Raw genomic sequence first — 70,007 nt, 5'->3', positions numbered from 1 at the left:
CCATCTCTCTGTCTTCTTTCCAGCACTCACATCCCATCCTATCGATCCCATCCCGTCCCAACCCAACCCAACCCATCTCAACCCAACCCATCTCAACCCATCCCACCCCATCCATCCCACCCCAGCCCAGCCCATCCCATCCCATCCATCTCATCCCATCCCATCCATCTCATCTCTCTGTCTTCATCCATTCTACTTTCCTGCCATCCTACACTCCCAGTCCCATTCCTATCCTACCATCCTGTCCTATTTCTACATCTTACTGAGCCACACCACCCATCCAACCCCCCATCTTCACCCTATCATTCCCACTCCACCCCATTATCCCCCATCCCTCCAGCTCCATCCCACCCTTCCACTCTCATACCATCCCACCCCATTTCCACCAATTGCACCCCTATCCCACCCCCCTCCACCCCACCCCACTCACCGCCCCCTCGTCTCCATCATCCAGAGCCTCATCGAGGATGAGCAGGGTCGGCCGCCAGAGCAGAGCCCAGGCCAGGGCCAGGCGGTGCCACTGCCCCGCTGCCAGCCGCCCCCCACACTCACCCACCTCTGGGGGAACCCATGGATCAGGGGGATCTGAGTTCAAGGACCCCCCACACTCCCCCACCTCTGGGGGCAACTCATGGATCAGTGGGATCTGAGCTCAAGGACCCCCCACCTCTGGGGGGACTCTGGGATCCCCTACCCCCAACACTTCCCCACCTCTGGGGGCAACCCATGGATCAGGGGGATCTGAGCTCAAGGACCCCCCATGCTCCCCCACCTCTGGGGGAACCCATGGATCAGGGGGATCTGACCTCAAGGATCCCCACCACACCTCCAACCTCTGGGGGCAACCCATAGCATCAGTGGGATCTGACCTCAAGGATCCCCCCAAACCCTGTGCTCCCCCACCTCTGGGGGAACAATGCATGGCATCAGGGGGATCTGACCTCAAGGATCCCCCCATACCCTGTGCTCCCCCACCTCTGGGGGAACAACCTATGGCATCAGGGGGATCTGACCTCAAGGACCCCCCCACACCCACCATGCTCCCCCATCTCTGCCAGAGGATCTTTGGGATCAGGGGCTGCCCCATCCTCCCAGCTCTCACACCCCAGGATGAAGCCCCAGGATACCCCTGGTGTTCCCCCAGCTCTCACCAGTGTCCCAGCCTTGCTCCAGCCCCTGGATGAAGTCCATGGCTCCAGCAGCAGTGGCAGCCTCCTGCAGCCCTGACTCTGTGCAGTGCTCCAGCCCCAGCACGATGTTCTCACGGATTGTTCCAGAAAACAGGATGGGATCTTGCTCCACCGGCACCACCTGCCCCAGCCCCAAAACCTGTGACGTTGTCCAGGCTCTTGGTGTCCCCATCCTTGTTCCATGATCTCATCTCTCCTTGATGTCCCCATAGTCTCCATCCCTCCTCCCAATGTCCCCATCCCTCTTCCCAGTGTCCCCATCCCTGTCATCACCATTCAATTTCCCAGTGCTCCCATCCCATTTCTGGTGTCCCCATCTGCCTTCCCAGTGTCCCCATTCCTGTCATCACCATTCCATTTCCCAGTGCTCCCATCCCATTTCCTGTTGTCCCCATCCTATTCCTGGTGTCCCCATCTGCCTTCCCAGTGTCCCCATCCCATTCCTGGTGTCCCCATCCCTGTCATCACCATTCCATTTCCCAGTGCTCCCATCCCATTTCCTGTTGTCCCCATCCCATTTCTGCTGTGCCCATTCCTTCTCCCAGTGTCCCCATCCCTGCTCCTGATGTCCCCACCCATTCCTCCCTGCTCCCAGCTCTGTTTCAGTGTCCCCACTGTCCCCACCCCATCCCCAGTGTCCCACCTTGCGGTGCAGGTACTGGTGTTCATACTCTGGCAGTGGGATCCTATCCAGCAGCACCTTCCCCCTGCCAGGATCCCTCACCCTCCCCAGCAGTGCCACAGCCGTGCTCTTCCCGCTGCCATTGGGCCCCGCCAGCGCCGTCACCTCCCTGGGACGCACCTCAAAGGTCACATCCTGTGGGATGGGGACAGGTGATGCCAGAATTCCCACCCCTGGGAAAAACCCCAGGTTCCCCCAGACCCACCTTCAGCACAGGGTGCTCTGGGTTCCCAGGATATGTGAAGGAGACTTTCTGAAAAGTGACGTGGCCCTGAAGCTCAGGGGGCTCCCGTGTCCCCCCGATGTCCCTGGTGGGTTTCTGATCCAGGTATTCCCAGATCTTCTGTCCAGCAGCTGCATTGGTCAGGAATTCATTGAAGCCGTAGAGCAGCACCTGGGGAGAAGGAAGGGGATGACATGGGGATGGGCAGGAGCATGGATGGACAGACAGACATGTGGATTCCATGGTCAGGAATTCATTGAAACCATAGAGCAGCACCTGGGGAGAAGGAAGGGGATGGCACAGGGATGGGCAGGAACATGGATGGATGGACAGACAGACATGTGGATTCCATGGGATCACCTAGACATGACGACCAACTGTGTCCTGGTACAGCAGGAAGGTAACAAGGACCCCAGGAGTGATGTGTCCATCACGGAGCTGCTGGTGGCTCCGGAACAGCACCAGGACCCGGATGGTCAGGTGGAGCATCTGTGGGTGGCAACAGGGATACTGGTGTCCCCATTCTGCTCCTGGTGTCCTCATTCCAGTCCTGGGGTCCCCATCTCACCTCTGATGTTCCCATCCTTTGTCCCAGTGTCCCCACTCTGCTTCTAATGTCACCGTTCCCATTCCTGGCACGCCCATTCCTGATCCCAATGCCCCTGTTCTGGTGTCCCCATTCCTGGTGTTCCCATTCTGCTCTCAGTGCCCTCATCTCAGCTGCTGGTTTCCCCTTCCTGATCCCAATGTCCCTGTTCTGGTGTCCCCATTCCTGGTGTTCCCATTCTGCTCTCAGTGCCCTCATCTCAGCTGCTGGTTTCCCATCCCTGATCCCAATGTCCCTGTTCTGATGTCCCCATTCCTGGTGTTCCCATTCTGCTCTCAGTGCCCTCATCTCAGCTGCTGGTTTCCCATTCCTGATCCCAGTGTCTCCATTCCCTGGCATCCCCATTCCCATTCCCAGTTCCCCCTGACCCTGTTGATGAGAGTGAAGAATGCCAGCTCCAGCTCTATCTGCTCCTTCAGCCTCAGCTCCTTGGCCAGGTTGTGGCTGTGTTGCTCCTCCTCCTCCTCCTCTGCCGAAAAGATCCGGATGGTCTCGATGGCGGCGACGGATTCCTGCACACCCGAGGCCGTCCGGGCAGATGCTTCCAGCATGGATTGCTGAAGTGCCTGTGGCAGCATTGGAGGCTCTCCAGCTGTCCCAGGTCACCTTCCTGGCCCATCATCCACGCCCTGTCCTCAGCATTCCCATCCCACCACACCCACTGCATCCCCACTTTTGCATTCCCACCGTCCCACACCCTCCTCCCACCCATTCTATCAGTCCTAATCCCACCATCCCCATCCCCACTGTCTCATCCCTGTTCCTACCATTCTCATTCCCAGCATCCCATTCCTCTGGTCTTCATCCCCACTCCTATCCCCCTGGGCCAAATCCAGTCACACCATCCCAAGCCATCTCCCTATTTTATCCCATACCATTCCATCCCATCCCACCCCACCTGTCCAACCTGTCCCTTCCCCACCATCACACTTTATCCCATCCCATCCCATCCCATCCCATCCCATCCCATCCCATCCCATCCCACTCCACCTGTCCTTTCCCCACCTTCCCACCTTATCCCATCCTTCTCTTCCATTCCATTCCATCCTCATGTCTGCATTCCCACCATCCCATTCCCTTTGTCCTCATCCCCACTCCTATGTCCCTGGGTCAAATCCAGTCACACCATCCCATCCCATCCCATCCCATCCCATCCCATCCCATCCCATCCCATCCCATCCCATCCCATCCCATCCCATCCCATCCCATCCCACTATTCTCATCTCCACCATTCTATTCCTTCCCCATGCCAGCACTCCCACCATCCCATTCCCTTGATCTCTGTCCCCTCTCATCCCACCATTCCCATCTCCATCATCTTCCTTCCCACTCTCCATCAACCCCATTCCATCCCCACCATCCATTCCCCTGGCCCCCATCCCAACTCTGTCATTCCCACCTGGGTGTCCCCCTCCCCCTCTTTCCCTCCCCTATTCCTGACCCGTTTCCAGGCGCTCTGGATACGGTGGGTGGTGATTTCAAGTGGCACCTCCAGCAGTGCCAGCAGTGCCAGGCCTGGTGCCAGCCCCACCATGAACACCCCAACCACCAGGGCCATCCCCAGGCTTCGCAGCAGATGGTTGGCTCCAGTGGGTGCTGCTGAGCACACCTGAGGCACCTCGGTGGAAAATCGAGCCAGGAGCTCAGCTGCAGGGTGGGAAAAGAGATTGGGATTGTGGTGGGTGGGGACAGGATGGGAATGATGTGATGGGGACCAGTGGGATGGTGGAATGGGATGGGACAGTGGAGATGAGATGGTGGGAATGGAGATTGTGAGATGGGGATGATGGGATGAAGCTGGGGACATGCAATGGGGTGGAGAATAATGGGGATGGGAAATAATGGATAGAATGGGGAAGTGGGATTTGGACAGGATGAAACTTTGGGGTAGAATGAAGCCAGGAAGATGGGATGGGATGGGATGGGATGGGATGGGATGGGATGGGATGGGATGGGATGGGATGGGATGGGATGGGATGGGATGGGATGGGATGGGATGGGATGGGATGGGATGGGATGCTAGGATGGGGACTCTGGTGACAGGATAGTTGGGATGGCATGGACAGGTGGAATGGGTCAGGTGGGCTGCAGCTGGACCGTGCCCTGTTACCTGCTGGCCATCCCTGGAAGAAATCCAAGTCTTGGTGCACCAGGTGGGAAAAGAGCCGGAGGCTCAGCCTCTGACGGAGACATGCTTCCAGCAGCAGGAAGAAGCACCCACGGCACCCAGAAAACAGCACACTGGGGGGACACGGGGACATGGTGACATCAGGGATGTTGGGGACATGAGGACAGGCCCAGGGAATGCTGCAACCCACCTGGTGGCTCCAGCAGCTGCCACCATGCCAGCAGCTCCGGCGGTGAGTCCGTCCCCAGTGCCGATGGCATCCAGCACCTTCCTGGTGACGTAGGGTCCCAGTGTCTCCCCTGGGGGTCACCAAGCCTGTGTCACCATGGGTGTGACCACTGACACGGGGACCCTGCCTTGTGAGGGGCAGCACCCAATCTGGGCAGTGGGGATCTAAGTTTGGGAAGGCACAACACGATTTGGGTGGGATATAAAGGGGCAGTTTAGAGGGGTCAGGAGCCAATATTGGGGGTTTAGTGCCAAATTTAGGGGGTCAGTACCAAGTTTAGGAGTCAGAAACTAAACATGGGAGATCAGGACCCAAGGCCTTGGAGGTCAACATTCATTTTTGGGCATCAGACTCTGAGTTTGAGGGTCAGCACCCAATTTTGGGGGTCAACACTTCAGTTTGCAGGGTCAGAACCCAATTTAGAGAGTCAGGACTCAATTTTGGCAGGGTCAGCACCCAGCTGAAGGTGTCAACTCCCAGTTTACGGAGGTCACCACCCAATTTTAGGCTGGTCATCACCTATTTAGGCACTCAATACTCAATTTTTAGGGGCCAGCATTCCAATTTGGGGCTGCAGAACCCAAATTTGGGTGTCACCCACCAATGGCCGCCAGCACGAGGCAGAGGACGGCAGCTCCGAGGACGTTCCGCTCCTCCCAGGTCAGTGCCAGAGCGCGCCAGACGGTGCCAGGAGCCTTGGGGACATCGCCGGGGGTCTCAGGGACACCGCCAGGGACCGGGGGAGCGGCCCAGGCCAGCTGGGCGAGTGCGGCAGCTGCGTGGGCGACCCCGAGCCAGGCGGGCGGGGCGGCCGCCAAGAGCCCCGGGCCGGCCCCGGGCGGGCCCAGGAGAGAGCGCAGGGTCCCGAAGGCTGCGGGGGTGGCGGCGACAGTCAGGGCGGCCGCGGTGGCCCCGGGGGGACGGCGAGGGGCGAGTAGCCAGGTAGCCACGACCAGGACGGGCGGGCGAAGGGCGGCTTCGAGCCATAAGCCCGCCACGCCCAGCGGAGCCAGCGGCGGTACCAGCGGCACCAGTAACACCAGTGCCAGGGCATCGGCCACCATCAGGAGGCCGGGCAGGAGAGCAGCGGGTGGCAGCGCCATGGCGGGACCAGTACAGACCAGTGCTCCCTGTGTGGAAAGGATCAACAGGCTGAGAACTTACCAGTTAAAACCAATGAGCACTGGGGTGCTCCCCTGTCCACACCAGTGCTCCCAGTCTAGACGAGGGTGCTACCAGTCTTGTGCCCTGAGCCACACCAGTGCTCGCAGTTCAGCTCGGGGCGCTCCCCAGTCCACAGAAGGCACTTCCCAGTCCAGCCCTCTCAGCTCCCCAGTCCACACGGGGCACTCACCAGTGCCCACCACTGCTCCCAGTTTAGCTCTCCGGTAGCTCCTAGAAAGATCCGTTAAGATTTCGCTTTCGAGTCCCCGCCTGTCCCGCTCTGCCCCGCCCCTCCCGCCCTCTCCACGCCCACACCACGCCCATTTCCCCGCCCAGACCCCGCCCCCCGCCTGCATCGCCCCCTCCGGCCCGCAACCCGCTCCGGCTCCGTCTACCTAGCAACCGATGACGTCACATACATAACGACCAATCAGCGGCCCTTATTCCGGGCCTGTGGGCGTGTCAGTTCCAGGGGATTCCCGCCGGCCCCGCCCCGCCCCCCGCGCGCCGTTTTCGGCTTTCCGGGAAATCGCGGCGCCTCCGGGAGCGGACCGGGCGCGATCGGAGAGGCATCAGGGCCATGAAGGGTCCGGACTAGGACACACCGGGAGCAGGAACGGGGCCCGCACGGAGCCTCCGGGACCCTCCGGAACCAACCGCCAGAAGAACCGGGAGCCAGCAGAACTCACCAGGACCCAGCAGGACTCACCAGGACCAGAGCAGGACGCACCCCCTGCCCCGCGATGTTTTCTCCCCAGATCCGACGGCTCCTGGCCCTGCTGGCCCCCGAGCGCGGGCGCTGGACGCTGGTGGGGGGGCTGATGTCGGCTTCTGCCCTCGGTACGAGGGGACCCCGACCTGGGGAGGGCAGGACCCCTTGGAGGGGCTTCGGGATCTGATTTGGAGGGTTTGGACATAACTGTGGGGGGGGTTTCAAGGCCAATTTGATGGGTCAGAACCCAATTTGGGGGGAGGCAGGATCTGATTTGAGGGAGGTCAGAAACCAATTTGTGCATCGGGACCCAATTTAGAGGCAGCGAGCGCACAATTTGGGGGATCAGGATCCAATTTTGGGACTCAACACACAGTTTTGGGAGCCAGGATCCAGTTTTCAGGCTTCAGTCCCCAATTTAGGGGGAACCCCCACTTAAACACTGTGTCCCCGCAGGTGAGGTGGCCGCCCCGTACTTCACGGGCCGCGTCACTGACCGGGTGACAAAGGAGGACGCGACAGCGGCCGTGTGGCCCCTTGTGCTGGTGGGGCTGGGCAGGTGGGTGCCCCCGGAGCCGCGGGGACACGCCGAGGTGGCGGTGAGGCGGCGGTGACCCGCGGCCTGACCCCGCTGTCCCCGCAGTGCCATCGCCGAGCTGGCCTGTGACTGCAGCGCAGCGGTGGCGCTGACGCGGGCGCGGGAGCGGCTGCAGCGACGGGCGGTGGCCGCGGTGCTGCGCGGGGACGTGCCCGGGCCCGGGGGTCTCCTGGGGGACACGCCGGGCGCGGTGGCCGAGCGGGTGACAGGGGACGCCAGGGCGGCGCACGCGGCGCTGGCCGATATGGTGGTGCCGTTGCTGTGGGGGGTGACACGGGCAGTGTCGCTGCTGGCCACGGTGGCCTGGCTGTCCCCTCTGCTCGGTCTGCTCACGCTCCTGGCACTGCCGCTCTTCCTGCTGCTGCCGCGCGCCGTCGGAGCCATCCAGCGGGTACTGAGGGGACATGGGGTGTGAGGGGCCCTTGGGGACACCTCTCTGTCCCCAGTGTCACCTCCCTGACCCCCTTGCCACCTCCCTGCACCTTGAGTTCACTCCAAACCCTTCCTGTCCCCTTCCTGTGCCTGTTGTCACTTCCCCACGCCCACTGTCACCTCCTCCTGTCCCCCCAGCCCCCATCCCCATGGTGACCCCCTGTCCCTGTGTCCCCAGGACCTGGCCCGGCAGGTGCGGGTGGCAGAGGCCAGCACCGCTGTGGTGACTCTGGAGTCCCTGGGGGCCATGGGGACCATCTGAGCCTTTAGGCACGAGGCCGGTGTCACCTCGTGGGTCCGGCAGCGCCTGGCCCAGCAGCACCAGCTGGAGAGGAGAGAGGCCCTGGCCTATGCAGCTGGGTGCTGGGCCAGTGGGGTATGGGGACACTGGGGACATGGGGGGATGAGGAACAGTGGCATGGGAATGGAACATGTGGTGGCACAGGGCTGGGGAGAAGGCACGTGGTGGCAGCTGTGATGGTGGAATAGGGGACACTGGGATGTGATGGTGTTGGAATAGGGGACAGGGATGTGATGGTGGTGGAATAGGGGACACAGGGATGTGATGGTGTTGGAATGGGGGACACAGGGATGTGGTGGTGTTGGAATAGGGGACACAGGGATGTGGTGGTGTTGGAATAGGGGACACAGGGATGTAGCAGCAGGAGTCACATTGGGTATGGTGGCAGGGGGATGAAGACATGGGGATACAGGGACAGGAGATACAGTGACGGGGGCTGGGGAACACAGGGACACAGTAGCAAAGGGCCAGGGGACACAGGACATGGTGGCAGGACATGGGGACCAGCAGTGTGGGGCCAGGGGATGTGGAAACATGGTGGCCTGGGGCAGAGGGATATGAGAATGGGTGGCCTGGGGAAGGGGACATGGTGGCCTGGGGCAGAGGGGCATGAGAATGGGTGGCCTGGCGGGGGGGGCATGGTGGCATGGGGCTGGGTGACACAGTGACATGAAGCTGGGCTGACAGCCTGTGTCTGTGTCTCCAGTTCCCTGCCCTGGCTCTGAAGCTGGCAGTGCTCATCTTGGGTGGATACTTGGTGACTGCAGGGACTGTCACCCCTGGGGAGCTGGTGGCCATCCTCATGTGCCAGCTACACTTCACCAAGACTGTGGAGGTGATGAAAGTGTCCCCTACATGTCCCCAGTGTGTTCTCTCCTGTCCTCAATCCCATTCCCTGTGTCCCATGTCCCCCCACCACGTCCCCATGTCCCCACATGCTGGCAGTGATATCCCCATACTCTCTTGGCCACGTTCCCATCCCTATCTCCTGTGTCCCCAGCCCCTCCCTGTTGTGCACCCTGCATGTCCTCAAGTTCTGTCACTTATGTCCCACTGTGCACTTGCCCTGTGTCACCTCATATCTCCCTGTGTCACCTCATGTCTCCCTGTGTCCTCCTCATGTTCCTGTGTCCCCAATGTCCCCATGTCCCCAGATGGTGCTCTTGTACCTCCCATTCCTGGCCAAGGCTGTTGGCTCCTCTGAGACACTCCTGGAGCTGCTGGAGCAGGCCAGGACGGTGGCACCAGCAGGGCTACTGTCACCTGTCACCCCCCGGGGCCAGGAGACCACATGGACTCCAGGCCTGTGCTCAAGGATGTCTGGATGTCATACCCTGGGCAGCCCGAGCCAGTCCTCAAGGTGATGGTGGCAGAGGGGCAGGGGAACACATGGGGTATGGTGAATGTGGGAGAACATGGGACACAGAGGGACAAGGGGATATTGGGGACACATGGGGAGGATGTGGGGAAACATGGGACATGGGAGGGGGGGATATAGGACAGGGGCACAAGGGGATACTGGGGATATGGGGGACAAGGGGATATTAAGGACATGGGGGGACAAGGGGATATTGGGGACATGGGGGGACAAGGGGATATTGGAGATATGGGGGACAAGGGGATGTTGGGGACATGGAGGACAAGGGGATATTGGGGCCATGGGGGACAAGGGGCTACTGCAGACATGTGGGGACAAGGGGATACTGGGGACATGAAGGGACAAGGAGATATTGGGGACACGTGGGGACAAGGGAATTTCTAATTTCACCCGTCCATTTTCAAATATAATTTTAGCATTTAGAATAGATAACAAGTTTTTTCCAAATAAAGGTTCAGGGCAATTTGGCATGTACAAAAATCTATGGTCTAATTCTTTCTTTCCGAATCTCAAACTCATAGGTTGCAAAAGGGGTCTCTCTTCTACCTGTCCCATAGCCCCTACCACTTGGACTGTTGTGTCGCTTAAAGGTCCCAATCGCTTATTTAAAACTGAATGTACTGCACCAGTGTCTACCCTAAATACCTGTTCTTCTCCCTCCACCTCGATCCTGACCTTCAAATCCTGATCTAGTCAGCTCTGATTCTGATAGCTCCCCATCATCATTATTTGGGCTTGAGCGGCATCTACTGGCGAAAGAGGGTAACTAGGAAAGTTACCATTGTTTCCGCCCCCTCCTCTCCCAAGCCCTATTCTTGCGGGGCACTCATTTTTCCAAAGTCCCAGTTGTCTACAAAAAGCACACTGATTTGGATCCAAACTTCCTTGTCCAAAATTTCCATTATTTCCCGGGTAAAAGCCTCTACCTCTGCCGCCAAATCCTCCATGACCTCTGCCCCTATTTCCTTTACCTCTACCACGTTGTCCTCCTGTTTGCTGTACCAATGCCAGAATACTAGCCTGCTGATGCTTGGCTGTTTCCTTTTCCCTATTATTGTACACTTTCCATGCAGTTTTCAATAACTTTTCTAACCTCCGGGTATCATCTCCCTCTAACTTCTGCAATTTATTTCTGATATCATCCTGAGATTGCCCAGTAAACAACAAAGCTATTTGTAATTGCCCAGCCTCCGACTCCACATCCAGACTAGTAAACCGTCTAGCTGCCTCTTTCAGCCTTTCTAGAAAAGCTGAGGGGAACTCATTTTTCTCCTGCTTGACCGTATATAATTTAGACCAGTTCAACGTCTTAGGCATTCCGCTTCTGACCCCTTCTATTACTAATTCTTGGAACTGTTTTAATCTGCGGTACCCTTCTCCAGTATTTGGATCCCATCCCGGATCATCCTGGGGAACTACTTCATTTACTGACAACCCCATTATTCTCTGGGTCCGGATATCTTCCCTAGCTTTTTCCTTAGCAGCTCTCAACACTATTTCCTTTTCATTGGAATCCATCAATGTATCTAGCAGGACCTGCAAATCATTCCAATCCGGATTCTGAGTTTTAACAACCATCTTTACCACCCGCGCAGTTCTTTCTGGATCTTTCCTATAACTTCCAGCCGACTGTTTCCATATAACCAAATCACTAGGTAAAAACGGTACCTTAACTATGACACGTTCCCCTTGGGGTCCAACCGCTTCCCTAAGAGGATTGCAGCTCCATTTGGTTCTTCCGACCCTGTCGGGTACGGGAAGCCAGCGGAGTCCTCTGAATTTCACGGGAGGCACCTGGGGAGGGGGTTTGAGGACGAAGGGCTACTGAAAGCCGAGAAACCCCCGGAGTCTGTGGAGACTCCGTAGCTTCATCTTCTTCATCCTCATCACTCCTCCCCAACTCCTCCTCGCTTGATGATGGAGCAGAGGGACCCGCACGGGACGGACCAGCAACATATAGGGACATATCCTCCTCCTTTTTATCCAACTTTACCACACAATCCACACACAATCCCTTTTTCTTACACCCCAGACATTCTTCCTTCTTATCTTGAAGCCCAATCATCAATATCTCACACTCTTTTAACCATTCCGGTTGCCTCCCCAAGTAATAAAACAAATTCAAGTATAGCATTTCATCCCATTTTTCATTATCTTTCAAATATTGCATTAGAGGAGGTATTTTTCCTTTGTCAATTGTCCCATTTAATGGCCACTCAGGCCCCCCTTCGGACCCATAAAGTGGCCACCAATGATTACAATAGTCAATCAACTTCCCTTTGATCAAACCATCTTCAGAGAAGCCCCCTTTCTTCCCTTTCTTTAACAGACACCCCAAGGGAGTATTCTCCAGAACCTTACCATTAGATTGTACCTACGCCTTGAAAGTTTTCAGCGGCATCATTCCTAAACAGAATAGACAGGAAAAGAAAGAAAATCTATGCAAATAGAAAGATAGACCAGCCAACCAACCAACTTGTCACCCTCCAACGCCGCGGGGGAACAAGTGCCGGACCAGCGAAGCTTTTGCCGTGTCTTACAGCCGGCGCCTGGGCTTTACCCAAGACGTCTTTAGCCCAACCCGGCGGAGCCGATGCTTCGTCTTAGGGGCAGGCACCCAGTACCAGAGAATAAAGCACCTTCGGGCTTACCTCCTGCAGTTGCTGACAGGCGCGGGGTCGGGCACGAACCGATGACTCCCCGAGAATCACTCGGTGCCGGCATGGAGTGGATCAGGACGCGAACCGCCCCAGCAGCCCTCGGAGTCCTGCCGCGGTCACCAGAAAACTGTTGCCCAACAGTGAAGAAGAGACACAAAACAACAGAGTTGTTTAGTGCGGTGCTTTATTGAGGGCCCTGGGGTCTGAGGACTAGCGTCCAAAGTCAGAGCCCAAATTAGTTACATTTTTTCAGGGTTTAAATACACTTCTAGAAGAATTACTTCACTCTTTGATCTTCTTGCTTCACTACTCCTACATAATTTTCTCAAGGTCTCTTCAATCCCTTTACATTCTTTCTAGTAATAAATTGTTACAGCTTCTTTAGATAAGTCTCATACATCATGTCAGCAAGTTTTACACCAGTACACACAGTCTTCCAACACAGGGCCTAGTTTATAAGACAACCCTTAGCATGACTACTGCTAATGCTAAATTAATATATATATAAAGTTTATCAACTTGCAACAGCCCCAGTGCCCCCCTGTACCCCATTTCCCGGACCTCCCCCTCTCGGGGACCCAGCCCCCCATTTTCCTTGACCTCGGGACCTCCTGAACCCCGATTACTGGGCATGGGGACTCCCCCCGCACCCCCTAATTCAGCATGGGGACCCCCTATACCCCCTTCTCGGGCATCCCGCCCTTCCCAGTCCCCAGACCCGCCCTTTTCCTTCCATTTGCACCCCCAGATCTCCCAAATTTCCGTGTACCCCCAGTTCTCCACTCCTGGCGCTTTCTTCAGGGCGGTCCCAGGGGGTCCCAGGTGTTTCTCAGAGGGCTCCAGGGGGGTCGCAGCGGAGATCCAGAGGAATTCTCTGATATTCCCCCTTTTCCCCTCCCTCCCGCGCTCCCTCCGGCGCTTTCGCTTTCGGGTCTCTCGAGCTGCGCCACAGCTGCGAGCGGGGACGGCTGCGATGGCTCCAGCGCTGGGGCTGGGGCTGCTCTTGGGGCTCCTGGGGGCCTGGGGGGCGCGACGAAAGGTGAGTGGGACCCCCCGAAACAGAGACCCCCCTGAACCGCAATTCCCGGGCACCGGGACCCCCCTGAACTTCCATTTCCGGGCACCGGGAACTCCCTACTCCTCCATTCGCGGGCACGGAAACCCCCGAAATCCCCATTTTGGGTCCTGTGACCCCCCCCTCGGTCCCCCTCCCCGGCACCAGCTCAGCTGTACCCTCTTATCTGGCACGGAGACCCTCCTGAACCCCCATTTTCTGCTCACCAGCACCCCTTGAACCCTCATTTTCAGGTAGCAGAACGCCCTTGAGCCCCGAATTCCGGGAAGGAAACTCCCCCTTAACACACATTCCCCAGCACGGGAACCCCTGAACCCCCATTTTTGGGCACAGAGACTCCCCCATATTCCCTTCCCCAGCACCGGGACCCCCCTGCACCCCCTAATCCGCGGCTGGGATCCCCCCGCACCCCCGTCAGTGCTCTGGGACCCCCCTGCACCCCCATTCCCGGCCATCCCCACACCCCAGTTCCGCCCTTTCCCTCGGCTTTTGAATCCCCAGATCTCCCAAATTTCTGCATCCCCCGAGTTCTCCATTGCCGGCGCTTCCTGGGAGGGCGTCCCAGGCTGCCTCAGCGCAGATCCAGTGGGATCCAGATGAATTCCCTGGAATTCCCCTTTACTTCCTTCTCGCTTTCGCGTCTCCCAAACCGCGTCCCCGGGATCCGCCCGCCCCTCCCAGCCCCAGCCCCCCTTTCCCGTGGCCCAGGGACCCCCTGGACCCCCGTTCCTGCCTTTCCCAGCTCCCAGCTCCCACTTTTCTCAACACTGGGGACCCCTGGAGCCCCTTTCCTGGACACAGGGACCCCCTGGATCCCCCATGCCGCCTCTCCCAGTCCCTTCCTTGAACCTTGCGCCCTTCCCGGCTCTCCCAGTTTCGCTTCCTGACCCTTGGACGCCGCCAGACCCCCCAATCTCTGAGTCCCCCCCAGTTCCCCACCCCCTGCTCGTCCTGCGGGGGGGTCCTGGGTGGTCCCCGGGGGGATTCAGGGGAATTCCCAGAATTTCCTCTGTCCCCTCCCCCTCCTCGCGCTCCCCCAGTCACTTTCGCGTCTCCCAAGCTGCGGCTTCGGGATCCGCCCCGGGACCACTGACCGGCACCGGGACCCCCTGAACACCCGTTCCTGGGCACGGGGACCCCCCTGAACTTCCATTTCCGGGCGGACCCCCATTTCTGGGCACAGAGACCCCCTTGAACGTTCATTTCGGGGCACCGAGACCCCCCTGTACCCCCTTTCCCAGTCCTCCACTGGGGAAAACTCCTGCACCCCCTTATCTGGAACCGGGAACCCCCTGAACCCCCATTCCCGAGAACGGAAACCCCCTGAATCCCCATTTCTGGGCACTGAGACCCCCCTGAACCTTCATATTCAGAGTCCAGAACACTTTGAACCGCAAAACCCGCAAGGAGAACCCCCCTGAACCCCATTTCCTGCGCACCCGGACCCCCCTTATCCAGCACCAGTGCCCCCCTGTACCCCATTTCCCGGACCTCCCCCTCTCGGGGACCCAGCCCCCCATTTTCCTTGACCTCGGGACCTCCTGAACCCCGATTACTGGGCATGGGGACTCCCCCCGCACCCCCTAATTCGGCATGGGGACCCCCTATACCCCCTTCTCGGGCATCCCGCCCTTCCCAGCCCCCAGACCCGCCCTTTTCCTTCCCTTTGCACCCCCAGATCTCCCAAATTTCCGTGTACCCCCAGTTTTCCACTCCCGGCGCTTTCTTCAGGGCGGTCCCAGGGGGTCCCAGGTGTTTCTCAGAGGGCTCCAGGGGGGTCGCAGCGGGGATCCAGAGGGATCCAGAGGAATTCTCTGATATTCCCCCTTTTCCCCTCCCTCCCGCGCTCCCTCCGGCGGTTTCACTTTCGGGTCTCTCGAGCTGCGCCACAGCTGCGAGCGGGGACGGCTGCGATGGCTCCAGCGCTGGGGCTGGGGCTGCTCTTGGGGCTCCTGGGGGACCCGGGGGGCGCGACGAAAGGTGAGTGGGACCCCCCGAAACAGAGACCCCCCTGAACCGCAATTCCTGGGCACCGGGACCCCCTTGAACTTCCAATTTCGGGCACCAGGAAGTCCCTACTCCTCTATTGGCGGTCACGGAAACCCCCGAAATCTCCATTTTGGGTCCCGTGACCCCCCCTCGATCCCCTTCCCCAGCACCGGCCCCCCTGTACCCCCTTATCTGGCAAGGAGACCCCCCCTGAAACCCCCATTTTCTGCTCACCAGCACCTCTTGAACCCCCATTTTCAGGCAGCAGAACGCCCTTGAGCCCCGAATTCCGGGAAAGAAATTCCCCCTTAACACACATTCCCCAGCACGGGAACCCCTGAACCCCCATTTTTGGGCACCGGGACCCCCCGAACTTCCATTTCTGCGCACCGGGAACCCCCTAACCCTCCATTCCCGGGCAGGTGAACCCCCGAAATCTACATTTTGCGTCGTGTGACCCCCCTCGATCCCCTTCCCCAGCACAGGCTCCCCTGTACCCCCTTATCTGGCACGGAGACCCCCCTGAACCCCCCTGTTCTTGTCACCAGCACCCCCTGAACCCCCATTTCCGGGCACTGGGAATCCTCTAAACCTTGATTCCCGGGCACGGAGAAACCACTGAATCGTCATTTTCCGTCTTGTTACCTCTCCATCGCCTTTCCCAGCAGAAAGACCCCCCTGAACCCCCATTCCTGGACACGGTGACCCCCCTGAAACGCCATTCCTGGGCACAGTGACCCCCCCTGAACCTCCATTCCTGGGCACGATGACCCCCCTGAAGCCCCTCATCTGGCACTGGGACCCCTCTGAACCCCCGTTCCAGGGCACTGGGACACCCCCGAATCTCTATTTCAGGGCTTGGGACTCCCCTGCACCCCTTTCTCGGGCATCCCGCTTTTCCCAGATCCGAGTCCCGGCCTTTTCCTTCACCTTTGGACCCCCCGAACCTCCCAACTTTCCGTTTTCCCCCCCGTTTTCCACTCCTGGCGCTTCCCGAAACGGGATCCCAGAGGGTCCCAGGGGTCTCAGGGGGTCTCAGCGGGGATCCAGTGGGATCCAGATGAACTCCCTGGAATTCCCCCTTTCCTCCCGTTCCCTCCCCCACCGCACTCCCTCGGTCTCTTTCCCGTTTCGTAGGCTGCGCCTCTGGGATCCGCTTGTCTCTCCCAGCCCCAGCCCCCCCCCTTTCCCTCAACACCAGGGACCCCTGGACCCCCTTTCCTAGGCACAGGGACCCCCTGGATCTCCCATCTCGCCTCTCCCAGTCCCTCCCTTGCACCTTGGACCCTTCCCGGCTCTCCCAGTTCTCCCCATTCTGCTTCCTGTCCCCTCAAATCTCTGTGTCCCCCAGATCTCCACCCGTTGCTCGTCCTGTGGGGGGTCCCAGGGGGTCTGGGAGGGTCCCTGGGTATTGTGGAGGGTCCCAGCGTGAATTCTTGGCTCTGGCACCCCCCTGAATTTCCAGTCCCGGGCACTGGGACCCCCCTGGACTCCCTTATCCAGTACCAATCCCTCCCCACATCCCCTTTCCCATCCATCCCGCCTTCCCCGGCCCCAGCCCCCATTTTCCTTGACCCTGAGACCCTCTGGACCTCCATTCCTGCTTTTCTCAGCCTCCATCCCCCCTTTCCCTCTGCATTAAGGACCCCCAAACGCCCCATTCCAGCCATCCCAGATCTCCCCACCTTGTGACCCTTCTTTCCTTGGCACTGGGGAACCTTGGACCCCCTTTCCTGGCCACAGGGATCCCCTGAGCCCCTATTCCTGGCCACTGGGGTCCCATGCACCACCTTTCCCGCTTTCCCATTTCCGCTTTCATTGCTCTGTGACCCCTCAACCTCCCTCAAAACTCTGTGTCCCCCCAGTTCTCCACTCCCTGCGTTACCTGCATGTGAGGGTGTCAGAGCCCAGCCCAGGGATCCCCCAGTTCGTGTCCATTGGGTACCTGGATGGGATCCCCTTCACACGCTACGACAGCGAGCGGGGCCGAGTGGAGCCGCTGACACAGTGGATAAAGGACGGAGCAGAGCCGGAATATTGGGATGAGCAGACCCAGATCAGCGTGAGGAACCAGCACATGGATGCCAGGAACCTGAATAACCTGCGGAACCGGTACAACCAGAGCAGGGGTGAGTGGGAGAATCCGTGGGGCTGGGATGGGATCTGTGGAGCTGGGACACAATTCCATGGGTCTCTGTGTGTACAATCTCCCCAGGTTTCCACACATGGTTGCTAGTTTACGGCTGTGACCTCCTGTCCAACGGGAGCATCCGTGGATCCAGCCGGTACAGCTACGACGGGCGGGATTTCCTCTCCTTTGACCTGGAATCCAGGAGATTCGTGGCGGCCACCAGCGCTGCTGAGGTCACCAGGAGGCGCTGGGAAGATGAGAATGTGGCTGAGGATTATACGAATTACCTGGAGCACATCTGCCCAGAGTGGCTCCAGAAATATGTCAGATATGGGCAGAAGGAGCTGGACCGCAAAGGTGGGAGCAAAATTCCTGTGGGAGTGTGGGGTTTGGGAACAGAGGACTTGGGAACAGGGTAATTCCTGTGGGAATTCCATGGGTAAATCTCACCCCCATCCCATTCCAGTGGAAATTCCACAGGCAGATCTCACCCCCATCCCATTCCAGTGGGAGTTCCATGGGCAGATCTCACCCCATCCATTCCAGTGAAAATTCCATGGGCAGATCTCACCCCCATCCCATTCCCATGGAATTCCATGGATGTCTCTCACTGTTATCCCATTCCAGATCCCCCTGATGTCCATGTGTCCGGAAAAGAGGAACACGGGATGCTGATCTTGTCCTGCCACGCGTACGGATTCTACCCCAAGGCCATCGAAGTCAACTGGATGAAGGGGGATAAAATCCGGGATCAGGAGACGGAGTGGGGCGGGGTCGTTCCCAACAGCGACGGCACCTTCCACACCTGGGCCAGGATCAAGGCGCGGCTGGAGGAGCGGGAGCAGTACCGGTGCCGGGTGGAGCATCCCGGAATGTCGGAGCCCGGGATCTTCGCTTGGGGTGAGGCTGGGAATGTGGAATGTGGGAATTGGGAATTTGGAATTCCCAAATGGGGATTCCCATCCTCCTCCTCACCATCCCACAATTCCCAGAGCCGACATCTGGTGGGAATCTCACCGTGGTGGTTGCTGTGTCCATTGTTGCCATCATCATCCTCATTGTCCTCGTTGGATTCATTGTCTGGAAGCGCCAATCCGGTAACACACGGGATGGGAGTCAGGAAGGGGCACAGATCCACCCAGCACCATTCTGGGAATCCTGTGCCACCAACGCTGATCCCACTGTTTTTCCACAGGGAGGGTGGACGAGAATGCTCCAGTCTGAGGTTTCTCCTTTGCCCCAAGATCACCCCAGAGGGACATGAAGGTGGTTCAAACTCTGGTTTTCTCTGAAACAGCTAAAGACAGATTGCCGGAGACGCTTTCCTCTTGTTCCAAGGATTGTTTATTGTTTCATATCTCAGGGACCTTTTGCCTGGCCAGCAGCGGTCTGCTCAGCCTGACATCCATGGTGGAATCTGCCTGGTGAAGGCAGGGCTTATCTTATATAGTTTGCACTACCTATTACATGTTTACAAAATTTTCCCAATACAATACAATTTTATTAAATGGTCCAGCCCTGACCCCATCCAATCTAAAAGTGCCAAGGTGTCACCCAATATGGATGAGAGGGGGAAGAAGGAGGAAAAGGTGTCCACCCCTCAAATTCTCCATCTTGGCCACATGTCCCTTATCATAAACATTCTAAAAAAATTATTTATGTTCTAAAGGTCTAATTTACACTTTACTAATTTTGGTGGCTTGTTTCCATTCCCTCTATGTTGGTAATTTCCCCCAAGGGTTAGAATTCAGTGCCTGAGACACCAGGGTCTAACTCAGGAGTCTTTGAGACCCTCGCCAGGAGAGTTTTGAGACCCCCAAGAAGCCCAGGGTTATGCCCTGGGCTCCCACATCTCCTCCCATTGTTTGCACCAAAAACACCTGTGGAGAGTTAGGGATATGCTAGCAGAAGAATTGGAGCTGTACAGTTTGTTAGAACCCCTTCTCCCCTTGCAGTGAGACCTTTGCTCCGTGCCTGGCCTCACCTAGCCGGACATGAGCAGAAGGAAAAGATACTAACAGCCCAAGTGATAAAAACCCCTGTGACCCCTCAATAAACGCCATTTTGCTGTCCACCAAGTTAGTGTCTCGAGCATATGGACCGAGTGGCCCTGGGGTTTGGGCCACTGTGCTGGGCTTAATCCAGAACCAGGCCACTGCAACAAGTGGTGCCGAAACCCGGGAGACCGCCCGGGCTTCGGGGATTGCCTGGATGAGAACCCGGCGGCTGCACAGCTGGTCTAGTGCAGTGTGGGGAGACGTCCCCGGATCAGCGAGGGGCATGGAAGCTGTCGCGAAGGTCATAAGTGAGATCCACACACAGTGGGGCATAGAGTGGAAACTTAAAGATTTTATTCTCTCTGTGCCGAGACTGATAAAGAGAGGGGCTATAGAAAGCCCCGTAGAAATTCTCCCTCCGGAGATACGGGATAAATGCACAAGGGCTCTGGCCGAGGAAACCATGTCCTCAGGCTCAGTGAAAACCCTCAAATCGTGGGGCAGAGTTATCCAGGCTCTGCAAAGGGCTCAACAAGAGCAGGAGACCTGGAGAGACGCTCGAACTTGTTTATTAGCCACGCTGCAGCTGGGGATCGGGGCAGCCACGCAAACTGCGGAGGAGCCCAAACTGCTCAGGAGCGCTGACGCGCGGACCCCGGAACCCCCTCCACAACCCCCGGGACAGGACTCGCCACCATCGGAGGCGGGGAAGCATGCGTGGACATTTTGGCAGGGGATAGCAGAGGAGGCGCGGAACGCAGTTATAATCTCAGAATCCGAAGCGGTTGATAAAAAGCCACCCCCACCATATGCGTTTGAAAATGGCGCCGGAGCGTGTGATGGGGGTGGACCGGTGATGCAGGGGGTGGATATGCAGAAGACTCGCAGGAAAGCGCAAGCGCGGGCGAGCAGGTAGGAAGGATGGCCCCCCAGAAGTAGCTTAAGATCAATCAAAGATCTCATTTTAAATCAGGTCCTTATAGGTAAAGACCCTCTCCCAGCAGGAGGCGGGGAGAGCACAGGGGGAGAGAAGAGCCTGACCACCAGAAAAAGGGGTAGGGGCGGAGCCTGAGAAAAAGGCTCAGCAGCCCGGAAGTGTCAAGCCAATCTATTTCCAGCTTGGACTCTGAGTCAAGCTGGGACGGGCGGTTGGGAAGGTGGTCAGAAGACGACTCTGACACCTCTGACATGATTCAGGCTGTAACAAAAAGGGAGCAGCGGCATATAAAATCACTAGCAGCAATGCTCCTGCATGGGTTAACGGGATATCAGAGAAAGATCGAATCCCGCTTACAGACTGGCGGAAAATAAAAATAGCTTGTGCTGAGTGGGTGTCACGGTCCGCTGTCCTGGTTTGAAAGGACAGGTGTTTGCCAGTAAGGGCAGAAGTTTCCCTTTGGAATAGAGACTTTGGTTCCACTCCCCCCCCCCCCCCCCAAGTATTATAATTGTTTGAATCAAGGACTCTGAGGCAGAGATAAGGGGGTGGGAATAACAGCTTTTTACTAATATATCTAACTGTACAAACAGAAAACAATTACAGTTAATATTGCTAACAGAACGAAATAGATAACTCGGTGTCAGTCCCTTTAGATGCAAGCACGCTGTTTCTGTGCTTAGTCCACAGCCCGGATCTGCTGAAGGGCAGGCGGGAACGGAGGCAGGAAGGAGGGGGGGGGAGAGGGGCAACAACGGCCACGCCGGTCCCGGGCGGGAAGGGGCTGGAGCGGCGGCTCCTCGCTCACCGTGTGTGTCCGGGTGATCAGCTGTGTCCGCAGAGGCAGGAGGCTCGAACGGGGCAGATGCAGGGCAGGTGATCGCAGAGGCTGGCTCTGCTGTGCTCCGGCCGCGTGGGCTGACGATCCCACACGTCCTCCTCCGAGCTCGCCGAAAACCCGAGTGCCCTCCCGGAAGCCTCAGAGGCCCCTCCGGGAGCCGTTCCCACCCACCCCTTTTGTCTGGTCTCATCAGATATCCTGGGTGTAGCCCGGCCAGCTCCATTGGCATGATAATGGGAAAAATTCTTTCAATTGACACAGTAACAGAAAACACTCCACCCCCAACATTATCCACCCTGAATTTTTTCCATGCCAACATGCTACATCATATTGAAAACTTTAAATTATATACATACATGTAGTTATAGGCACAGTATCATAGATAGTTCACCCTAGAACAAGGTCCCCTTGGGGTATGCATCGGGTCTCTCCATCCTTTTGCATCACCCACCAAGTGCAACCTGGTCCTTGAGCGAAAACCACCCCACGAACAGGATTGTCTTTGCTGGAAGCAGAGTTCACCCAGACAGTTTTCCCTAACATGCCTCTCAGGTGTACCACTGGAACCTTATCTCCATCTGCTGCTCCCAAGGGCTCTGACTGGGCAGGGCCTGTTCGGTTAGTGGAACCTCAGGTATTCACTAACCATGTGGCCTTTGGTAGATTGATCTCCCAGTTCTTAAAAGTCCCCCCACCAAGTGCCTTTAAGGTGGTCTTAAGCAGACCATTGCACTGTTCGACTTTCCCAGCCGCTGGTGCATGGTAGGGAATATGGTACACCCACTCGATGCCGTGTTCTTTAGCCCAAGTGTTTATAAGGCTATTTTTGAAATGAGTCCCATTGTCTGACTCAATTCTTTCAGGGGTACCATGCCTCCAGAGGACTTGTTTTTCCAGACCCAGGATGGTGTTCCGAGCAGTGGCGTGGGGCACAGCGTAGATCTCCAAGCATCCGGTGGTGGCTTCCACCATGGTCAGCATGTAGCGCTTGCCTTGGCGGGTCTGAGGCAGTGTGATATAGTCAATCTGCCAGGCCTCTCCATACTTATATTTGGACCATCGACCCCCATACCAGAGGGGCTTTACCCGCTTGGCCTGCTTGATGGCAGCGCACGTGTCACAGTCATGAATAACCTGAGAGATGCTGTCCATGGTTAGATCCACCCCTCGGTCTCGTGCCCACTTATAGGTGGCGTCTCTGCCCTGATGGCCTGAGGCATCGTGGGCCCATCAAGCCAGGAACAGTTCTCCCTTGTGTTCCCAATCTAAGTCTATCTTTGAGACCTCTATCTTAGCAGCCTGATCTACCTGCTTGTTGTGCCTATGTTTTTCATTAGCCCGACTCTTGGGAACATGGGCATCCACATGACGGACTTTCACGGGGAGCTTCTCTACCCAAGTGGCAATGTCTTTCCACTCATCAGCAGCCCAGATTGGTTTTCCTCTACGTTGCCAGTCAGCCTTTTTCCACCTTTCCAGCCAACCCCACAGAGCATTGGCTACCATCCACGAATCAGTGTAAAGGTAGAGCTTTGGCCATTTCTCTCTCTCAGCAATGTCCAAGGCCAGCTGGACAGCTTTGAGTTCAGCAAGTTGACTCGATCCACTTTCTCCTTCGGTAGCTTGTGCAACCTGTGGTGTGGGGCTCCATACGGCAGCTTTCCACTTCCGGTTCATCCCCACAATGCAGCAGGAACCGTCGGTGAAAAGGGCGTAGCGTGTTTCATCTGCTGGCAGCTGGTTGTACGGTGGAGCTTCTTCAGCCCGGGTCACTTGCTTCTGCTCCTCTTCATCAGCGAGATCAAAATCTTCACCTTCTGGCCAGTTTGTAATTATCTCCAAAATTCCAGGGCGATTTGGGTTACCAATACGGGCGCGCTGCGTGATGAGGGCAATCCACTTGCTCCATGTGGCGTCGGTGGCGTGGTGGGTAGAGGGAACCTTTCCTTTGAACATCCACCCCAGCACTGGCAGTCGGGGTGCCAGGAGAAGCTGTGCTTCTGTGCCAATTACCTCTGAGGCAGCTTGAACTCCCTCATAGGCAGCCAGGATTTCCTTCTCTGTGGGAGTGTAGTTGGCTTCAGATCCTTTGTAGCTTCTGCTCCAGAATCCCAGGGGTCGGCCTCGGGTCTCACCAGGCACCTTCTGCCAAAGGCTCCAGGACAGACCATGGTTCCCAGCTGCAGAGTAGAGCACATTTTTTACCTCTGGTCCTGTGCTGACTGGGCCAAGGGCCACTGCATGAGTGATTTCCTGTTTGATCTGGGCGAAGGCTTGCTGTTGTTCAGGGCCCCAATGGAAATCGTTCTTCTTGCGAGTGACCAGGTAGAGAGGGCTCACAATCTGGCTGTACTCAGGGACGTGCATTCTTCAAAAGCCGATAGCACCTAGAAAAGCTTGTGTCTCCTTCTTGCTTGTTGGTGGAGACATTGCAGTGATCTTATTGATGACCTCAGTGGGGATCTGGCGCCGTCCATCCTGCCACTTCACTCCCAGGAACTGGATCTCTCGGGCAGGTCCTTTGACTTTGCTCTTTTTAATGGCGAAACCGGCTCCCAGCAAAATCTGGATGATCTTCTCTCCTTTCTCAAATACCTCCATTGCTGTGTTCCCCCACACAATGATGTCATCGATGCACTGCAAATGTTCTGGAGCCTCACCCTTCTCCAATGCAGCCTGGATCAGTCCGTGGCAGATGGTGGGGCTGTGCTTCCACCCCTGGGGCAGTCGGTTCCAGGTGTACTGCACGCCCCTCCAGGTGAAAGCAAATTGAGGCCTGCACTCTGCTGCCAATGGAATGGAGAAGAATGCATTTGCAATGTCAATGGTGGCATACCACCTTGCTGCCTTGGACTCCAGCTTGTACTGGAGTTCCAGCATGTCTGGCACTGCAGCGCTCAGCGGTGGAGTCACTTCACTCAATGCCCGATAGTCCACAGTCTCCATTCTCCATCAGATTTTTGCACTGGCCAGATAGGACTGTTGAAGGGTGAGTGGCTCTTGCTGACCACCCCTTGGCTCTCTAGATCACGGATCATTTTGTGGATGGGGATCACAGCATCTCGATTTGTCCGGTACTGCCGGCGGTGCACTGTCATGGTGGCAATTGGCACCTGTTGCTCAGTCACTTTCAGGAGTCCTACTGCAGAGGGGTTTTCTGACAGTCCAGGCAAGGTGTTCAACTGCTTAATGCTCTCTGTCTCTACAGTAGCTATTCCAAAAGCCTACCTGAACCCCTTTGGGTCTTTGTAGTAGCTGTTCCTGAGGAAGTCTATGCCTTGAATGCACAGTGCCCCTGGGCCAGTTACAATTGGATGTTTCTGCCACCCCTTCCCTGTCAGGCTAATCTCACCTTCCAGCAAAGTGAATTCCTGTGATCCCCCCGTCACCCCAACAATGGAAACAGGTACCTTCCCCACATGTTCTGATGGTATCAGGGTGCATTGTGAACCAGTATCAACTAACACTTTATGTTTCTGTGGCTTTGACGTGCCAGGCCATCTCACCCACACCATGCAATAAATCCTGTCATCCCATGCCTCTCCCTGGCTAGAGGCCCCTCTAGCCCTGGTTATTATTTCTTTCCTGGGCATACATAGTGGAGGTTCCTGCCAGGGGATCTGACAGAACATCCTCCTTGCTGTAATACCCTGCACCTTGTTTGTGGGAGGTTGAGGCTACCTTCATTTTAGTGCGGCTCCCTCGGTTAGCATTTCCCTCCCTGAGCTGACGCACCCGTGCTGCCAGGACAGAAGTGGGTTTCCCATCCCATTTTCCCATGTCTTCCCCATGGTCTCACAGGAAAAACCACAGGTCAGCTCGTGAGGTGTACCCTCTCTCCTTAGCTGGGGGACGTGAAGCTCTGACTTGGGGGCCTGTGACTCGTACTGGTGCTACGCTGATCTTCCTCACCTCCTCAATTCTCTCCATCATCTCCTCCCTCATATCCCTCATCCTATCTTCGACCTGTTGGAGGTCCCTGGCTACGGCAGAGACATTAGCCTGCATTGGGCCATTCATCATGCTCTCGAAATTTCTGAGTTTGTTGGCAACAGAACACACTGTCTCTGGGTGGTTATCAGCATTAATCATTGCTATGTAGGTGGTATATTGAGATGGACCCAAGGTTGACAGATTCCATAACATCTGCCCTGTGCACTTGACCTTGTCAGGGTCATTGTCATGCTGTCCATCCCTCCCAAAGAGTACCTCTAATACTGCTGTCTCTCTCAGCTGCTGGATCCCTTCCTCAAGGGTCTTCCAGCGCATCCTACGGTGGTGCTCCTGCATTCTCTCTCTGTGTACAAACTTCTCTCTCACACTCATTAAAAGCCGGTCCCAGAGGGAAAGGAGGCCTTGCTCCCTTACGAATATCTGGTCCACATCTGAATCCTGGGCCAAGGATCCCAAATTCCTGGCCTCAGTTCCATCCAGTTGTACACCTGTTCCCGTAAGGTCCCAGACCAGAGTAACCAAGTTGTAAAAGGCTCACGGCCCCGCTGAGCAATGTCTTTACGCAGGTTACGGAGACTATCGTATGAGAGGGACTAGGTGACAATCTCAACCTCTGGCTCCCTTGCTGGTTGTGAGGACCCTCCTTGCTGATCCCCATTATCTAAGTGCCTCGTTTTAATCTTAGATTTCCTAGTTTCCACAGGAGCAACTGCTGCTGGCTGTGGCTGCTCCTGTGATCCAGCTGGAACCTGGACAGATACAACATCTACGGGTTCCACTGCAGCACCATCTGACTCTTCCTCTTTAGGGCTGGGGGAGGGTTTCTCACCAGCTGGAGAAAAATACTCCTTCATCATCTGGCTATGCTCTTTCAGCATTTGGCCTATATCCTTCACTAGAGCCCCCACCCACTCTGGGTGGCTCATTTCTGCGGTGGGCTGTGGGGCAGGGTTAGGGTCTGGGGCAGCATCCCAAGTCCCTGGGGCAGAGGCAGGTTCTGGGGCAGCATCCCTAGTCCCTGGGGCAGGTATCAGAGTTGTCGTCCAAGCCAATATTCCCTTGTTTCTGAATGCTAAGTAAAACAGGCCAATCAGCAACACCAGCCACTGTATAATAACAGTGGCAATTAAAACAGATCTGAAATCCTTGAGAACCAGTGGGGTAGCCTCAAAAAACTGGGTGATGGGTTGGGAGAAAATTTCCCTTGCACTCGTTACCTCACAGTAAGTACCATTACTGAAATAGCCCCAGAAACACGCAGTTAGAGTACGATAGCTCCGGATCCATGCAACCGCTTCCCAGAAAAAATTAAAAACCCATGAATTCCTGACATAATCAATCCACCAAACTAATCGGATAATAGCTACAGTAACTTTGGTGAGGGGGCCCAAATTCAAAAAAGGGCTTGAAAATGGGAGGGAGATGGCTGTGACCACATGGAACACAAACCAGATTAAACCAGACAACATATTGCCAGTTAAGAGAGCTGTTATTCCTGTCTTAACTCTCAACTCAGTGCCCTCTGTCCCACGTCTGGGTGCCAAAATCTGTCCTGGTTTGAAAGGACAAGTGTTTGCCAGTAAGGGCAGAAGTTTCCCTTTGGAATAGAGACTTTGGTTCCACTCCACCCCCAAGTATTATAATTGTTTGAATCAAGGACTCTGAGGCAGAGATAAGGGGGTGGGAATAACAGCTCTTTTACTAATATATCTAACTGTACAAACAGAAAACAATTACAGTTAATATTGCTAACAGAACGTAATAGATAACTCGGTGTCAGTCCCTTTAGATGCAAGCACGCTGTTTCTGTGCTTAGTCCACAGCCCGGATCTGCTGAAGGGCAGGCGGGAACGGAGGCAGGAAGGAGGGGGGGGGAGAGGGGCAACAACGGCCACGCCGGTCCCGGGCGGGAAGGCGCTGGAGCGGCGGCTCCTCGCTCACCGTGTGTGTCCGGGTGATCAGCTGTGTCCACAGAGGCAGGAGGCTGGAACGGGGCAGATGCAGGGCAGGTGATCGCAGAGGGTCTGGCTCTGCTGTGCTCCGGCCGCGTGGGCTGACGATCCCACGCGTCCTCCTCCGAGCTCGCCGAAAACCCGAGTGCCCTCCCAGAAGCCTCAGAGGCCCCTCCGGGAGCCGTTCCCACCCACCCCTTTTGTCTGGTCTCATCAGATATCCTGGGTGTAGCCTGGCCAGCTCCATTGGCATGATAATGGGAAAATTCTTTCAATTGACACAGTAACAGAAAACACTCAACCCCCAACATCCGCCCAATTCAAGAGCGAGTCGCGACTGGTTCTTTTATGGATCTCAGAGTGCAAAAGACACAGCAGGGGACAAAACCAGTTTACTTCTACAGAAATCCACTTTATTTGGTGCCAACCAAAATGCGATAGTGGGACAGAGAGAGAGAGAGAGAGAGAAAGGAGTTCGGGATTATAGCTACCAAGATGGACAGACGAATCCTCGAGGAGCCAGCCAGTAGATGTCCGTTGCCGTCTGGGGAGATCTCGGGGGTCTCCTCTGAGAAAGTCACTTTTATAGTCCTTTCCCAAAGTGAGTGGCTTCTGGCCAAAAGGTGGGAAGATTTATGGACTATTGTATGTGGAGCTCGTTACGCTGGGGAACAGGTGGAAACAGGACGCTTCAAGGCACATCCGACCATCTTTGTCGCCATGAACACACGCGGGCCTGCCCATACTGACCAGTCCATTGTTCTTCCATCTCTGGGAGCTTGTTGAGTAAATGCCCCATGATTAGTTGTCATGAGAGACCAGTCCTGGTAGGCATCACCTGTGGAACAGTCACTCGGCTTTCCTCCCATCCCTGGCCAGTGCAGGCCTCAGGCGAGGGTTGTTGGGCAGAAACAGACGAGAGGCTCAGACGGACTCTCACAGTGGGCTTCATTGGCCACTCTTGTGTTCCCAGCTTGAGTGGGGGTGGCAGGTGGAAATCAAAGAAGCTACTCGCTGGTAAACCCGAAGGATGTGCAGGCAATTGTCAAAGCGATTGCGGACAGGGGAATTAATTCTGCTATGGTTTCCACACTCATTGATAGCGTTTTTGGAGGTGATGACATGCTCCCCTTTGATATCAAACAGACTTGTAGACTAATTTTCGATGGGGCGGGGATGATCATTTTTAAACAAGAATGGGAGGACAATTGTGTAAAGCAGCTAGCCTTAGTAACAGGGGCAGACCATCCACTGCACGGCTCCAGCATACAGAGCCTAATGGGCACAGACACAGCTATGATCACCCCACAAGCACAGGCAGAAGGCCTGCGGGCCCATGAGGTCATGAAAACAACCTGTGCTGCCCGAGAAGCCATCCGTGCAGTTTCTAAAGTAATAGCCAAACCATCGCCATGGTCCATCATAAAGCAAAATGAGAGTGAGAGCTTCACTCAGTTTGTGGACCGTCTTCAGGCAGCATTAGATTCCTCTGCATTACCTTCAGAGGCGAAGGGTCCTGTGCTGACAGACTGCACAGCAATGCAAATCAGCCACCAAGGACATTTTAAGATCACTGCCACCTGGGTCCAATCTCACAACCATGATCAGACATGTTGCAGAGGAAGAACACCTAACTCCCATCCAGGCAGCAGTCTGCACTGCAATAACCAGTGTGATTGCATGCTTGAAGTGTGGCCAGGCAGGCCACGTAGCAATAAACTGCCCCCAGTCAGGACGCCCACCAGAAGCTGCTCCGCCATGCCAGGGGAAGCTCAGAGGACCGTGCTGGGCATGTGGAAAGAAGGAGCATTTAGCTAAGGAATGCAGATCCAAGACTCAGGGAAATGGGAAGGGGAGTGGGCAGCCGGGCCGTACCCAGCCCCCTCCCTCCTGGAACATGCAACTGCCCAGCTACAGCAACCCTCAATGGGGCATGGGGTTCCCACGCCCATTACTCCCGCAAGATATGACCAACTTTGTCACCCAACCAGTAGCTCAATCAAACCAATCCGCATCTCAGGACTACCCAGAACAGCTCCCTGGGGACGAGGTGTCTGGATGGCTTTGGCCACGAAAGCAAAGGAACAAGACCCATGGGTGGACTTTGCTCTGAAGGTGGGCAAGCACCCACTGATCGTGTGGGCAGAGTGTTGTCTCCACAACAGCTCCTACAACTCAGCCCTCTGCCTTCCCTTTTGGGTGGACACAGGATCAGAAGTCACCGTCATCCCAGACATACACTGGCCTGTGCCATGGAAGCTAGAAGAAACCCCCATGGTGAGCGGAGTTGGAGGGATGACCCGAGCCCGCAAAAGCACCCGACCGATAGCAATAACACTCTGCACCAAGAGAGGACTAGGAAGGACTATCACCCTTATAACATACGTTATGTCGGATTGCCCACCCTTGTTGGGAAGAGATGCCCTAGCCATGCTAGACGTTAGGGTGATAAATTTATTCTAAGGGCCACTGTCGCATACCTGCCATTGCCTATCAAACTAACTTAGAAATCAGTCGATCTGGTTTGGGTGGCACAGTGGCCCTTGTCCAAGCCTCAAATGACTGCTCTCCTTGAGCTAGTTAGCTGTGAGCTACACAAGAATCATATAGAACCCTCCACGAGCCCATGGAACACCCCAATCTTCGTAATACCTAAATGGTCTGGTGAAGGCTTTCGTCTCCTGCACGACCTGTGGGAAGTGAACAAGAGAATCCAGCCAATGGATTCGCTGCTCATGAACTCGATGATACCAAGAGGGCAACCCTGCACAGTGCTTGACATCAAAGACTGATTCTTTTCTATTCCCCTTCATGAAGATGACAAGGAGCGTTTCGCCTTTTCCATCGTCTTTCCAAACAACCAGCGGCCCAACCTACGCTTTCATTGGAAAATGTTACCCCAAGGAATGATTAACTCCCCTACCATCTGCCAGATCACAGTAGACCAAGCGCTAGCACCAGTCTGGCAGAGCAATCTGACTGCAACCATCATCCAGTACATGGACGACATCCTGGTTGCCGCACCATCAACAAGCCAAGTGGACCAGCTGGTGTCAACCATCTCAGAGACCTTAAAGACAAATGGCTTCGAAATAGCGAGCACAAAAATAAAAAAGGGACTGTGCGTGACATTCCTAGGAGTGGGAATCACAAGCTCCTACGTAACTCCTCCCCAGATAAAAATCCGCCGAGACATCAAGACGCTCCATGACGTGCAGCAGCTGGTAGGGTCCTTGCAGTGGCTCCGCAACATCGTCCTGATTCCTCCCAAGGTCATGGACCCTCTAAACGACCTCTTGAGAGGAAAGAACCCATGGGAACAGAAAACCCTGACACCAGAAGCAATAAGCTTGCTCAACTTTATCAAACACCAGATGTCAGTGAGCACGCTCACCAGATGGGATTCAAGCACACTGGTCGATCTGTATGTTCACTTTACAAAAAAGGGGGGAGTGGGAGCCTTAGCCCAAAGAATCCCCGACAAAGCCCAACCGATACAATGGGTGGTCTTGGGGAAACCGTCACGTGCTTTTTCCCTGGGAGTTGAGTGCCTCAGCAGCCTCATTATGAAAGGCAGGAAACTCGCCCTAGGACATCTGGGCATTGAACCTGCCACAATATACTTGCCCTACCGCAAACAGCTCTCCACACAGTTGACAACAGTATCCAAATACTTAGCCATGGCCCTTGCAGGCTTCAGAGGAGAGATTCACTACACGGCAAAACCCCCTTGGACTCAGCTGCTCATGGTCGTTGACATCAACCTCCCACCAAAGATAATTGACCGACCACAGGCAGGACCAACCATCTTCACAGACGCATCGTCGTTGACCTCTACCACAGTGGCAGTATGGCAGTCAGGAGAACAATGGCAGTGTGTCAAGACAAGTGACCCAACGCTTTCAGTCCAACAACTTGAAGCAGCTGCCGTAGTGCTAGCATGCGGACTGTTCCCAGAAGAACACCTTAACATTGTGACTGACTCCATATTTGTGGCCAAGCTCTGCCTAGCCATGTTCAGACCAGGTGTGTCAGTGTCCGTGGTGGCAATGATGCTAGAAGAAGCACTCCATCCTCGGAAAGGCACCATATCTGTCATCTACATCAACAGCCATAACCCAATCAAAGGATTCTACCAGACTGGCAATGACAAGGCTGATGCTGTCGTAAAAGGCGTACAGATGCTGAAAGGAGCCCATCAGTTGCATGAATCCCTTCACATTGGAGTGAAAGCACTTGCAAAGAAGTGCAGAATTTCTGCTGCGGACGCAAAGCACGTTGTCGCCACGTGCCCTCACTGTCAGAAATCACCACTGTGGTCAAGCAGCGTAAACCCCAGGGGCCTCAAAGCCTCAGAATATGTCAGACAGACTTTACACAATGCCAGCTGTTAAGACCCCGAGTATGGCTTGCAGTTACCGTGGATACATACAGCGGCATGACCGTGGCCACACAGCACCTCAAGACCGATTCCAAAGCGACCATCCAACAATGGCTGACAGCCATGGCATGGCTTGGAGTTAAAAAACAAATCCAAACAGACAACGGTGCAAACTTCATCTCAAAGGCGGTCCAAGCATTCATTTCGAAATGGAACATCACCTTGGAACATGGCATCCCATACAACAGCACCGGACAAACCATTGTTGAAAGGGCAAATCAGACTCTGAAAACCAAACTGGCAGTACTAGCAAAGACAGAAGGTTTCGCCAATGCCATTCCCCCGGGTGACCAGGTTCGCATACTAGCAACAGCATTGCTAGCGTTAAATCAATTCCCTAGGGGGGATGAAACAAACAGTTCTGCCCAGAGGCACTGGGTCACTCGAGCAGTAGAGAAAGGCCCACGGGTTGTGATCAAAAATCAACTGGGGGAGTGGGAACAAGGTTGGAGACTAGTGCTTACGGGGCGGGGGTATGCGGCCGTTGAAAGAGATGGGGACATCAAATGGTGCCCACTCAAATCGATCAAACCAGACCTTCAGAGTAGAGCTAATGAGAATTGTGAGACTTTGTTTGCAGGACTGGATCACCGGACGCCCCCGCAACCTGTACGCCCTACTACCAGGACAGAGAGAGAGACCATCGAGCAACCCAGCATCACCTGAGAAGCTTGTACCATCAAAATCAAAGCAGCAATGGTTTCTCTGTGTTATCCTGTTTCTAGGGTTAGTAGGCGGAGGACAGACAGACACAAAGTGTTATCCTCACCAGCCCTTCAAGTGGGTCCTACGCCATCCCTCACGTGAGAGGGTCATCAAAGAAATTGTTACAGCTTACACCCCATCTTTCGAGTTCAGGCTAAAAGACATTTTCCTCTCGCATACAGGGTTCCCCAAATTTGAAGAGATGACATTATTTCAGACCTATTGGTGCCCTTCTTCCAACCCAGGAAAAAGTTACTATAATTACCCAGGGTATGGATATTGTGGATATTGAGGGTGTGAAACTATTGTAACAGGCAATAGATGGAAACCACAACAGCCTGATAAATTCCTGCAAATTAAGTATATTGCCCATGGCTGTCTCAAACCAAAATTTGCTATGGATGGGTACGTGATCTTGCCCCAAGGCAGGAAACAGCACACCTGCACAGGCTACATCATGACAATCCTACAGCCAACCCATGATAGCTGGGCCACGGGCAAAGCGTGGACAGCGTTTGTTCACCTTTCTCACTGCATTTGGGTGAACATACAAATTATCAGATTCCCACCTTCAATATCCCAATCAGTCAGACCTAACCCGGTTCTTACAATGAGTAGGTCCAGGGAGGAGATTGCAGCTAACCATAGCTCTAGCCACAAAACACAGATGCTAAAATCTACCTCCTCCCCATCCGATCTCTTAGCCAAACCAACCCTCTCTAATGCATTAAGCGTGTTAAATGCTACCTTTTTATCATCAAACCAATCCAACCCGAACCTCACAGAATCATGCTGGTTGTGCTATGATGCACAACCCCCTTTTTACGAAGGTGTAGCCCTCGATCTCCCATTCATCTTTTCAAAGTCAAACAATCCACGCCAATGCAGATGGGACACCCCCTGGAGAGGCATTACCCTAAGCCAGGTACAGGCCACGGCAAATGCTTTGGTAATGCAACCTTGGCAAAGTGGATGGGCAACGTTTGCCAGGAATTCATCAAACTTAAAAGGGGGAAGTTCCAGTGGGTGATCCCAGCAGCATCGGGAATGTCAGTCTGTCAGCGATCCAGGGTGAGCCCATGTGTACCCCTTGACAAATTCTATCATTCTACTGACTTTTGTGTCCAAGTTTTAATTGTCCCCAGAGTCCTGTATCGCCAGGAAGAAGTGTACCGCTTCTTTGAGGAACCCGACCAGCTCCACAAGCGGGATGTGATAACGGGCATCACCATTGCAACGCTTCTCAGTTTAGGAGCTACCCGTGCTGCCACAGGCATCTCGGCCCTTGCAACACAACATCAAGGACTGGCCCAACTGCAGATGACTGTCGACAAGGACGTGCAGAGAATTGAGACATCCATTTCTTCCCTAGAAAAATCCTTTTTCTCACTCTCAGAGGTCATTCTCCAAAACAGGCGAGGACTGGACCTTTTGTTCATGCAGCAAGGAGGCCTGTGTGCCGCCTTGAAAGAGGAATGCTGCTTTTATGCGGACCACACCGGAGTCGTTAGAGACTCCATGGCCGAACTGAGACACCAACTGAACCTGAGAAAAATGGACAGAGAAGCTCAACAGGGCTGGTTCGAGTCATGGTTCAACAAATCCCCATGGCTCACCACCCTGATTTCTACCCTAACAGGCCCACTCACTATAATCTTACTAACACTAATCTTCGGGCCTTGCAAATCAAACAAATTGGTTTAAATGCTATTCATTAAAAAGCATTTAGAAACAGTAAACATTATGTTCGTAGAACACCAAAAATTACTTTAAAGCATGCCAGTTACTAACACATTAACAATTTTACACTAACTTTACAAACCCATGAAATTTTATAATGTCTACATTTTATAATTTTATACGATTTTTACTAATCATGAGAGGGAGGGGAAATGTGGAGAGTTAGGGATATGTGAGCGGAAGAATTTGAGCTGTACGGTCACTCAGGACCCCTTCCCCCCTTGCAGTGAGACCTTTGCTCCGTGCCTGGCCGCACCCAGCCGGACGTGAGCAGAAGGAAATGACACTAACAGCCCAAGTTATAAAAACCCCTGTGACCCTTCAATAAACGCCATTTTGCTGTCCACCAAGTTGGTGTCTGGAGCATATGGATCGAGTGACCCTGGGGTTTGGGCCACCGTGCTCGGCTAATCCAGAACCAGGTTGCCACAACACCTTTCCCTGGCCTTGCAGCCATCTCCCAGTTTCTGTTGCTCCACAGACATCCAGGGATGCCATCCTTGCTATTGCAGAGCTCCTCAAGTGGAAGGAGCTGAAGCACGTGGTGAACACATGGCAGACCTGGAGGATGGCTGACTGCTTACTGAGGATGTGCCCCAGGGACTGTGCCGGGCCATGGACTCTGCAGCTGGGCCTGGGGAAGAGACCCCAGAGCCTGGAGCTGCATCCCTGTTCCTGGCTCAAGAACAGAGCCCTAGGGCTCTCCTCCAGCCCCATCTCCCTCCACACAGAGGGAGGGAGGAGGGCTCTTGGTGATGGGGCTGCTGGCAGGAGGGGCTGCTCCAGCCTCCTGGAGTGTATGTGACAATTTCCACACCTTGCTGATCCCTCCAGATGGAAAAGGACAGCAGCAGGGCTGAGCAGTACCTCCATCAGAGCCTGCAGTACCTGAGGGACCCTCAGGAACGCGTGCAAGACTGGACCATCAGTGAGCCCCAGCCCGGGGTCCCTCTCTGGGCAGCCCCTGTCCCCCCAGCCCTTGCCCAGTGCCACATGCAGGCTCCTGGTGGTCCCTGTTGCTTGGGAGTGTGCTGGGGAGCAGCAGGGGCTGACAGAGCTCTGTGCCCAGAGACCATCACGCGGCATCTCGAGGGCCAAAGCAAGGAGCTGCCTGCTCTGGTTTTCAGTGGTGAGTGGGGAGCAAGGGCTGGCAGAGTGGGTGGTCTCTACAAACACAGGAACTCATCTGTGCTCTGCTTTGCTCACAGAACTTCAGGCCTTGGAGGAAGATGGGTGTGAATTCATCCGTTGTCTGGCAGCTCAGACCAGCCTGATGCTGAGGAGCCCCAAGGAGCAGCGGGCACAGTCCCTGCGCGCTCTGTGGCGCCACTGAGCTGGGAGCCTGCTGTGCCCAGAGTGGGACATTGAGGCAAGACTGAGCAGGGACAGCCTCCTGCTGGTTCTCAAGGTGCACAAAGGACTCCCTGACTTCCCTTGAAGGTCCTTCTCACAGAAGGCTCTGGCTGTGCCTGGATCCAAGCCCAGCACCAGACTTGGTCAGCACTTTGTATCTGAAGGGTCACACAGGTATTGATGAGCCTGGAGATAACTTTGCCCTAAGATTATGGCAAGCCAACTATACTTTTGTAAAGAAAGGTAGTTTTGCTTAAATAATACATTTTCAAGTGTCTTTTAAGACATCCCAAAGGTACCTGCAGGCAGGTGGGCACACACAGGTGAGATGGGGCTGGGTGGGATCAGGCTAGGAATTAGACCCTGATTTTGTGATTTACAGAAGGACTTCTCCTCTGATCCCAATTCCCAGATGTGCTGGTGGTGGGTCTGGGACCCTCAAACTTGAATCTGAAACCCCTAAACTGAGGTTTGGGTCCCTCAAGTTGGGGGTTCAGGTCCTGGACTCCTGAACTCCCTCAAACTTTAATCTGGGTTCTTTAAACTGGGTCTGAGATTCTCAAACTGGGATCTGGTACTCGCAAATTGCGGTCTGCAGCCCTCAAGCATGATCTGGGATCCTCACACTGGGGTCTCAGCTCTCCAAACTGGGACCTGGGCCACTCAAACTGGGGTCTGCAATCCTCAAACTGGGTTTCAACCCCTGCCCCCCCTCCACCTGGAGTTTGGACCCCTGAAAAAACTGGGAGGACAAGTGGCAGAGGTGAGGTAAGGGTTTATTTGGGGGTACAAAGATTAAGGGGGGATGGGGAGAGCTCAGGGTGGAATTCTGGGTCCAGCTTAGAGGGGGGAGGTGAGTGAGAGGAGCCCAGGATGGAGATTTGGGATCCACAGGTTGGGCTTTGTGGGGTCTCAGGGGGAATTTGGGGGTCCCAGGATGGGCTCTGGAGGACCCCAGGGTGGACTTTTTGGGTCTCAAAGTTGATTTATGGGATCTTAAGATAGATTTTGGGGTACAAAGTGGATTTTGGAGCCCCAAGATATGAGCAGCTCTCGGGCATTGACGCCCCCTGGCGGTTGGGAGGACTCAGTGCCAGATTTCACAGTGGGGGGCCCTTTGGGATTTGAGGATTCTCAGGGTGAATTTTGGAGTTTTGTTGTGAGTTTCATCCTCTCCAGGATGGATTTGGGCATCTCAGGTTGGATTTGGGGTTCCAGAGCAGGATTTTAGGGTCCTAGGTTGGATTTTGGGAATCCTAGGCTCAGAGGATGGATTTTAGGGCTCCAGCACCCGCAGCGCAAAGTCCAGCGCGGGGGCACTGTGGGTCAGACACCCCATGGACACCACGTCGATGTGGGGCCCCAGAAACTGGGGGAGGGTCCCCAAAACAATGCCCCCGCTGGCCTCCACCGTCACTCTGGGATGCGCGGCCTTGACCTGCGCCGCCACCACGTGCAGCTCCTGGGGGGGACACCCTGTCAGCAGGGAGCACCTCCTCCCCAAAATCTCGGGTACGCTGCACATATGGACATGCACTGGATGCTACACAGTGCAGAATCCCCAAATTGGCCCAAATCTGCCCAGCTTGGGTCCCTCCCAGAAGAAACCACCAATTCGGGGATTACTCCACTGAGTTCCAAAATTGGGGTGTCCACTCCAAACCCTCCAAATCAAGGGGTATCTCCCTTAAACCCAAAACCCAATAAAAACAGGGGTTTTCCACCCAACATTTGCCCAAGTGGGGACACCACCCACCACTGACCTCCAGAACAACCCCAAATGTGGGCTCTCCAATCCAAATGGCAGGTCCCCCACCCAGAACCACCCCAGATTGTGGCCTCCCATCCAACCCCTCAAATCCAGGCATTTGCCCACCAAATGACCCCAAATTACAGTCCCCCCACCTAAACTCCCCAGGTCCAGCTTCCCTTTACCCAAAATCCCCCAAACTGGGACTACCCAACCCTCTGACCCTCCAAAACTGGGATTCCCCCTCGTGTATTTGGGGCTGCCCCACATTTACAGCAGATTCCCATTTGACTGGTGTGGCCTCACCCCAAAATGTTCCCCATTTTTTCCACTCCCTTCGATTTTGGGGGGCTCAGCTGGGCACAGCAGAGCTTGGATCTATGTGGGTAACCTCTAGTTTTTGAGGTGTTCAACCCGTTTCACTGAGGGCAGAGATCAAATCTATGGCATTACCCCCCCCCCCTTTTTTGAGAGATCTATGCCCCCTTTTGGGGGTTTATCCCCATTTTTAGAGTCAAATCTCCCATTTTTGGATTCCAGCCCACACTTGGGGTCCCACCATTATCGGCCCCCTCCGATTTCGGGACTCACCTGAGGGGCCAGGTTGTCCAGCAGGACGATGTCAGCCCCAGCCCCAGCAGCTGCCAGCGCCTCGTCTGCACTCGAGCACTCGACCCCCAACCGGCGGGTGAAGCCCCCGGCCCGGCGCACCCCCAAAATCATCTGGGGAAGAGGGGGGTCAGGGGGAATCCCAGAACGACGCCCCAGTAAGGGGCAGGGTAAAATGGGGGCTCCCCCCAGTCAGTCACTTAAAATCCCTCCACTGCCCCCCCAAAAATTGGGGTCCTCTCCCACAGAGTCCCCCAATTCAAGGGTGTCTGCTGCCTCCAAAGCTGGGGTTATCCCAACCAAATTTTAGAGTTATCCAACACACGATCCCCCTCAATTCAGGGTTGCCCCCAGTTTCCCTCCTAAACTGGGATCCCCCCCCCAACCATCCCCTCCAAATTCAGGTGTCCTCTTACATCAGTCCACACCCAGAATACCCCAATCCAAGAGTCTGTCTCAAAATTGGTACCCTCTTCAAATATTGGAGCTTCCCCACCACCCTCAAAGGTTGGGATACCCCAAGTCATCACTCTCCCCAAAATCGAGCCCCCTCCACCAAAACTCCCCATTTGCTCCAAACGTCATATTCCCCCTACCCCACACCCCCAAAATTGGTGCTGTTACACCTACCACCCACAACCCACCAATTCAAGGGTTCCCCGCTCCAATCTCCCCGCCAAAACTGCGGTGCTGCCCACCCAGTCTCCACCTAGCACTCCATAATCCAGGAGTCCCCAAATTCTGGAGTCCCCCCACAGCCAGAACCCCCCAATTCAAGCCCCCCCCCTCCCCCACTGCCCATCAATTTTGGCGTACCCACCTGCTCGAGTCCCCCCGCTGCCGCCGCCAGCGCTCGGTGATTGTCCTTGAGGAGGAGGAGTCCCCCCAAACCTCCCCGGTGGGGGTCAGCGCCCCCCACCCCCAGCGCGTATTTCTCCGCCAAGCGGAACCCGGGCGTGGTTTTTCGGGTGCCCGCCACGACCCCCGCCCATCCCTGTGCCCGGGCCACCCCCACAGCCCTGGCAGCCATCGAGGCCACCCCGCTGCAGCGCCCCAGGATATTGAGAGCGACCCTCTCCCCTGCCAGCACCCCCGCGGCCGGACCCTCCACCTCGGCCACCAACACCCGCCCGGGGGGCAGCGCCGCCCCCTCGGGCACCCTCCAGCTGAGCCGGCACCCCGACACCCCGAAAACGGCTTCGGCGAAGGGGGCGCCTGCCAGGATGCCCCCCGAGTCCCCCCCGCCCTTGCTGAGCAGCTGCGCTCGGGTCGCGCTGTCCCCCACGGTCGCCACCGCCGCGTCCGGCCAGGGCGCGTCCTCGTCCAGCCAGGAGCGCGCCAGGGAGCGCAGGCGGTGCGGGGGCGGCGGGGGGGCCCAGCCCCGGGCTGGGGGCAAGCAGGCCGGGGGCGAGAGGGACATGGTCCGGGGGAGCCTGGGCAGAGAGACAGAGGCGTTATTTGGGGGCTGCGGGAGGGGGATTTGGGATGATGCGGAGGCATTTGGGGTCATGGGGAGGGGTTGTTGGCGCCCTAGGAGGGTCCCTGGGAGGGTACTGGGCTCCTCAGTGGGATTTTCAGGGAGATATTTGGGTCTGGAGGTGCTTTGGACAGAGTTGGAGGGGTTTGGAGGTCTTGAGGAGGAAAATTCTGGTGGTCTTTGAGGGGTTTGGGGAATACGGGGGTCCTTAGAAATTCCCAAACACCATTTCCTTGGGCGAATTTTGAGGGGATGCCTGAGGGGCTGAGGGTCACAGCAGGGTCCTTGAGGGGATACTGGGATCCGGGAAGGATTCTTCAGGGAGATATTTGGCTCTGGAAGAGGTTTGGAGGGGTTGAGGGGGAAATTTGGGTTGTTTTTTGGGAACTCCAGAGTGACACCAGATCTCTCAGACCCAGTATGGGGCAGGGGAAAATGGGGGCACCCCCTGTCTTTGAATTAAATTGGGGTTCCCGCACTGATTGATCCCCACAAATCAGGGTCCTCTACCCAGAGACCCCCAACTCAACCGTGTCTTCTTGCCCCAAATTTGGGGGTCCCTAAACTACAAACACCAAAATGTAGTTACCCAACACACGATCCCCTAATTCAGGCTGTTGAGTTGAAGTGGAAATTTGAGTTCTCTTTGAGGGGTTTGGGGAACAGGGGGGTCCTTGGGAGAATTTTGGGAAGGGTCCTGGTGGCTCTTTAGTGGAATTTTGCTGGGGATCTTCAGGGGTTTTGCGGATACCAGGAGGGTCCTTGAGGAGATGTTGGGGTGCTGGGGAGGGTTTGTTTGGGCAGTTTGGAAGGTCATTGGGTTCTGGGAAGGGGATTTTGGGCCGGTCCTGGGGGGAGGTTGGGGGTTCCTCAGAGGGTCCTAAGGGCATTTTGGTGAAGATTTTTCGGTGCAGAGAGGATTTTTGGATTCAGGGGGTGGATTTGGGAGTCCAGGAAGGAGATCAAATGTGGGTCCCGCCCCCCCATGAGCACCCAAAATGTGGGTCCCATCCCACAAATGTGGGTCCCTCTCCCTCTCCTGCCCCTTCCCCCCAACTCAGGGCGGTCCAAAGTCCAGTCCAGAGTGGCCACATCACCCGCCCCTCCTCCCCCTTCCCGAGACTCAAAGGTGGGGGAGGGGCGCCCCACTGACCTGTCCAGAGTTGGAGACGACTGAAGCCTGAATTGGGGGTCGGGGGCGTTCTTACCTGGGGGGCGTGGCCTGCCTCTCCCCAAAGCCCAACCCCGGGCTGTGATTGGCTGCCCAGGGGGTCCCCACCCCCCCTCCAAACACCCCCCCCCCCCGACGGTTTGGGATGGGGGAGGGGAAATTTCCTTTATTGACAGTAAATGAGCGGGGCGGGGGCTTGGGGACAGTTGGGGGGGCGGCCCATGGGGGGGGGGGGCACTTGGGGTGACACCAGATGTCATCAGGTGATTCCCCCAACCTGCCCCCCCTAATTCAGACCCTGCCGAACACCATCAGTGTGACGTGGGGGGGGAACAGTGGCATCGGGGGGTGACAGACACATGGAGGTGACAGGAGGTGATTTCCAGGGATGTTGTGACAGTGCCGGGGGGTGGTGACAGTCCCAGGGGTGTTATGGCGACAGTGCCAGGGGTGTGGTGGTGAGAGTGTCAGTGGTGTGGTGACAGTGTCAAGGGTGTGTGACAGTGCCCCGGATGTTATGGTGACAATGCCAGGGGTGTTATGGTGACAGTGCCAGAGGTGTGGTGGTGACAGTGCCAGTGGAGTGGTGAGAGTGTCAGTGGTGTGGTGACAGTGCCAGTGGTGCTCCTGTGTGCGGGGCTGGGGCTGAGGGGGGGGACAAGGTTGAGCTGAGAGCAGAAGTTTAAGATGGGGGAGAGGGGAGCAGAGGGACACAGCGTGGGGGGAATGGAGGAGATGGAGATGGCCGAGCCATGGTGGAGGGGACAGCAGAGTGGATATGGGAGATGACAGTGGGGACAGGGACAAGAGTAAAGACAAGAGACCAGACATGGAGTTGGGGACATGGACAAGGTGGGGTCATGGGGATGGGCATGGCAGCCAAGAGGAGATGATCAAGGTGACAGCAGATCGTGGATGTGACACAAAGATAGTCATGGAGATGTCATGGAGATGGTGGTGGGGACAGTGGTGGGAAGAGGGATCAGATGGTTGAGGTGACCAGGAGATGGTGGGGGAAGCAGGGAGGGAGGAGACAGGGTCAAGGACACCTGGAGATCATAGAGGTGACCAGCACATGGTGGTGGTGCATGTGGAGGGGACAGGGAGGAGGTGGAGGAGACAGGAAGATGGAACTGGGGACACAGAGATGGGCAGTGTAATGTGGAGAGGTGGTGGGGACATGGGGAGGACACAAGGGGGAATGTGGAGATGTTCAAGGTGCACAGGACATGGTGGTGGGACATGAGGAGGGGACAGGAAGATGGTGGTGGGGACATGGAGATGGTCAAGACCAGCTGGAGATGGTGAAAGGGACACAGGAAGTTGAGAGGAGGGAGGAGCTGGAGGTGGCCATGGACTATGGAGGTGACCACAGAGGTGACCCATGAGCAGAGGGCAGAGTTCAGGGGGGACATGGGCCCATGGGAATGGGGGATTGGGGATGCTGGGACAGGGGGCTATGGGGACATGGGAATGGGGGATTGGGGATGCTGGGACAGGGGGCTATGGGGACATGGGGACATGGGAATGGGGGATTGGGGATGCTGGGACAGGGGGCTATGGGGACATGGGGACACGTCCTGCCCCCTGGCCCCTCCAGGTAGCTCCTGGTGATGAACTGGAGGATCTTGCCCAGGAGGATGATGGGGAATGAAATCCTGAGCACCGTCAGCCAAGGCGTCAGCGGCAGCAGCGGCAGCTTGGGCATCATCAGAGGGCACTGGGGGACAAAGTGAGGCACATCATGTGCCCCATGTGCCCTGGGGCACATCAACCCCCCCTTGGCCACCAAACCAACTCCCATGGCCACCAAACCAAATGGCCACCACCCTGAGGGTCACCATCTTCATGGACACCACCTAATGTCCATGGCCACAGACTCCCCACTCATGGCCACCAGAGGCATGATTGGAACTCCCATGGCCACCAGAATCCATGGCCACCAGCTCCACAGCTACCAACTCAATGGCAGCCAACCCCTGCATGGCCAACTGTGTTTGGCACAAACAATTTGGCCAGAACTGACATCAAACACAAGACCTTTGACCAATCGAATCTGCAAGCACAGGAAATTCCAAGCCCAAATGAAAGAAGATGAACATCAATAAAAAATGTCATCAAAAAAACCTCATCAATGTCGCATTTCTGACTCTACCATCAGCCACACGCCCCAATGCCTATAGCAAATAACTCCCCATGGCCCCCAGACCCACATCTTGATGCCTACCAGACCCATAATGACCACCCTGAAGGCCATCAACTGTCTCTCCATGGCCACCATCTTGGTGGCCACCAAGCACTATGACCATAATATTGATGGCTACCAGCCCCCTCAAGGCCATCAATATCCCCATGACCGCCATGTTGATGACCACCAACCCCATGGCCACCAGCTGTCCTGATGGCCACCATGTCCTGTGTCCCCCCTGTGTCCCCCTGCTCCCCTCTGACATGAGAGGTGTCAATGGAGAGGATGACAAAGAGCAGGGACATGGAGAGGCAGATGGAGCCCATCAGCCAGATGTTCACCCAGGCTGCGATCCAGGCCAGCAATTGGTTCTCTGACAGACTTTGGGGGACAAGGGAACTTTGGGGAATCACCATGGGGGAAGGGATTGGGGGATCATCATGGGAAGGGACATGGGGGGACACGGTGGGAACACAGGATGGATGGAGCCCATCAGCCAGATGTTTACTCAGGGCAGCATTTGGTTCTCTGGCAGGTGAGGAGTGACATTTTGGGGCAGTAACAGGTCACCTTGGGAAGGACAGGGGCATGAGGGACACCATGAGGACACAGGAGGACATGGGGTGTGGGCACAGGAGACATGTGGGTCAGGGATTGGTTCTGCAAGAGGCTGGGGGTCCATCAGGGACATCTGGGGGTCACCATGGGGGAGGACATGATGGGATGCACTGAAGGGATACGGGGGCATCATGGAGGGCATGGTGGTGATGGTGGTGGTGGTGGTGACAGTGTTTTGGATGGGCAACTGCTGCTCCTCAGTCCCAGCACCAGTGGAGCCTCCCCAGCCCCCAGGAGTCCTCCCTGGGTGTCCCCACGTTGTCCCCTGAGGGTTCCCTGCCCAGGGCACACAGTGCAGGGGAAGGGAGAGACACACCTGGGAGACCCCAGAGTCATTCTGGTCATGGTGGGGGAGGGAGCGCAGACTCACAGGGGTGAACAAGGGACACAGAACACACAGGGACATGGAACATGGACCTGGGAACACACGTGGAGATGGGGACACAGGGACACAGAACACACAGGGACATGGAACACAAAGGGATGCAGGAACACACAGGAACATGGAACAGACAGGGACATGGAATACACAGGGACACAGAATACACAGGGACACAGAACCCACATGTCTGTGAGCATGGACATGGGAACACACCCAGAGACATGAGAACAAGCACACATGCACAGACAGAGTTGTTTTGCTGCAGGGGTTTATTGATTATTCCAGGGAAATTCCCAGGGCTCCCAGGGGATCAGGGGGATTATTCAGACATGATCATCTCCTCATGCTGCTGGAGGGGGACAGGACCCGGGTGTCACCACCAGTTCCAGGCCTGAAAGGCAGAGCCCAAATCGTGACACTGCTGTTTCACTGGGACATGAGAGGGACCTTGTTCCCACCCCTCTCTTTGCAGGGACCTGCAGCAGGAGAAGGGATTTGCAGCCCCAGACACACCTGGGACCGGACTTGGCACCTGAGATCCATGTGACTCCCAGAGCCCCTCACCCTGGAATATCCCAAAACTTCCCAGAGCCCTTGCTGCTCTCACAGGGACACTGGGTGTGCCCAGAGCCCCCTGGTGCAAGGAAAGCCTTGGGGACAGCTCTGTCCAGCCAACCCCAGCACACAGATCAGGGAAAGCCCCCTCCATGTCCCTCTGATGTTCCCAAGCTCTGTCCACCCCAGAGGGCTCAGGGTTCCATCAGGAACTTTTGTGGGGCTGGAGATCCCCCAGAATTTCTCACCAGGGCATCCAGAATGGCAGCCAGGTATCACTCCCGCAGAAGCTGCACCTGCTCAGCCACGGGGGGCTGGGGACAAAGGTGAGGTTAGAGCCACACTGGGGGACACTGAGGCACACTGGGAAATAATGGCCCACACTGGGGTGTACTGGGACACATTGGGGTGTACTGGGGCACACTGGAGGCAGATGACCAGGACAGGGGAAGCTCTGGGCCCAGCAAAACTGCGGGTACCCATCTCAGACCTCTTCACTCGTTGGACGCCGTTTGTTTTCTGCAGAGATGGGGAGATGTCACTGCTCACTGGGCTGTCCCCAGAGCCAGCATGCGGGAACCAAACTGGCCCCCAGTGCTCACACTGGTGCCCCAATTCCACAACTTACCCCAATGCATCCACCTACACCTCCTACTATGGATGTCTGCAGGCAGAGAGCAAAGATTTAGTCTGGAATGGCTCTTGTGGGACTCAGGGGGTCACAGGTGTCCCAAAGCCCCGTGGCAGACCACAATCTGAGGGGGAAAATCCCTTGTGCTCCACCAGTCACACTCAGCCAGTTTCAGCCAATGCCTGTTCCTGCAGGAACCACGGTGGGGATGGGGACACGGAGAGCAAGGGGAATTTGGGGTCTCCCAGGAGGAGGGAACAGAGTGGGATGTGAGGGACCCAAAGACACTGAACTGGGGGGATTGGGGGCCCCACGGGATGGGGCTGGGGGTGTTGAAGGGATAGGAATGGGGGAATGTGGGTAGGGAGGCAGGAATTCCAGTGGGGGGATGTGGGGGCTGAAGTGGGACATGGGTGGGGCAGGAGAAAGCAGAGGAAGAGGACCAAAACTGATGGGTTTGGGAAGGGCTTTGTGAGTCCAGGAGGGGGATTTGGGGACACCACTGTCATGGGCAATGAGAAAGGGAAAGAGGAGAGTAAGGGGACTGGCCATTGTGCTTTTTGGGGGTGATTAGGGTGCACTAGGACAGTGGGAACACAGTGGGGACTCTGGGGAAGGGCTGCCTTGGGAAGCTCTGGGGTGTTCAGGCACGCACTGGGGTGCACTGGGATGCTCTGGAGGGTCATGGCCATGAGAGAGGAGGGTCTGGGCCCAGCAGAAGAAATCAGGGTGCTCACCTTGCCATTAGAAATGCCACCAATTTTCTGTGGAGAGACCATGGGATGTCACTGGGGTGTCCCCAGTCCCAGTAAAGGTTGGGGGTGACCAAACTCCCCCCCAGTTCCCACACTGCTGCACCCAGTTCCAGCACTTACCCCAACACATATACCTTCACCACTGCCAAACGTGGCCTGGGGAAGGAGAGCAAAAGCTTGGTCAGGATTGGCTGTTGAGGGGCTGGGGGGAACACAGGTGTCCCCAGCATCCCCCAGCCCTTGGCTGCCCCCTGCTCTGAGCTGGGGGTGCCCGGGGATTTGGGAACATCACTGCAGGGTGAAAGGCAATGAATGGAGGGCAGAGACTGGAAAGAAGACTCTGGGAATCATCTGGAGAGAGTTGAGGGGAGCAGGAGGCGGGGGCAGTCATTTTCCAGATTCTGCAAGTTCAGCCTGGCTTGCGACTGGACCAGTTCATCCCAGTTTGGCCGAGTTTGGCCTTGTCTGCTCTTTAATGAGTTTGGACCTCTTGGTCCCTCTTCAACTCAATTTAGGATTGGCTTTTGTCCTTGTGTGGGAAACAGAGGAGATGGTGGGGAGGGAGGTGCCCAAGGAGACAAGGAGGATGGGATGGGATGGGATGGGATGGGATGGGATGGGATGGGATGGGATGGGATGGGATGGGATGGGATGGGATGGGATGGGATGGGATGGGATGGGATGGGATGGGATGGGATGGGATGGGATGGGATGGGATGGGAAGACTCAAAAGGACGGGATTTTGGGGCAGCAGGACAGGAAAGTTCTGGGGCCCTGGTCTGAGCATCCCATGGGGAAGCCGGGCTCTGGCAGTGGGAGTTGAATTGCGGCAAGGGGAGGGACAGAGGCCACGGTGGCAAGGAGAAAGTGGCACGGCCCGGGGCCGAGAAGCCCACTGGGGCCCCTGGGTTGGGAAGAGCCCCCAGGCCTGAGCCCAGCCCGTGACCTTGGAGCCTCACCTCATTCTGTGCTGGGAGGCACAGCAGGATGGAGAAGAGCAGGGCCACACTGAGCACAGCCACCTTCATCATCCTCTTGCACTGGGCAGAGCTCCCTGAGGCTGCAGCAGGGCAGGAGCACCTTTATCCCTGCCAGGACTCCTCCCTGAACCCTCCCTGACAGCCCCCAGGCCAAAGCCCAGCCTGGCACAGCCCCCAGCCCTGGCCACAAGCCCAGCCCTGGACAGAGTCCATTCCAGCTGTGGCACGGATCCAGCCCCCCTGCCCACATCCCTGCAGCTTCCTGCATGTGGCAGCTGCCCCTGGAGGGGACTGGGCACCCAGGGGGCCAAGGGGGGCAGGCAGGGATCCAAAGGCAGCCGGGGAGACCCTGTGGGACAATCGCCACTAGAACATGATCCATCCTCCAACAGCCCTGAATACCACAGCCCCCATCTCCCAGTTCCCCTCCCCAAGCGTTCCTTTCAGGACACACAAGAGCTGAGCTCAGCCCCAAACATGCTGAGGCAGAGCAGGATTGTCCCTGTCCCCACTGCAGCTCCTGGGCTCAACGGGGGCTGCACTGACCCCTCTTGTTGGGGCAGCAGCACCCCGGGATCAGGGAGAACAGGCAGGGGGAGCACAGTGGGGTCCTGGGCCATGGCAGCAGCTGGGGCAGTGGGATCTGCAGTCTCTGCAGGTGCCCTGGGAGCCCTGGGCAATGGTGGCACTGGGACAGCAGGGCTGGCCTTGTGGCAGTGCTGGGGTGGTGGCAGTGCCCGGCTCCAGCCCGTTGCTGACCCTGCAGCCCCAGCCTGCTCCAGGCCCCCAGGGGAAGATCCCCTGGCAGAGCCCCGGCACAGCCACGGCCACCGTGTCCTGCTGGATCAGCCCAGTGTTGCTGTGCTGAGCTGGCCCAGCCATGGGCTCCCAGGGGCTCTGTGCCCAGCAGGGCTGTGGCTCCAGGCTGGGCTGGCACTGGGACACAGCTCCTGCAGTGCCCCTGGCCCCAGGGATGGCCCCGTCCTGTCCTGCCCTCACCCCAGTGCTGGCCCTGAGCTGGGTTTGACCTTCCTAGCCGAGGGTCCCGCGCTGCTGTCCCAGCTCAGAGGGTCCTGTCAGGGTGAGCCCTGAGGGCACAGATCAGTGACAGTCCCTGCCAGGGCTCCCAGGGCCTGCCAGGGCCTCCATTCTTCACTGACATTCCGTGACATTTCCAGGAGATGTTCCCTCTTCTCGGGACACTGACCTCACAGAAGGGACCTGTTGTGGCACAGGTCAGAAAATCCTTCAGACACCTGTCTTGACTGTTTATGTTGGATTTTCCTAAGGGGCCAGCAGTGATGTGGAAGATTTTCCTTTTGCCTCTTGGTGGTTTTTGCCCTCTTTGTTGGAGAATTGAGGAGCATTGATCCTGTAGGGGGCCCGAGGACATTTCCAGCCTGCGCACAAAAGGTGCCGTTCCAGATCTTCCCACTTGTGGGTTCATGGACTCTGCACAGACATGCTCTTGTTTCCAGATCAGTAGCTCTCTGGAACATGGAAAATTCCCAGCTTGGTGTCTGATGTAGAGATGGGTTAGAGAAGTGACCATGGGGTCTGAGATGCAGCTGATCTGTCCTGGACTAGTCCCTTCTTCTCCCTGAGCAGGAACGTGAGCAAACTGGAAAGTTCCTGATCTTCCTGTCATCCTTTCCCTGGGATTTTTTCCACACTCCTGTTCCAAATCAGTTTCTGGCCTGGCCATTCTTTCCAGGCTGTGACCACAGGGAGGTTTTGCAGTGGGCCACAGGGGAAAAAGAGGAGCCAGTTCTCCCCACATTTACATCTCCCTTCCAAATTTCTCAGGGTCCTCCATATCCCTTACTCCCTCAGGAACTGCGGTGAACATCTTTCTGAAGCTACAATCCTCCTTGTGGTGCTTCTCAAAGAGTCTCCTAGGCTTTCCTAAGGTTCACCAACTCTTTATGAAGACCCCCAGGTGGGAAATCGAGGGGCTGTGCACGCTGCTGCTCCCACTGGATACCACCGACGAGGAGGCGCAAGTCCAATCCGCTGCTCACGCTGCAGAGTCGGGGGTTCCGTCCTCACGGGGGTTCCCAGGAACTCGCTTTGGCTCGTGTAGTCTAGGGGCTCATCCAGCCTTTTTCTTGTGTTCACACCACAGTATGGGCTTCATGAGAGACTCAAATACTGACTTGATTAGTTCTTTATGTATTAAATCCTTTCCCTTGGAATTCAGATAACCTCTTTCCCCCTAAATTTTTCCTAATGTATGCACTATCCCAAAGGCATACCATGAATCAGTGTAAATAGTACCCTGATCTTGTTCCAACAAGTCTAGCGTTCCTTTAAGAGCATAGACTTCTCAACATTGGGCAGAACAATTTGAAGGTAAATTTTCTTTCTCCATGACTTCCAAACTTTCCCTTTCAATACCTTCAACCACCACATATTCTGATATTCTTCTTCCCTCTACTACCCTAGATGATCCATCGGTGAAAAACACCCTCCCGTATGGTAGCGGTAAGTCTTCAAGGTCTTCCCTCGTTTTGTTTGTAAGTCTATGATCTTCAAGCAGTCATGCTCTAGCTCCGATCCCCTAGGAGGAATTTAGGATTTAGCCTTTAGGATGTAGTTAATTCTAGATCACTGCCCTGTTTCCCTCCCCGTGTGTGGATCAGGGCCAGGATGGGCCCAGCTATGTCAAACAGAGTTGGTGCTGGGGCTCCTTCCCTTGGTTTGAACCTCATGACACTCCCTCCCTCCTGAACTCGCTCAGGTTGAAGTCTCAGACTGTTGGAGGTGACAGCTTCCAGAGGGACTTGCCTGTGTTTCCCCACTTTGTCGGCTACGACTGAACTGCTGTGGGTTGGGGCAAATTCCTGGGGGGATCTTTGTAAAGAGTTAGTGAACCATAGGAAAATATGGGAAATTCTTCTTGAGAAGCACCACCAGGAGGATTGTATCTTCACAAGGGTCTTCAAGACACTGAAGTGTTGGAATCATGGAGAGCACACCTATGATGGAGGCACAGATGGGGCAGGTGCCATTCTGTGTGTCCTCTGCTGAAAACATCTTGGAGGACAAAAGGCATAAAAAGGGAAATTGGGAATTATCTCCATCCCCAAAGCAAAGGGATGGCCCAGCACAGACTTGCAGTGCCTGACAAGGATCAAGGCCAGGATTTTACAGCACTTCCCAGAAAGCCTCCATGGAGCACAGTGATTGCAGCCCAAAGCCACCTGTCAGAATTGCAGCAGGAACAGGAGCATGGCACAGCTGGAAAACTGATGGGGAGAGGAATTGTTATGGCCAGCAACTGTTCACCAGCCAGTTCTCCCAGCCAAACCAATACAACAGCACTGAGACCCCCTGTTCCTGTCCTCTCTGCAGCTACTGAGGGAGTCTGTGAACTGGATGGCTCTGGGAAATTTGGGAAGGAATTTGCTAGAAGGGAATGTTCAGAGCATTAACCCATCGCCCAGTTTGGAGGACGCCAGTCCCAGTTCTGGACAGAATCAGGACTCATCCCCAGGCTCTCTGCACTCCAGTGCATCCATATGCCAGCTCCTCTCTGGTCAGACATGCCTTGAAGATTCCCAGCCCCAGCCCACTGTGGAGGAAAAAGAGGCAACTCAAGGCCATCTCAAGTGCACAGTATTAATGATTTGCAAGCATTTATTATCCCAAAGGTCCCCCATGGACACCGAGTTTAATCAGAGGTTCTCCATTGAAAATGCCATGATTGATAGATTTGTTATTTTGTTTCTTTTTATTCAAACCAGATGATTTAAAAATCCAATTTCACCATTCCTTTGCGACAGGGGATAATTTTCTGCTCAAGGTGGGACAAGTGGCACAAAATGGCCAGATGTGGGGAGAACAGGCTCCTCTTTTCCCCCCTGAGACCTGCTGCAAAACCTCCCTGTGGTCACAGCCTGGAAAGAATGGCCAGGACAGAAACTGATTTGCAACCTGAATGTGGAAAAAATCCCAGGGAAAGGAAGACAGAAAAATCAGAAAATTTCCAGGGTGCTCATGGTCCTACTCAGGGAGAGTAAAGGCCCAGTCCAGGACACAATAGTTGCACCTCAGTTCCCTATGGTCACTTCTCTAACCCATCTCTCCATCAGACACCAAACTGGGAATGTTCCGTGTCCCAGTAATTTCTTGATCTGGAAGGAGAAGCAATTCTGGGCAGAGTCCATTGATGCACAGCTGAGAATATCTGGAACGGCACCTTTTGTGTGCAGGAACTGCAAATGTCCCTGGGCCCCACAGGGATCAATGCTCCTCAGTTCTCCAACAAAAAAGGCACAAAGAACTAAGAGGCAAAAGGAAAATCTTCCACATCACTGCTGGTCCCTCAGGAAAATCCAACACAAACGGTCAAGTCAAATGCCTGAAGGATTTTCTGACCTGTGCCACAACAGGTCCCTTCTGTGAGGTCAGTGTCCCGAGAGGAGGGAACATCTCCTGGAAATGTCATGGAATGTAAGTGAAGAATGGAGGCCCTGGCAGCTCCTGGGAGCCCTGGCAGGGACTGTCACTGATCTGTGCTCTCAGGGCTAACCCTGAAAAGGGCCTCTGAGCTGGGACAGCAGCGCGGGACCCTTAGCTGGGAAGGTCAAACCCAGCTCAGGGCCAGCACTGGGGTGAGGGCAGGACAGGACGGGGCCATCCCTGGGGCCAGGGGCACTGCAGGAGCTGTGTCCCAGTGCCAGCCCAGCCTGGAGCCACAGCCCTGCTGGGCACAGAGCCCCTGGGAGCCCATGGCTGGGCCAGCTCAGCACAGCAACACTGGGCTGATCCAGCAGGACACGGTGGCCGTGGCTGTGCCGGGGCTCTGCCAGGGGATCTTCCCCTGGGGGCCCGGAGCAGGCTGGGGCTGCAGGGTCAGCAACGGGCTGGAGCCAGGCACTGCCACCACCCCAGCACTGTCACAAGGCCAGCCCTGCTGTCCCAGTGCCACCATTGCCCAGGGCTCCCAGGGCACCTGCAGAGACTGCAGATCCCACTGCCCCAGCTGCTGCCATGGCCCAGGACCCCACTGTGCTCCCCCTGCCTGTTCTCCCTGATCCCAGGTGCTGCTGCCCCAACAAGAGGGGTCACTGCAGCTCTTGTTCAGCCAAGGGATTTCACAGAGTCAAGGGTGACACATGCACATATCAGGGTTGAGGTTGGGGTCAGCTCCAGGGGAATTCTGGACAGAGAGGCTGTGCTGGCAGCTGAGGGAGCCTGGAGATGGGGGGATCTGCCTCTGGGAGCTGTCGGTGGAGGGCTCCATGCTGGAGCTGTGGCTTCCCCAGCACAGCATGGCCAGGGCTCGGGGCTTGGCTCCTCAACCCCAGCCACACCCAGAGCCTCAGCCCTTGCAGGGAAAGCTGCTCCATGCAGGAAGCTGGATCAATGCTGGGAAGAGTCCATGGGAGTCCTGCCTGCTGATGTCAGCACCTCTGAAAGGATCCACTGGTCCCAGGAACACATGGTACCTCTGATAGCAGGAACACGTCCATAGGGAAATAGAAGTATTTTGGATCTATAGGGTCAGGATCCCCTATTTTGCCTCCCTATATATGCACACAACTGTCACAAGAGATGGAAAACCACAAGGCCACATAGTGCCACAGAGTCAATCCTGTCATCTGACACTGCCTGGATGACAGATACTCTGCAAAGCAGAACAGGGAGAGGAAATCTAAGGAAAGGCTCATGCATTGAGATAAGAATGGGGAGAAGTCTCTCACTGATCACTGGGAAAACAGACTCCATTTGGGAAAATTACCTGAAGTTATTGCCAAAAAAATCAGAGGATATTGAGAAGTAAAACAAGTCTTCCAAGCACATTCCCTTCAGTCCTCCTCCATCCCAAGCTCTCCTTCCTACCCACACAATGACCATTGAGTCTCCCAGAACACAAAAAAGAAACACAAAATAGTTTTAATAAAAACAACGGAATGTTGAAATCACTGCACAAATACAGCACCAAAGGCAAAATCCAGACTTTAGACACAAAAGGACCCAGATGAACAAGAGGCCCTGGTTCCTCTCCTTTCCCTCCCCACACAGCAATGCCTGGGGAGCTGACAGGAGCCCAGGGCAGCCACAGGGACAATTCCCAGGGGCTGCACATCTCACTGCACATCCAAAGCCCCGGCAGCCCGGGCATCTTGTCAGCACCTGCCACACCCCAAACCTCACCTGTCCCACTGGCACCTGCAGCTGTGGGGACTCTCCAAATTGCTGCATCCTAGATCGGGGCTGGCCAGAAGGCGCCGGGCTCACCAGGACACCTGCGAGAAGCACAAACCATGGCAGGCTCAGGGCCAGGCCGAGCAGAGGTGCCAGGTCCCTCCCGCACACTCCCAGCGGAGCTGCAGCAGCCTGGCTGCACACGCAGAACCCGCTCAGCCCCGCCGGCACACGGCGCTGCAGGGACACCGCGAGCCACCGCGGCCACGGGCACCCGGCCACCCCCTGCCACAGCGGGCAATGGGGCTAGCCCGGAGCCCCTGCTGGACACGAACCCCACGGCTCCCACCACAACCGCACCTGCCCCTCGGGACACCGGCGCCCAGCCCGACCCGGGCTCCGCGCCGCCCCGACCGGCTCCGACCCCGCCACCGGGACTCGATGCCGCCCTGGGCAAAAGCTCCGCTGCCGGACGGACGCACGGCGAGCTCGACGGGCCTCAGAGTAATTCTAGAGCTAAAGCGGTGACACACATCAGTTCCGCTCAGATAATACATGCCAGCGCTCATCATGGGCCCGGACAGCGCCGCCTCCTCCGCCCCGAACCGAACCGGCCCCGAACCGAACCGGCCCGAACCGAACCGGGCCGGAGCCGCCGCTGCCAGCGCGGGCCGCTCCCCGCGGCCGCAGCCGGGCCCCGCCAGCGCAGCGCTGCCCGCGGCGCTGCAGCCAAAGCCCCGGGCCAGAGCCGCCCCGGCTCGGCGTTGCCCCCACCGGCCCGAGCGACCCGGCCCGGCCCGGCCCGAACGCTCCGCCCCGGGGCTGCGGCACCGCGCTCCGAGCGGCCCCTGCCTCCCTCCCTCCCTCCTTTCAACAGCCCCGGCACCGGCACCCGAGGGGCTCTGCCCGGGGGGCTCCGAGCCCGGGGGGCTCCTCCCGCCAGCCGCCCACAGCCCTGCCACCAACGAGACGCGCCCCGACCTTCCCCGGGATCCCCGACCTTCCCCGGGATCCCCAACATTCCCCAGGATCCCCAACTTCCCCCAGGATCGCCCCTTCCCCCGGCAATCCCCACCTTCCCCGTTCTCCCCCCGTTGCCCCGGGCCCGTCCTGCACCACGCGGCCGCTCCCGCTGCAAAGGAAATCCGCCCGCGCTGCGGCGGGAGGAGCCGCCGGCAGGATCCGCCTGCGAGCGCCCCATTGGCCTGGAGCCCCACCCGCACCGCCTGCATCGCCTCCCGTCCAGCCCCGAATCCTCATTCATCCCACCCGCACCGCCTGCATCGCCTCCCGTCCAGCCCCGAATCCTCATTCATCCCACCCGCACCGCCTGCATCGCCTCCCGTCCAGCCCCGAAACCTCATTCATCCCATCCGCACCGCCTGCGTCGCCTCCCGTCTAGCCCCGAATCCTCATTCATCCCATCCTCACCCCCATCCCCATCTCCATTCCCATACACTTCAATGCTCGTTCATCCCCATCCCTTCTGTCTCCTTCCCCCTTTTATCGCTGTCCATGTGTGGGAGTCCAGGGTTTTTCCCTGGCTCCTTTGGGGGTGCAAAAACCCCCCTGGCAGACCCCTCAGAGACCCCTGAGTGCTGCCCAGGAGCTGCAGGAGCTGGATTTGGCTCCTTGGGAGAATCTGCCCACATTGAGAGAAGAGACACAGAAAATAATGATGAGTAGAGTGTAAATTAGAATGTTAGATAAATAGGTTTTCTTGAATGTTTATGATAAGGGACACGTGGCCAAGATGGAGAATTTGGGGGGTGGACACCTTTTCCTCCTTCTTCTCCATGTCATCCATGTTGGGTGACACGTTGGCCTCTTGGATTGGTTGGGGTCAGGGCTGGACCATTTAATAAAATTGTATTGTATTGGTAAAATTTTGTAAACATGTAATACGTAGTACTAACTATATAAGATAAGCCCTGCCTTGACCAGGCAGATTCCACCATGGATGCCAGGCTGAGCAGACCGCTGCTGGCCAGGCAAAATGTCCCAGAGATAAGAAACAATAAACTGTCCTTGGAAAAAGAGAAAACCATCTCCAGCAGTCTCTCTCCGGCGGCTTCGGGGAAAACCAGGTTTTGAACCACCTTCGTGTCCCTCTGGGGTGATCTCGGGGCAGAGGAGGAACCCCAGACTGGGACATCCATGCACGTACCATCCCCATTCATCCGCCTCCAATTGCATCTCACCCTCCTCCATCCTCATCCTCCTCCACTCTCATGCCAACCTTCTCCACCCCAGCCCACTCCATCCGCTCTGCCTCCATCCCCATCATTTTTGTCCTGATGGGACAAAATCTTCACAAGTGACTCGATGTGGAAAGAATGGCTGCGGGGTTCTTCACTACTGTCATAGAAATCAGTGTTAATGTGTTCTACATGGATCTGAATGTCACTAGGAACATCCACCCGGGCAAGTTTGTTACAGGACCCCGGCAACCCGACCCAGACAATTTGAGCTCCTGAACTGTCGGGTAATGGGACGAACGGGTCCACACCGAGTGTACTGCAGACGGTCTGAACTGCTGGTGGACCCACAGAACCCAGACAGCCTGAACTTCTGAACTTCAGAGCAAAATGGAGACATGTGTTCAAAGGGGGAATATGTGGTTCAGGAAAGCTGCACCTTCCTGGTGCCTCAGCCAATAGCAAAAGGAACAGAGCTAAATGTAGTGAAGCTCAGAATAAAAAGAGGCTGCACTTTCCAAAACCGAGAGAGAGAGACAGAGGGAGAGACAGAGGGAGAGAGACAGACAGACAGACAGACCCCATGGGTGTATGGGCCAGTGGACTCTCCCTTGATTGGAATAAAGTTGCAGATCTCCTCTGTCTCCTTCGTGGACTGGGAGGAATGAGGGATTTGTCTTTACAAACAAGCTGTAGGTTTGCTGATAAATGAAATTGGAGATTGAAAGATGAAAGAAACGATGAGGAAAAACCATGAGTTCTATAAGAGTTAAAAATTAAAAATGAAGGTTATACATTAGAGGAGAATCTGAGGTATCAGGCATTATGGGAAGCCTCTCAAGTACTTCAGCCAATGGAGAAAGAGAGAGGGAAATGCAGCTGGGAAATGAGGATAAAAAGGAGGCTGTGTCCTCCAAAAAATTGGAGAGATCCCAGGGGAATGCCCCATGGTCTCTCCCTTTACTCAAATAAATTAAAAGCCCCCTCTGTCTCCTTTTTGGGCATAAACCTCTGGTGTTTGTGGATTAATTTTCCTGTCAGACCTTGGCTTTTTGTAGCCTGGAATCTCTGAACTGTCCCCATCCATGCCCATCCCCACAATCCCACAATCCCATCCCATCCCAGGACATGGCAGTGGATCTCCAGAGTGTGTGAGGAGTGCAGGATCAGCTGCTCCTGCCCCATCAACACTGACAGCACTTTTTGGGACCTGGCAGTGACTCCAGACCAGGGAAATCCTCTGCATTGCCCAAGTCTTGTTCTTGGCCCACATCAGCTCAGGCCACACTGCAATGCCCAAATCCAGCCCATTTCCTGTACACTTTTCCACAGGATCAGTGAATCCATGTTCCCATTGCCCCATCCTTCTCCTTGCCTCCCAGGACACATGCAGCCCTTCTCACACACCATCATTACCACTCAGCCATAACAAAGAATTCTGGTTCAAGGCATGAGAAACATGGATTTACTTGGATTTTTCTTTAGATCTGGCTGTTGAAAGGCTCCAAACCTACAGTGCTTCCTATGGATTGTGGGAATTGGGGCCCTGAAGCCTGTGTGCCACAGCCAGCTGGGCCCTTCCATAGGAGGAAAGGTCAGGTTTTTAAAGTTCCCTGAGGTTGATCAAGTTGCAATCACCCAAGCCCCAGAAAGAAACAAAGAGAGTGAATTTGTGCCATTAAAATAATGTAAATTCCCCAAGTCTGACTTTTGGGATGTGCTGGAGTTTTGCTTTCACTGGCAAAAATAAATTTTAAAAAATGACAATTTGGTTCACTCTTTGCCTATCCAGCTTTGCTGGGGAAGGGTTTTGTCTCCTTTGCTGCTGAAAACCAAACAGACATTTGGAAAGATGATCCCTGTGGGATTTAGGGATGTTTGGGATGCTCAGTCAGTGGGATGGTGCATCCCAGAGCCTGTGCTGGATCAGGCCTAAGAACAGGAGTTTGATGGAAAAGGGGTTTTTCCAAGTTTTTCTAATGGAGAAATGCAGCACAATTCCTTTCCCTGGAATTCCAGGCCTGGAGCTGCTGCATCCCTCAGGCCTTGTACCTGCCCAGGTGCTCACGGGCAATGATCACTCACTGGATCTGTGCTGTGCCCTCGTAGATCTGCAGGGAAAACCAAAGACAGGTGAGTCAGCAGCTGGGAAAGGTGTGACCAGAGTCTGCACACCTGTGACCCCTCCCTGCACCAAACCAGGGGGCAGGAAGAGGGAAAATTGGAAGAATTAGTGTGACAACGACCTGTAAGATGCAATAAGCACATAGAGGTGCATGTTCAGTGCAGCAGGGATTCTCCAGGTATCCAAACACCTTCCCCAGTTATCCAAACACCTGGCCCAGCACAGGAGAGATCCAGGGATCCCCCAGGTAGAGCCCAAAGCAGCTTCAGGACAACAGAATTTGGGGATTTCAGTGTTTCTGCTCCCAATCCTGCCTGAAGTTGCTTTGGCAAATCATTCCCATTCCTGCAAATCCACTTTCTCTGCAGTCACAAAATCAGGATAATATTCCCCAAACTGCACAAAGGTTCTGCAAGTACAGCTGCTGGAATTGTAAGATCCAACCCCTTTCCCAAGGTCTTGCAGGAATGGAGTGGAACAGGAAAAACACCCCAAAATTTCACACTAAATCAGAGTAATTTGAACAATTTCAAAACCTCAGCATGCCTGGCCATGCTTTGATGATTGCATTGGGTGATGGAGGATCTTGGTGGAAAAAAACCCCAAAAATAGGAAAAAGAGCCCAATTCTGACAAAGTCTCATGGCTTGTTCAGTTCCTCCCTAGCAGGACTGAAATCAGGACTGAGAACTTTTTAATTCCAAACATCTGCTTTGTGTCCTTGGAGAAGGAAAAATTCCTGCCCGATGAGAACAGTTGGAATTTTAAAGTCAGCTGCAAAAGAAATGTCAGCCACCTGGAATCTCAGCAACTCTGGTCACTTGCTGACAGGTCAGGGTCCATGTGTTCCCTGAGACCTGCTTGGATCAGTTCCAGCCAGTCATTGTTAATGTTGGAAAGAGGGAAAAGGTGAAGGTCACTGGATTTCCTAACGAAATTAATTTATTCCTGCTGAATAAAAAACTTGAACCAGAAGAGGAATTCTGGCATGGAATAATTTCTTGGCAATAACACTGCAAAAAAAGCCCTGGGAATTAGGGGTGTTTGTGGGCTGAAAATGAAGAAATATGACCTCATTTTTTGTAATTTTGGAAAATAAACCAATAAATAAATATCTGGATAAGTGAATCACCATGGGCTGTGCCCCATGGCTGTTTCTGCAGCACAAAGAGGCTAATTAATGCTAACTAATTAGTCTGTGCACATCAGTGCTGGTGCCATCTCAACCAAAGACCTGTGAGTGAAAAGTTAAGAACTTCCCTGCTTTAATACCTTTAAATCTTTTTAGGCTGCATCCATCCCCATTGCAATTAACCCCCAATTAATTACTTTGCATCGAGCGCCCACATTTCCACGGAGACCCCTCACCCCCTCCCGCTCACCTGGTAGATTTTAGCATCCCTCATGAGCTTCTCCACGGGATACTCTGTGTTGAAGCCATTGCCCCCAAAGATCTGCACAGCATCTGCAGTCACCTGGTTGGCGACGTCGCCGGCGAAGGCCTTGGCCATGGAGGAGTGGAAGGTGTTGCGGCGCCTGGCGTCCACCTCCCACGCTGCTCTCTGGTAGCCCAGCCTGGCCAGCTCCACCTTCATGGCCATCTCAGCCAGCAGGAATGCCACAGCCTGTTGCTGGGAGAGGGGAGATAACACTGAGGTGAGCCTCAGAGGGCTGTGGTACCGTGGGATTGTTGGGGTTGGGTAAGATCATTGAGGTCAAGCCTTGCCCCGGCACCATCGTGGTCATCAGTAAAATTGTCTCCAGGTGTTACAAGGATGGGGGCTCTACCAGAGCCAGGCCTTTCTGGGAATAAATCTTCCCTAATATATAATTTTATCTTAATTTCTTAATTTGAGGATTTAGTGCACTTGGAAAGCTCTGCTAAAGGATTTCTGTGGAATTAGGATCTGTGTTGGATCAGAGTCCCTGTCTTAGGCTGCAATACAGGATGTGACCAAAAGCGTGGATTCTATTACCATCTGTTAAACTAGGTGGGGCAATCATCTTTATCTTTTCCAAAACCCATCCAGAGGTATCTTCTGTTAATGGGCCATTGAGTCCCACTGTACGACTGATCAAATTATATCATCCCACTGGGAGATGCTCCACCAGGGGGAGCAGTCAAGCATTCCCTACCTAGATAAAAACTGAGATTTGGAACACCAAAGCAACCTTTTCCCACAGGATGCCAGAGGATAACCAGACTCTTCTACATCATCACTGGACCTTTGGAGTTACTGCACCCTTCTACAGGACCACTGCTTCAACTGAGCCACATCTTTCACTCCAGGAGGATTGAAGCCACCATTTAATGGGACTGCTACCAACACCCTGACAGATAAGGTGTCAGGTTGGATTCTGACTCTGTCAGTTTTTGGGTTTGTTCTTTCTAATACTTTATTTCTATTTTAAGTTTTCCTTGTAAAGAACTGTTACGCCTATTTCCATATCTTTGCCTGACAGGCCCTTAATTTCAAAACTGCAATAATTTGGAGGAAGGGTGCTGACATTTTGCATTTCAAAGACACCTGCCTTTTACACTGAGACCCTCTCCCACACATAACTCCAAACTCACCTCCACAATGGGTTTCCCAAAGGTTTTTCTCTCCAGTGCGTACCTCGTGGCCTCGCCCAGCGCTCGCCTCGCTGCCACCTGGGTGGGCACAGCGTGGCACGAGCAGGATAAATTCCCTTTTTGCTCTGTCAACAGCCCATTCCTGTACTCACTGGAGGCCTGGTCTTGTTGAAGGCGCCCATGGCGATCTTGAAGCCGGCGCTGTCTGCCATCAGCACGTTCTCCTTGGGGATGCGCACGTCCTCAAAGATGATCCCGCGCGTGTCCGAGCAGCGCTGGCCCATGTTCAGCTCCTGGGGAAGGGAGTGCCACTGACCCACATTCTTCACAGGTACAACCAATTACAGCCTTTAGCTCACTCAAAGAACAAAGGAAGCTTTTTTACCTTAGAAAAACACTTTGGTTTTAGCTAAAAGCCAGAGCGACAAGAAACACCAGTTTGGCCCTGTAAGTCCCTGACCTGACACACCTGAGCAGGTCACTGACTCCGTATGGGAGATAATTCTGGAACTGGAATACCTCCTTTGGCCTCTTCTGGTTCAATTTATCCTCTGGAAGATTCAATTCTACATATAATTCAATTCTGTCCTCTCACATGGGAGAGAAAACAGTCAAGAACCCACTTGCAGCAGCTGTGAGACTCAGCTGTGCTGCTAAAAGACAAATTAATGAATAAATCAGGTTTTCAGGTTCCAAATGTAAGCAAAGAGAGAGAAAACCAGGGCCTTTGTAGTGCCTCACTTGGGCAGAAACAGCTGAAATTGCAGCAAACCAAGTGATTTTGGGGAAAGTTCTGCCAACACCTTCATTCCCCCGGACATCCCTGTCAATTCCATGTTCTCAAAGGTTCTTTGGCAGCTGAGCAAAATTATCTGCTTTAGGCCCTTCTGAGTAATTCTATATCTGAACTCATACAATTACAATTCTATTGTCATTATATCTAATTATATATATTACGATATACTATAATTTCTTAATATATGTTATTAAATATTATAGTATATAATATATAATAGATATTATTATACATTATTACAGTATTTTATATATAATTATATATTATTAAAATATCTAAGTTACATATATAATAATATATAATTTCATATATATATAATTATTTGTATTTTTATATATATATATGTAAATATGATTATTAAATGAGCCTTATGAACAGTTTCTGGGCACTGTGAGAATTCCAATATATCTATGAGCCCTGACAAGGTTCAGCCATTTTCTTTCCATTGCAATTCATCCTTTACTGGTTCAGGAAGCAGCAAGAATTCCTGGTGAGTACCTTCCTGCCAATCTGGATGCCAGGGGTGTCAGCCTCCACAATGAAGCCTGTGAAGGCTCTGCTGGCTGGAGCCCGGGGGTCAGGATCAGTACGGGCCAGCAGGAAATACCTGGGGAGGACAGAGATGGGGGTTCAGCTCAACTCCAAAAATCAGACAGTTCAGGGCAAAATGCTGAGTGGTTTTGTCCATATATCAAGTGGTAAGGTAACAACTCTTTTTAATTGGCCCTTCAAAAAAAAAAAACACAAAAAACCAAACAAATGAGAGGGAAGGAGTGTGAGGAACACAGTGTTGTCTGGGCATCTCTTCCTGCAAAACTAAGGTTTAATGGAATTCCCTCAGGTAAACCTGCAAAGCTTGTTCACCTTTTCCATGTGTTGTAAGTCTCAATATACCCCTCAGCCTCCCAAATACCCAAAAATAAGCCAGTTCTCAGCAGGTTATTCTCTAAGGGTTATTGTAGAGGGAATGCAGCATTGTATGCAAGGCCTTTTCCTCTGACTTGAAAATATTTCCATTTTACTCTTCATGGTATCATTTGTAAATTAAGTTTTTGTGTCAGCAATTGCTGTCAGTCCCATTTAGGGGGCTCAGGAACATTCTGGGAGAGTGAAGAAATTAAACAACTTTCATAGATAAATGTATAAAATTCTTCCTCTTGAAGAGTTTGTGTGTTGTGGTGGCAAGAGTGTAAACCCTGAGGAAGGGTCTGTGCTGCCCTCTCCAGACCCTGCAGCACAGCTCAGGCTCTGTGTCTCCTTCGAAATGTTTTACCTTCAGACAATTCTACCCCAGAGTTTTTCTGTTTTCCCTGTGAGCGGGAGGCATTCCCAGCTGAGTCAGAAGCAGCTGATCCCTGTCTGGGAGCCAGGTCAGGGTTTGGTATCCTGACATTTTGGAGTTGACTCTACCTCCCTGTCCCAAAGGGAAAGTGAAGGGAACTGCATCTGGTTTCAGCCCAAATGAGCTGTGACATCATCGAGCTCAGGTGTCATCAACCTGTTTCCTCTTTGGGCACCCACAGCACTGGGGCTGTGGTGCCTCTTCCCAATGACCATGCCTTGGGTTTTAGCTTTGATATTTTTCAGAATCTCTGCTGCTTAGTGTTGTAACTCAGACTTCATGTTAGGTGTTAGTAAATTCTCTTCACAGGGGAGTTGGACAAAACAATTCCTTTCTAGCTGGAGAATCAAGGACAACCAATATCCAAAAAGCAAAACAATGGTGAGGGAAAGGGGGCAAGCCAGGGGACTGAGACTTCGTAGCCTGGGGCTGTGCTTGGATAATTGACCCCAAGATGTGGATGAACCAAAACTTACAGAAGTGTGAAAACTCATGATCAGGACCCATCTTGGATTTGATTTGGGTGTAGCCCTTGCACTGCCCAAGATTCATCCTTTCAACAAATGCCTATTTTACTGCTTTTGCTCTCTCTGATCTCTGTTCCAGGTCACCTTTCCCAAGCAACAGCGACACACTGGAACACTCTGCTTTGCAGCATACCCTTAAAGAAACCCCAGTACAGACCAGTACTGCCACAATAAACACACCAGTTGGCCTTGCCATCGTTGGTGATCCACATCTTCTGCCCCTTGATCGCGTACTCGTCCCCTTTCCGCTCCGCCCGCGTCCCGATCCCGGCCACGTCCGAGCCCGCGCCCGCCTCCGTCACGCAGTAAGCCTGCAAGAAACAACCCCAGATCCCAAGGAAAATACTGTCTGGGTTTGGGGGCAAAAGAAAAATGTGGGGAATGGATTTGTAGAGAGCTCTCAGGGACTGAGAGAAGGCTCACACGTCTGTATGCAGACCCGAAGATGAGAAATTCTGATGTAGAAATGCCGTGGAATAGGACAGGTATTGCTGAGGGAGAAATGGAGCTTGAAAAAAGCTTCAAAGGATGGCCTTGTAAATAAGACTAGATATTTTTGAGATGAAAGATGCATTGTAATAGAACCCAGGAGGGGTAATTTTAGATGAGATGTATTTTACAGCATGATGTGACAAAAGCTGATAGGCCAAGGAACAATTATAATGTATTGCAATTAGGGAATAGTTGGCTTCTAATTGTGATGGCGTGAATTATAACATCTGTATTGTCTCATCCTTCATATGAGACTGAAAATGGAATAAAAGTTTTTTAAATGCCTCTCAGTTGCCCCATCTCCAGGTCAGAAAAGGGGAAAATCCAACAGGAAACCACAAAATCATTGTGGAATTGTGGGCAATGACCGATCCTGGTCACACAAACATCTGAGGTTCATCTGTCATTAATTAATTACTTAAGTAATGGGATTCCCTGATCAAACACACATCAAGGGTTCCTCTGTCATGAATTAATTAATCAATACAATTCCCTGGTCACACTCACACACATCAGGGGCTCCTCTGTCATCCTGCCCAAGTATTTTTTCTGCTGCTGCTCCTTCCCAGCAATGATCACGGGCATTTGCTGGAAGGGAATGTTCAGAGCATTAACCCATCACCTCAAGGGCCCAGAGTCCAGTTTGGAGCACCCAGAGCCCAGTTTGGAGAGCCTAGAGCCCAGTCTGGGGGCCCCAGTCCCAGTTCTGGACAGGATCAGGACTCACCCCCAGGGAATTGGCCTCGATGGCTGTTTGCACCCCAGTGCATCCACATGCCAGCTCCTCTGTGATCAGACATGCCCCAGCCCACCTGTGGGGGGAAAGGAGGCAACTCAGGGGGGGTCTCAGGTGCACAATATTAATGATTTGCAAGAATTTATTATCCCAAATGCCCCCCATGGGCACCGAGTTTCATCAGAAATTCTCCCTTGGGAATGCTTTGATTGATATTTGTGTTATTTTGTTTCTTTTCATTGAAATCAGATGATTTAAAGGTCCCATTTCACCATTGTCAAGGGGTTAGTTTTGTGCTCAAGGTGGGACAAGTGGCACAGAATGGCCAGAAGGTGCCACCAGGATCTGTCACTGCTTTAAGGGCCACATTGGCTCTGATTATATCCCTCAAATCCCTTTTTCCAGAGGCAGAGTTTAGTGCAGCAGATACCATTTTACCTGAGAACTTTGAACCACTTCTTCCCTTTCCTGTGCCCTTCTCTTTTCCTATTTTGAATTTCATTTGAATCCCTGGTTCCATGACCTCCCACAGCTCTTCACACCAGCCTCAACTTTTCCACACCCACCACCAGTCTCATCAATACAAAACTGTCCAATATCCATATCCAGCCAAACTGTGCTGATGATTTCCCACAATGAAACCTGATGGTTTTTCAAATTGATTCCTGAATTTCAAGTGATTTGTACCCATTCTCCCTTTCACTGCTGGGGGTTAGACAAGGGGACCTTTAAAGGCTGCTCTTGATTCAAACTTTCCTGTTATTCTCAGGCTCTGCTGCAGAAACTCAATTTTTGATACCAGATACACCAAATCAATCAAAAAGACCCGACATGGCCTGCTCTGGACACATCCCAACTCCACTTTGGTTGGTAAAATAGCGGATCAGAAATGTAGCATTTTTTATCTGTGCACACTGGCTGCACCTTGGCTAAACTGGGAACTGATCCTCAGGAATGAGCCCTTAAATCCCTCCTGAGGGAGGATCAAAGGAAACCCTTGAATTTCTGATGTGGGGATCATAAGAATTGAGATCATGGGAGACAATCTGGTCACAAATTACTACATCAGAATCTAATTCCTTGCCTGATCCCATCCAGCCTCATCACACCCACGTGTTCCACCTGTCCACAGATTGCTTTGGGATTACTGCAGTGTGCTGCAGGTAATTTTATATGTAACCCATAATTTCACACTACAACCTCCTCCAAGGCCTTTCCAAGGTTTGTTTTAGGGATTAAAGGGGTCACACCCACCGCAGTTCTCTGGGATGTGGGAATTCATCAGCCCAAGCTCCCAGGCTCGTTTGATGAGTGGCACAGGATACTGAAACAGGGAAAATCATGGTTGACTATCACAGGTAAAATTTCAAATTTTGGGTTAAGAGAAAAATCTGTTTTTTCCTCCTGTGGGGTGGATTTACCTCCCCAGTCCTGTCATACTGTGCAGCTACAGGAATAATCTCCTCCAGAGCAAATTTCCAGGCAGTAGCTTGGAATTCCTTCTGTTCATCTGTCAGTTCTGTTGAATAAAATAAGGCAAAATAGTCATGAAGAAACTCAACTTCCTCCTTCCCCCTGAGCTCTGAGAAATGCCCACAACAGCATTAGTTATAAAATTATTCCAAAACTACTGGAAATGGAGCAGAAAGTGTCAGGTAATAAAATGCTTTTACCAAAACATCTGTTGAGCATCTGCTGCTGCCCCAGAGAATTTGCTGTAATGGCTCAGGTGTGGAGAAATTTCTGTGTCACATCCCTAGAACTACCATGTTCCCCTGATGCTGCTCATGGTCATTTTAATGGCTTAAAAGCCAACAGGACTCCTTTTTTTCTTTTTTTTTCTTTTTTTTTTTTTTCCTCAGTGTGAGATTAAAAAAGCTCAAGACAGTAACAAAAAAATGAAGAAAATCTCTGAAATATCATCCCCTGTCCTTGCACTGGAAAGAAAATGTCTTTTGGTTTTCAAATAGTTTTTATAAAAAGATTAGAAATCTATTCCAAATAATGGGGAAATTTTGGAAATTCCTCCTGAAGTGCAGTACTGTTCCTTGGGTTTTTTGCTCAGTTGTTTTGTTGGGGTTTGTGGTGGGCTTTCTTTTTTTGTCGGTTTATTTTGTTCCTTTGTTTGCATTTTTCCCTCCCTGCTCCCTCCCTTCCCAGCCCTGCCACACTCACCAAAGCTAAACCCATTCCCATGTTTGCTCAGGTGCACATTTTGGGCAGGTTTGCTGGAGTAGAACCTCAAGCTGGGCCAAACCAGGGTCTGGAGCAGCTGCAGCGGGAAAGGACCATGAGAATGAGAGAATATCCCAGAGCAGAATGTCCTAGTGCAGCCCCACAGCCCAGCAAGGGACACAGGCTGTGACAGGTGGCACATAAGGAAAAAAAGCATGGAATGCTGAGCTGCTGAGTCAGCAGTGTGTGTGCACAACTTGGCAATGCCCACAAGGTAAAGTTTAATTTGTGGCATTTTCACAAGACACATGTGTTGCAAAACTGTCATTTCTCACCCATGTTTTCCCTTTTTGCTGAGTTTTCTTACCAAACTGCTGCCACAGGTATGTAAGGAAAACAGAACAACATCACATCAGGAAACTCCCAAGTGTTTCAGACATTGTTTGAAATATAACTGACAAAAAGATGAGGTAGAAAAAATGACAGGGTATTGTAATCATTGTAATCATCATTTAATTGTTTGGGCTTTGGTTTGGTTTTGCTGATCCACTTCTATGCAGCATCTCCACCAAAAGGTTTAGACAAAACTAGGAAAAGCCCAAAATTCTCAACAAGCCTGAAAGGGTTTTTTTTGGTTTTTTTTGTTTTTTTTTGTTTTTTTTTTTTTTTTTAGGGGGAAAAAAAAGCTCCCAAAGCTGCGTTTTGAGTGTGTTTTGAGATGTTTGGTCTCAGGGCGAGGTTAAAGGCATCACTAAGATGACTCTGGACACATCAACACAGCTGGGCAGGCAGGGAGATCTCCCCAGGGGAAACAGAGAATGCCAAGAGATCAAAGTTCTCCCACAGGGACGAGGCACTGGAGGGTTCCCAGTCCGGTGGGGTGGGACTGGTGCTCCCTGGGGTCACTTCCCACCCAAACCAGTCTGGGATTCTGGGATTTGGGCAAGCACCTGCTCCCTCCATCAGCCACTCCACGGTCAGACCCAGCTCCTCGTGCCTGCTCTGCCCCCAGTGAACCCCAAATCCCGGTGCCAGCAATGCCACCCATTAGATCACAGTTGCCCCCGCGGCTCCCGCTGTCACCGTGACACTTGAGGCAGGTGGCCACCCCCACCGAGGGACACCGGAGGGACATTGGATGGACACGGCTGAGCCGGCGACCTTCACCTTTTCCCTAATTCAGGAACGACGAGGAGACAGAACTGCAAGTGCTGACGCAGCTCCCGGGGAGCGCGATAAAAGGAATATTCCCGATAAAAGGAATGTTCCCGATTTCCAACAGGACGGGCACCGACCCCCGGGGGGAGGAAGGGAAGGGCGCGGGAGGGGCAGCGCGCACCGACCCCGATTCGAGACCGCCGCCCCTGAGGCTGGCAGCGCCGCCCCAGCCCCAGCACGAAGCCGATTCCAGACCCCCGCGATGGAGGTTGGCGGCCCCAGCACGACCCCGGGCCTGTCCCCCTGTCCCGATTCCCCCCGTGCCCCCCGTGCCCCGCTCACCCGGCGGGCGCTGAGCGCGGACATCGCGGCGGCGGTGCCGGAGCTGCGGGACGGGACGGAGCGGGGAGATCGCACCATCCCCCGCCCCACAACCAGGCGGTGTCCCCCGAAAAAGAAGGTGCGCCCCGAGTCAGGCGGTGCCCCCCGAACAAGGCGGTGCCCCCCGAACAGAGCTGTGATAATTGATTCGTGTTAATCATAAAAGTATTGTGTGGGAGCCCAGGGCATACCTCTGGCCTCCTTAAAGGTCTCAAAACCTCCCTAGCAAAGGTCTCAAAAACCTCTAAGTGAGACCCTAGTTTTACAAGTGCTAAATTCTAACCCCTAAAAAAAGTTGTCAGCACAAAAAAAAAATATAAACAAGCTGCCAAAATTAGTAAAGTGTAAATTAAATTATTAAAACGTAAATAAATAAGATTTTTAAAATGTTTATAATAAGGAACACGTAGCCAAAATAAAAAATTTAAAAAGTAAACACCTTTTCCTCCTTCTTCTCCCTGTCATCCATGTTAAGTAACACGTTAGCACTCTTAAATTAAATAAAATCAAAGCTAGACCATTTAATAAAATTGTATTTAAAAAATTCTGTAAACATGTAATACGTAAGACAAACTATATAAAACAAGCCCTGCATTCACCAAGCAAATTCCACCATAAATGCCAAGCTGAGCAAACCGCTGCTGGCCAAGCAAAAAGTCCCAAAAATAAAAAATAATAAACAATCCCTAAAAAAAAAAACAAAACAAAACAAAAAAACGTCTCCGGCAATCTCTCTTCGGCTGCTTCAGAGAAAACCAGGGTTTGAACCACCTTCGTGTCCCTCTGGGGTGATCTCGGGGCAAAGGAGAAACCCCAGACTGGGACAGTATTGGGGTTTGTATAAACCAGAATACTTAAGTCCGAAATGAAGCATGAAACTAAAGAAAGGAAAATATATGATTAAATAATTTTGTTTCAAATCCTCCTGTTATGAATATCATGTTTCTATATAAGTTGTATCTACTGACAGCTTGCAAAACAAAGCTCTCAAACAGCCCAACAGATTCTGCAAAATCAGGTTTCTTGCCTTTGTGTAATCAATTGTGTAATCTATCCCTAAGAGCAGACTTCCTGACTTCTGCCATTTCCTTATCTACCAAGAGCAGATGGGACAAATTGTCTAGAGACTCACATCGTCCAGCGAGCCCACCGACCACCACTGCTTACCCGGCAGAATTATGACAATAAAAAAAGAGCGGTTATTGATGACTAAAGGAAACCATGGAGTTGCAAACCAAAGTTCGGTGGAGCATGGAGTGGGCTGTGACCCCTCTGCCTGCCCAGCTCTGCTTGCTCTGTCTATGTAAAATAAAGCAATCTAAATTTTGCTGAATATCGAGACTTCTGTTTCTTATTTATAACAGAGGGATGTGCCCCAAACAGGGCAGTACCCCCGCATCAGTTGGTGCCCGACAGGAGTCCCGGGAACCTTCTGGATCTGCACAATTCTCTAACAGAGACTGCAGCCAGGAAAGGGTCCGGCTGTGCTCCCAGGGAACAAGGGACAGACAGGGGAAAACGTCCTCAAGGTGTGTTAGGGGAGTGTAAGGTTTTTCAGGAAGATTAATCCACAAACACCGGAGGTTTATGCCCAAAAGGGAGACAGAGGGGGCTTTTAGTTTATTTTAATAAAGGGAGAGAACATGGGGCATTCTCCTGGGATCTCTCCAATTTTTTGGAGGACACAGCCTCCTTTTTATCCTCATTTCCCAGCCGCATTTCCCTCTCTCTTTCACCATTGGTTGAAGTACTTGAGAAGTCCAGATTTCCCAGAATGCCCGATTCGTAAGATTCCCATCTAATGTGCAACCTTTCCTATTAATTTTTAATTCTTATAGAATTCATGGTTTTCCCTCATCGTTTCTGACATCTTTCAATCTCCAATTTCATCTATCAGCAAACCTACAGCTTGTTTGTAAAGACAAATCCCTCATTCCTCCCAGTCCACAAAGGAGACAGAGGAGTTCTGCAGCTTTATTCCAATCAAGGGAGAGTCCACTGGCCCATACACCCATGGGATCTGTCTGTCTGTCTGTCTCTCTCCCTCTGTCTCTCCCTCTGTCTCTCTCTCTCGGTTTTGGAGGGTGCAGCCTCTTTTTATTCTGAGCTCCACTACATGTAGCTCTGTTCCTTTTGCCATTGGCTGAGGCACCAGGAAGGTGCAGCTTTCCTGAACCACATATTCCCCCCTTGAACACGTGTCTCCATTTTGCCCTGAAGTTCAGAAGTTCAGGCTGTCTGGGTTCTGTGGGTCCACCAGCAGTTCAGACCGTCTGCAGTACACTCGGTGTGGACCCGTTCGTCCCATTACCCAACAGTTCAGAAGCTCAAATTGTCTGGGTCGGGTTGCCGGGGTCCTGTAACAAACTTGCCCGGATGGATGTTCCTAGAGACATTCAGATCCATGTAGAAGACATTACACTGATTTCTATGACATTTGTGAAGAACCCCGCAGCCATTCTTTCCACATGGAGTCTCTTGTGAAGATCTTTTCCCATCAGGACAAAAACGATGGGGATGGAGGCAGAGCGGATGGAGTGGGCTGGGGTGGAGAAGGTTGGCATGAGAGTGGAGGAGGATGAGGATGGAGGAGGGTGAGATGCGATTGGAGACGGATGAATGGGGGTGGTACGTGCAGGAACAGCGATAAAAGGGGGAAGGAGGCAGAAGGGATGGGGATGAATGAGCATTGAAGTGGAAGGGAATGGAGATGGGGATGGGGGTGCGGATGGGATGAATGAGGATTCGGGGGTGGACGGGGGCGGCAGGCGGGTGCGGGTGGGGGCTGGAGGGAGGAGGCGGTGCGGGAGGGAGG

General features: G+C 54.0%; 4 protein-coding genes and 1 pseudogene across 5 annotated transcripts in view; 2 read left to right on the top strand and 3 right to left on the bottom strand.

The window, feature by feature from the left end:
- Positions 1-6,508, bottom strand: part of LOC306815118 (antigen peptide transporter 2-like) — a 6,974-nt pseudogene extending 466 nt beyond the window's left edge. Inside the window, exons 1-11 of the transcript in view lie at positions 6,414-6,508; positions 5,661-6,189; positions 5,021-5,129; positions 4,813-4,943; positions 4,144-4,349; positions 3,071-3,268; positions 2,456-2,584; positions 2,078-2,266; positions 1,834-2,007; positions 1,152-1,311; positions 431-558 (exon numbers count right to left, since the gene is read on the bottom strand). The product of the transcript in view is annotated as an antigen peptide transporter 2-like (transcript). The remainder of the gene's footprint in view (positions 1-430; positions 559-1,151; positions 1,312-1,833; positions 2,008-2,077; positions 2,267-2,455; positions 2,585-3,070; positions 3,269-4,143; positions 4,350-4,812; positions 4,944-5,020; positions 5,130-5,660; positions 6,190-6,413) is intronic.
- Positions 6,509-6,908: 400 nt separating this feature from the next.
- On the top strand, positions 6,909-8,227 carry LOC306815113 (antigen peptide transporter 1-like; the record flags this gene model as incomplete). Its single annotated transcript, XM_079331739.1, has 4 exons — positions 6,909-7,063; positions 7,392-7,494; positions 7,579-7,924; positions 8,144-8,227. The coding sequence occupies exons 1-4, from the start codon at positions 6,967-6,969 to the stop codon at positions 8,225-8,227; spliced, it is 630 nt and encodes a 209-aa protein (XP_079187865.1). The 5' UTR covers positions 6,909-6,966.
- Positions 8,228-15,195: 6,968 nt separating this feature from the next.
- Positions 15,196-18,763, top strand: LOC306815112 (class I histocompatibility antigen, F10 alpha chain-like; the record flags this gene model as incomplete). Its single annotated transcript, XM_079331738.1, has 5 exons — positions 15,196-15,359; positions 17,234-17,497; positions 17,584-17,856; positions 18,127-18,399; positions 18,492-18,763. Exons 1-5 carry the CDS (start codon positions 15,293-15,295, stop codon positions 18,761-18,763), a joined length of 1,149 nt encoding a protein of 382 aa, XP_079187864.1. The 5' UTR covers positions 15,196-15,292.
- A 17,646-nt stretch (positions 18,764-36,409) lies between these two features.
- On the bottom strand, positions 36,410-40,446 carry LOC306815126 (nicotinate-nucleotide pyrophosphorylase [carboxylating]-like). The gene is made up of 4 exons (XM_079331749.1): positions 40,409-40,446; positions 38,599-39,211; positions 37,761-37,892; positions 36,410-36,881 (listed from the first exon to the last, which is right to left on the bottom strand). Exons 2-4 carry the CDS (start codon positions 39,196-39,198, stop codon positions 36,696-36,698), a joined length of 918 nt encoding a protein of 305 aa, XP_079187875.1. The 5' UTR covers positions 39,199-39,211; positions 40,409-40,446; the 3' UTR covers positions 36,410-36,695.
- Positions 40,447-56,611: 16,165 nt separating this feature from the next.
- LOC306815123 (medium-chain specific acyl-CoA dehydrogenase, mitochondrial-like) lies at positions 56,612-67,235 on the bottom strand. Its single transcript, XM_079331748.1, is given in 13 exon segments — positions 56,612-56,967; positions 56,971-56,997; positions 58,393-58,641; positions 59,586-59,663; positions 59,738-59,878; positions 60,880-60,988; positions 62,431-62,561; positions 63,250-63,330; positions 63,470-63,554; positions 64,729-64,802; positions 64,900-64,997; positions 65,654-65,750; positions 67,154-67,235. Coding segments are annotated over 13 exon segments (1,290 nt in total). The 5' UTR covers positions 67,232-67,235; the 3' UTR covers positions 56,612-56,925.
- Between the last annotated feature and the right edge of the window lie 2,772 nt (positions 67,236-70,007).

The sequence above is a fragment of the Erithacus rubecula genome (assembly GCF_903797595.1).
Source record: "Erithacus rubecula genome assembly, contig: scaffold_100_arrow_ctg1, whole genome shotgun sequence".
NCBI lineage: Eukaryota > Metazoa > Chordata > Aves > Passeriformes > Muscicapidae > Erithacus > Erithacus rubecula.
Note: the sequence above shows the minus strand (reverse complement) of the source record. Positions and strands in the feature narration are given on the sequence as shown.

Coding starts and splice junctions, on each gene's coding strand:
- LOC306815126 (XM_079331749.1), bottom strand. CDS start 39,198: ATGTCCCTCTCGCCCCCGGCCTGCTTGCCCCCAGCCCGGGGCTGGGCC. Junction 37,893..38,598: donor CAGCGGGGGGACTCGAGCAG/GTGGGTACGCCA, acceptor CCTCTTCCCCAG/ATGATTTTGGGGGTGCGCCG. Junction 36,882..37,760: donor TGGACAACCTGGCCCCTCAG/GTGAGTCCCGAA, acceptor TGTCCCCCCCAG/GAGCTGCACGTGGTGGCGGC.